At 45.9% G+C, this 72089-nt stretch overlaps 1 protein-coding gene and 1 pseudogene across 1 annotated transcript; both read left to right on the top strand.

Moving 5' to 3' along the window:
- The first annotated feature begins 16592 nt into the window (after window positions 1–16592).
- LOC136454419 (cyclin-B2-2-like) lies at window positions 16593–44609 on the top strand (annotated as a pseudogene).
- Window positions 44610–48171: 3562 nt separating this feature from the next.
- On the top strand, window positions 48172–52125 carry LOC136451791 (transcription factor bHLH162-like). The gene is made up of 3 exons (XM_066452475.1): window positions 48172–48348; window positions 48962–49378; window positions 51808–52125. The coding sequence occupies exons 1-3, from the start codon at window positions 48172–48174 to the stop codon at window positions 51871–51873; spliced, it is 660 nt and encodes a 219-aa protein (XP_066308572.1). The 3' UTR covers window positions 51874–52125.
- Window positions 52126–72089: the final 19964 nt, after the last annotated feature.

Raw genomic sequence — 72089 nt, 5'->3', positions numbered from 1 at the left:
AGGTCCTAATATGGCTAGAGGGGGGTGAATAGCCTATTTAAAAATCTACAAATCAACTAGATCAATTTGATTAGTATGACAAATAGCGAAATACAGACTTGCTCTAGCTCTACAAGGGTTGCAAGCCACATATCTAATAATTCTAGTTGCAATGATTACTAGGCACACAACTTGCAAAGTTACTACTCACTAAGAGCTCTCAATCTTGCTACTCTAAAGAGCTCCACTAGATGAACTTAAAATAACAAAGCAAGCTCTTAATTCTAATTACACTAAAGAGCTTGCCACAACTAGTTTGTATAAATATATAAATGAGTGAGTAGGGTGATTATACCGCCGTGTAGAGGAGTGAACCAATTACAAGATGAATACTAAATCAATCATTGGGAGAATACCAAAGGGCAAGAGACAGCTAATTTTTTCCCCGAAGTTCATGTGCTTACCAACACGCTAGTCCCCGTTGTGTCGACCAACACTTGGTGGTTCGGCAGCTAAGAGGTGTTGCATGAACCTCGTCCACACAATTGGACACCGCAAGAACCTACCCACAAGTGAGATAACTCAGTGATACAAGCAATCCACTAGAGTTACCTTTCGGCTCTCTGCCGGGGAAGGCACAAGACTCCTCACAATCACCATGATCGGAGCCGGAGACAATCACCAACCTTCGCTCAATGATCCTCGCTGCTCCAAACCATCTAGGTGACGGCAACCTCCAAGAGTAACAAGTGAATCCCGCAGCGAAACACAAATGACAAGTGCCTCTAGATGCAATCGCTCAAGCAATGCACTTGGATTCTCTCCCAATCTCACAATGATGATGAAACAATAATGGAGATGAGTGGGAGGGCTTTGGCTAAGCTCACAAGATTGCTATGTCAATGCAAATGGCCAAGAGAGTGAGCTTAAGCTGGCCATGGGGCTTAAATAGAAGCCCCTATGAAATAGAGCCATTGTACCCCTTCACTGGGCACAACACGGGGTGACTGAATGCTTTGGTCAGTTCGACCGGACGTAGGACCCCAGCGTTCGGTTGCTCGATGCTTGCCACGTGTCATCGGCTTCAAACGCCGATCGCCCGATCTCAACGGTCAAGTGATGATCGGACGCGTCAGTTAGAAAGTGACCGGACGCACGACCCTAGCGTCCGATCGTTTCCAGTAAGGTTCCAAACACATAATTTCACGATCGGACGCGTCCGGTCATGCTCAACCAGACTCACTCGGCGTCCGATCACTCCACGTTTCCTCTGTGCGCCTTATGTCAGCACTGACCGAACGCACTTGCCAGCGTCCGGTCAGTTTACACGCCAGCGTTCAGTCATAAGACCGAGACACGTACTCACTGCTGCTACTGACCGGACTCTGAACCCAGCGTCCGGTCACTACACCACCAGCGTCCGGTCACTCTGTGAACCCCTGTCTTTTCTATCTAGAGCACCGGTGGCACCGTTGGACTGTCCGCCGGTGAAGTTTCTAACCCTTGCTCAAATGTGCCAACTACCAAGTGTATCACCTTGTGCACATGTGTTGGCATATTTTCACAAATATTTTCAAGGGTGTTAGCACTCTACTAGATCCTAAATGCATATGCAACGAGTTAGAGCATCTAGTGACACTTTGATAACCGCATTTCAATATGAGTTTCACCCTTCTTAATAGTACGGCTATCTAACCTAAATGTGATCACACTCGCTAAGTGTCTTGATCACCGAAACAAAATGTCTCGTACTATTTATACCTTTGCCTTGAGCCTTTTATTTTTCTCTTTCTTCTTTTTAAGTTCAAGCATTTGATCATCACCATGCCATCACCATCATCATGATCTTCGCCATTACTTCATCACTTGGAGTAGTGCTACATATCTCATAATCACTTTGATAAACTAGGCTACCACTTAGGGTTTCATCAATTAACCAAAACCAAACTAGAGCTTTCACCGCTTGAGGTGGGCAAGGAGGTTGCCGCCGTCGGTGGTGCGGACGTTGGTGCAGGGGCGAGGAGGTGGCCGCCGTCAGTGGTGCAGGCGTGGAGGAGGCGGCTGTTGGCGCCGGGGGCGAGGGGAGGACGTGGACGCGTCGTCCTCCATGGGCTCCGTGGCCATGGCCTCCGCCGTGCTCCGCGTGGAGTCTCCTCCGGCCTCCCCATCCTACATGGCCACCGCACCGGGCAGCCGCGCTCGGGCCAGGGCAGCCCGTCGCACCAGGGACCGCTCGCCGGGCAGGCCGCGACGGAGATGCTCCGTGGAGGGCCACGCCGGTGAGGGCTCCCCTTCGTTAGAGATTCTCCAGATCTGGTGAGGAGCGCGACGGAGATGCTCCCCTGCGGCGGCGACGAGCTCCACTGCGTCGGACTTGAGTGGCTCCGTCCTCCTATGTCGGCCTTTGCGAGAGGTGAGAACAAGGAGACGACTGGGAGGTTAAGCGGCGTGGGGATGAGAAGGGAGTTAGGGATCAGGGGTTGGGGACGGGGCGGTGGGCCGACTAAGGGAGCAGGTCGGCCTTGGGGAGGGGAGGAGTGAGGAGGGTGAGGGGGGAGGCCGGGCCACTGCCGGACCAACCGTTGAAGGCCGGGCCGTGCCGTGCTAGCCCACGGGTCTGAGCAGCGGCCCAGGCACGGCCGACTCCCTCCAGCCGGGTCAGCCCGGGCCTGCACGTCATCGGGCCGGGCCGTGCTCATGTTAGGCTAAAAAAGCAGGCTTCGTGTCGTGTCATTGTGACTCGGGCTGCATGAATATTTATCGGCTCGAGAGACATATGGATGGCCTAAAGAATGCACGGATGTGGGCAAAAGTCGATCCTGCAGAAATTGTTTAATGATATTCCTTTTGTCATAACCTGCCATTTGGACTTGTGTGCATGGTGCCATTTGGATCCAGAAGCTGCCTTTCTCTAGATTTATTACTATCTTGTGCATGCATGCATGTCAAATACTCCGTAGTGATGTAGCTAGCTTTTCCAAACGAGGTGAGCTTTTACAAACCGCAAGCAAACTTTTAACAATCACTAGCCGATCCACCTACATCGGTCCCATATATATCAAAAGTGTCACCGACAACAATACAATCATAATGAGCACCATCATAAGGATTTCACTGCCAGCAAACAGTTCTTCATCATCACTTCAAGATAAATTAGCATAAACTAATACTAGATGAATATAATCTTCCCTCGATTTTGAACTTATCAGCTTCAAATGGCTATATATTGGTGAAAACTGATGGAATCAACTGGGTTCATCCACAATATTACACCGTGGTTTTTGCAATGTAGCAAGTAAAAGGCTCGGCATAAAACACCTACCTTATGGATTTTGAGCCCATAAGACAAGGAAGCATATCTTTTGGCAAGACTAAGGCAGGTTAGCCTCACCACCCACCCAGTGGCAGAGCCGCCACCCGGCCACTATCACCGTCACCGATAACATAGTCTGAACAAATTAAAGATGTAGTCACGTTACCATTGTGTACCTCCATCACACGTAGTAGTGATGAGACCAGCATAATCTAACACAGGCCACATACACAAATCTTGGGTTTTGTAGAGTAGTAGTAGAAGGGTGAATATCATCTAGAGGGTCTAAAAATTTTTACATTGACGAAATTTTTTGTTCAATTGCGTGATCTAATAAACTAACGGACTTTTTTGTGAGATTAGCTATATTTTAGACAACACTTTAAACCACAGGCACGTTTAGAGCGTCGGTAGTTAAATTGGTCTAAAGTTTTGTGGCACAACCATGGAGTCGTTCTAGCTACTTCCTCCGTCCCGCAATATCTGTCGTTGGAGCAACAGTGGAACGTCCCGCAATATTTGTCGTTGCCTATTCCCCGTCATAGGCCGTAGCTGTACTGCTGCACCGCACCATGCGTTGTCGGTCAAGGCAGTCTTATCTCTTCCCCCTCCCCCTCGCAGCCTCACACGCCACCGAAGGCCTTTTTTCGTTAAAAAAACGCACGCATGCATTTTTAAAGAGAGAAATACTGTACTGCATGTAAAACTGTGAAAAGGTGGGTGTGAGTTGGGATTGGTTTAGCACTTGTTTAGTTGGACCCCAAAATCCAAAAAGTTGCTACAGTACCTGCCACATCGAATGTTTGCGGCCCGTGCATGGAGCATTAAATGTAGATGAAAAGAAAAACTAATTGCACAGTTTGGTGGGAAATTACGAGACGAACGTTTTAAGCCTAATTAGTCAATGTTTGGACATTATTTGCCAAATAAAAACAAAGATGCTACAGTAGCCTTAAAATCCAAATTTCGTGAACTAAACAAGGGCTTATTGTAAGAAGAATGATATGGTGAGTAGCATTGATGGCATGTCGGTTCAAATACACAGTTGACAAATCATTCGAGTAAAGGTGTCAACGTCTTTTGCGGTAACTGGGTTGTTTCACTGACGATATTCTAGCCGAATAGGCCAGTGCCAGGCTATTCAATGGTCAGGTCAGTGCAGCGCTTTGCTGCTTGCTTCCGACCGGAAGTGGATAAAAAAGATAAAAAAAATCTAGCGGTGGCAGTTGCTCCCTCACAGCACCAAGCACCGAGGCGAGGCCTGTGCATGTTTCCTGCAGGACGTCGCAATCAGCATGATTCCTCGTAGGCGTGTTTCGGCCTGTTCGCTGGTTGGTTTCTGGGCTGGTTTGGGCTGGCTGGTGCTGATTTTATGTGAGAGGAAAATACTGTTGATTGGCTGGTTTGGGCTGGTTGAAACCAACAAGCGAACAGGGTGTTTATTTGGTGAATTTTGGATTTTGAGCTAATGTAATATTTTTATTTTTATTTGACAATTAATGTTCAATTATGGTTTAATTAGGCTTAAAACGTTCGTTTTGCGATTTCCAACTAAACTGTGTAATTAATTTTTTTGTCTACATTTAATACTCCATACACGTATCGCAAGATTCGATGTGATGGATACTGTAGCACTTTTTTGGAATTTGGCCTGACAACTAAACACGAGCTAAGACTGTCTCCAACAGCTCATGCAAAAGGCGACGCATACCCAAAATCGGTCATGCACAGTGTTTTAACTGAAGAACACCGTCTCCAACCGAAGACGCAAACGCATGATGCATTTTGGGTACGAGCCCAACCGGGACGCTTATTTGCGTCGTCTTTCTCCAAGACGCAAAGTCTTCCGCGGCAGGAGAGGTGCGGGCAACTGCTGCTCGGCCTAGAGCCGATCAGCGCTGGGCGCTGCTGGTGTGCTCGGCCAGGAGCCAAATCAACTAGCACACGATGAACAGAGAGCTCGCACGCGAAGAACAGAAAAGGAGCGGCCAAGAAAATCGATGAAATCCGACTCAAATCTTCATGGATCGCTCCCAGGCTTTGCACAGCGATTCACAATGAAGATAAAAAGCTACTCCTAGAAGATCATTGCTCAATTTAAACTGTAACTTTGTAAATCGAAGAAATTCGAGCAAGAATGAGTTTTTCCTCCAAAATAAAGATCGGCTTGGATCTTGATGCACGAGTGGAATTGATTCAAACCACTTGGTAGGATTGTTCAACACTCGTCGAAGCATCAATCTGACTAAACAAATCTCACAACAAAACTCAAATCGAGCACGAATCAAGAAGGGGGAAGAAACGGGAACGAAGAACACAGTGAAGAACAACCGGATCTGGATCCGCGCCGGCGCACAGCAAACACTGCATCGTCGACCGCGACATCGGCTGGTGAGTGCTGTGCTGGTTGATTGATCTCTTTCTCTTCGATTCGCACGCAAGCTAGATAGCTAGCTGTTGGATCTTGCAGTCAGATGGACTGCGAAGCTCCTGCTATTGCTTTTCAGTTGGATGGCATGCAGGAGTTGTCTTTCTTGAACTGCAGGCTGAGGCAGAGGGGGAGGGGGCCACCGGCGTGCCAACCGCGAGGGTGGCGGACTCGTCGGAGATCGAGATGGAGGCGATGAAATCGGGGCTCGCGTGGAGTATGCGTGGGCTGTTGGAAAAGAAGAGTTTTGGGTCACGCACCCATTTCCCGTAGGCTACTCAATCTACCGAATGCGTCATGTGTATGAGTTCAGACTGTTGGAGACAGTCTAAACGACATCTTTCGTGGGAGAGGAGTAGTATTTTTTATTTGAACTTAGTCATCAATAATATCTGACACTTTAGAGTCAATTGGCAACGTGTTATCATATATATATAAATAAAAAGTACTCTCATGATAAATGGACCTGTCTTACCTATACTAAAAATTTGAGATAATGATGGTCACAGCTAAAAAAAAAAAGAAGCTAGCTTAAGACAAATCTAGATAAACATACATATATATACTACTAATACTATCTATCAACGTTTTTGTTTTTGTGGAGCGGCGGAAGAAGCACGTACGGTAACTAGCGAGATTTATCTCTAGATATTTTGGTTCCCGCAAGCTGGGAAACCAGACCGGATAGTACTTTGGCGGTACGCGCTACACGTGTACTAGCAGCTAGGAGCTTCTTTCCGGGCCGCTGCATGGGTGAGAGACTCGATTACGAGCTTGCGACGACCCATCACCATCAGCCATGAGTGTGGTCCTTGTCAGACGAGACAGATCTCTGTCTATGAGCCTGACGCGCGCCGCTGCAGCGACCAAGACCAAGCAATTATGACACCTTGCGCGTCGTGAGCTTAGGGTGTGAGAGAGCCTATACCAGCCGCGAGCGAGGTCCGGCCGGGCATGCGTACGTCACACAGGCTTGCGTCACCAACGCTACGTACGCAGGCCGGCCGGCAGAGCGTTTGGCATGTACCGAAACATTTTATTTAGGATAATGCTCGCACAAGCGCGCAAGACGTGTTCGATTCGGACGGTTCATTGCCAGGCCTGCCAACGATTAGGTCTAAAAGGCCTCTTTCGTTCCATCTTTAGTAAGTTACGGTTTCTAAAAAAAAAAAACAACGACATTTTGGCCTTTTTTAGATTGCCTCAAAATTCCAAGTTTTTTCACTCTCTCTTCATCACATTAATTTTTGGACGCATGCATGGAGCATTAAATATAGGTAAAAAAATAACTAATTGCACAGTTTGGTTGTAAATCACGAGACGAATCTTTTGAGCCTAGTTAGTCCATGATCGGATAAAGTTTGTCAAATACAAACGAAACGTGCTACAGTATCCAGATTGCAAAAATTTGCAATCTAAACAAGGCCTTTCTTTCTCCACTGTCACACGCATACGACTGCCGTGGGCGCATCCATCATGCCGCCCGCCTGCCGTTGGCCTTCTCCAATGCGGCGGCCTTCTCCAACCGCGGCCTTCCTGTCTGGACACCGCGCACCCACTCCGCCTTGCTGCTACTGCGCGCCCATCCTGCGCCGCTAGCTCTCGCCCATCACGCGAGTGCTGCTAGCGATGGTGGTGGTGGTGGTGGTGCTCGTGCGACGCCGGCTCCACCCTAGACGACAAGAATCGCTCGGCTAAAAGGTCGAGATGACGGACTAGAGGGGGGGTGAATAGTTCTTTTTAAAATTAATTGCGTCGGCTAACCGAAACAAGTGCGAAATTAAGACTATCGGTCTAGCCAAGACTACACCCCTTTATCTATGTTCTCTAGCACCTTTCAAAGATACTAATTAAGCAACAAAGGTGCCGGGCTAACTAGAGCTCACCTAACCAATTCTAGAAGTAAGGTTACACAAATCTATGTCACTAGTACTTTTAAGTAACAGGGGAGCTCCTACACATGCTAGTAAGCAAAAGCATAAAGCCACCTAATGTTCACTAACAATGCTCAATAACAAGGCAACCAATGTCAAATTAGAGAGCGCAATTACTTAGCTACACAAACTAAGCAATGTGACTAACAAGGTCACACAAACCAAATTAGCCATGCAAGGGAGCTACTTCTATGCTACACAAGCACGAAGGTAACTAGTAAGCTACATAAGCTAACTAATTACAAAAACAACTACACAAGCACAATGTGTGCAAAGGTAATTACAAGCTTGTGTGAAAGCATTTAGGCCCCTACTTGGGTTTCGGTGATTAATGACAATACAAGATTACTATGACTAACGTGTGTTTTGCAGAGGCAATTAAGTTAGGTCATGGTAATGGAGATCGATTGGGCAATCAAAGTTGTCATGCCCCTACGATGGAAATCGTTTCGGTTTTCAAAGGATGGACAACAAGGTTAAGGATGACTAGTTCTAAGTGTTAATTGGAGTTGGAGTGACACTTAGAGTAGTTTAGAACTTTGTTTTTCCTTTGGCCGTACTATTAAGGGGGGTATGAACGGGTAGCTTGACCTAGTTGAGTCTAGTGAGTTAGGTGTGGTGCACACTTGTTAAAACTAGCTCTAGGTAGCTCCTATGAATGCCTAAGATCCTTTAGAGCAAACTTCATTCACATATGATCGAGAGTTGGAAGTGAATGGAGGGTCAAATGCTGATCGGACGCTGGCCCCGGTGCGACTGGACGCTGGCCGCAGGGTCCGGTCAGTTCATTTGATCAGCAGTCTGCGTTCGGTGCGACCGGACGTTGGAGAGGTCAAGTGATCGGACGCTGAAAGGCAGTGTCCGGTCGACTCCAGTAAGGTTCCAGAGACGGGAATCTGCGACCGGACGCGTCCGGTCAGTACTTACCGGACCCTGAGGGTTCAGTGTCCGGTCGAGTCCAGTAAGCATCCAGTAAGGGTTTCATGCGATCAGACGCGTCCGGTCAGTGGTGACCAGACCCTGCCAGCGTCCGGTCAATACTTTTTCACTGGCTCATGGGTTGAACTGACCAGAGCGTCCGGTCACCCCACAGAAGCTTATAACGGTTCATTTTTTAGGCTGCCTTATAAATAGAAACTCCACTCATGTGTGGAGTTACTTTTGCTTATTCCAACAGCTGAGAAACACATTTGTGAGTGCCAAGAAGAGCAAGGTCCTAGTGAGGTGATTGAGATTTGAGAATCCAAGAGAGTAGCCTCATTAGTGGATCAAGAGTAGCAAAGTGTGCATCTACCTTCTCATTAGACTTCGTGTGGTCAAGTGAGAGTTTGTGCTTGTTACTCTTGGTGATCGCCATCACCTAGACGACTTGGTGGTGGTTGGGAGCTTGGTGATCACCCGGCGGAGCTTGTGGGTGACCCATCTCAAGTTGTGAGCGGCTTTGGGTGATTCGTCGCGACGGAGTGTCAAAGAATCAACCTGTAGAGAGCACTTAATCCTTGCGTGGATCAAGGGGGAGCTACACCCTTGCGTGGGTGCTCCAATGAGGATTAGTGGGGAGTGGCGACTCTCCGATACCTCGGCAAAACATCGTCGCGTTCCTCTCTCTCTTTACTTTGAGCATTTACTTTGAGTATTTACTTTGAGCAATTCAATACTTATCTTTACATTTATAGAATTGCCATGCTAGAGTAAGTTTGGAACATAGGTTGCAAGTCTGTTGTGCGTTAGTTTGATAGAAACATTTTTCTAGGCACAAGAGGTTAATTGGGCTATCTGTAGGATTTGATTATTGCAAGAAAATTTAGAATTAGCCCAATTCACCCCCCCCCCTCTTGGGCATCTTAATCCTTTCAATTGGTATCAGAGCCTCATGCTCACGTTGTAAGCTTAATCGCTTTGAGCAAGATGTCTCATGGGGATGGACCTCCTCCTATCTTTGAGGGAGATGATTTTTCATATTGGAAAATCCGCATGGAGGCGTACTTAGAAGCTCTAGACGTTGGTATTCTTAGAGCCGCCTCTCAAGGCTTCCCAAAACCTTGGGATGCTACTAACCTATAAGGCGATGAGGTTAACTATGAAAAATGGAATGCAAAGGCTCGAAACACCATCTTTAGAGGCTTTTGCAAAGATGTGTTTAACCGTGTAAGGAACCACAAAGACGCCCATGCACTATGGTCGGACGTTTGTGCGCTCCATGAGGGAACCAAGAGTGAGCGTGAGGAACGCTATCATCTTGTGATTAAAAAGCTAAATTCTTTTGAGATGCTTCCCAAAGAAAGTGCTAATGAGATGTATTCTCGTTTAAATGTTCTTATAGAGGAAGTCAATGGGCTTGGACTTACTCAAATGTCACCATCCGACGTTGTGAGAAAGATCTTGAGTGTCCTCCCCATTGACAAATATGGGCACATTGTGACCATGCTACATCAAGGTGATCTTTCTGCCGCTACACCGACACAAATCTTGGGAAAGATCAATGCTCATGAAATGTACATGCACATCATGCCACAAGATGGCTCATCCTCTACAAAGAAGAAAGAGAAATGCTTAGCATTCAAAGCTAGCCAAGATAAGGGCAAAGCAAGACTTGAGTATGAGAGCTCAAGTGATGAAGAAGATGATGAAGAAAGTCTTGCTCTCATGGTGAAGAAGACCGCCAAGATGCTAAAGAAGCTAAACAAGAGTGGCATCAAGTTTGACGGCAAGAAGAAGAAGTTCTTCACTAGCTCAAGAAGAAAGCCAATCTCCGAGATGGATTGCTACAATTGTGGCGAACTTGGCCATCTAGCTCATCAATGCACAAAGCCCAAGAAAGACAAGTTCAAGAACAAGAATAAGGGCAAGAAAGATGACTCAAGCAATGAAGATAAAGATGAGAAGAAAAAGAACAAGCCATACAAGAAGAGAGATGACAAAAAGAGAGACTTCTACAAAAAGAAGAAGAGTGGAAAGGCCTACATTGTCAGTGATTGGCTCACGGACATTGATTCATCAAGTGGATCATCCGATGATGATAGTGACAATGAAAAGGTGGCCACCATTGCTATTGATCTTGCATCTTCATCACCACCATCGCCATCATCCTCTACACACCTATGCCTTATGGCCAAGGGTGAACGCAAGGTAACTAAGAGTGATGATAGTAGTGATGATGAGCAAGCTAGTGATGATGATAGCGATAGCGATGATGATTCACCTACATATGATGATCTTGTCAAAATACTAAGAAAATACACTAAGATCATTAGATAGAGTAGAGCTACAAATGAAAAACTTGATGCTAAAAATGATCCACTCTTAGCTAAGTGTGATACATTGGAAAAGGCTAATGATGAGCTTAGAGAAACTAATGATGCTATATCATCCAAACTCAAGGAGCTCAAATCTTCTAAGAAAAAGCTTAAGGATAAACATGATAAACTTGAGTGGGTGCACAATGAACTCATCACTAGCCACAACAAGCTAAAAGATGAATACACTACTCTTAAGATTAATCATGATATTCTTGTTATTGCTCAAGAATTTTTACCAAATGAGCCACATGATGCTACTAACCATGTTGTCAAGATTGATATAGCTACTTCATGTGATGATTTAATTGATGAGAGCATTGAGCATGGATCTAGTAGCAAAGGCAAGCAAGTGGTTGAGTGCAATGACTATGATGAGTATGTCAAGCTCAAGAGTGATAATGAGAAGCTCATGAAAGATCTTGAAGAGATGAAAAGCCACAACATCATTGTGCTAGAAACTCTTGATCACGACAAAGAGTTGATCCTTTAGAATGAGAAGCTCAAAGAAGAAAACAAGAAGCTCAAGGAAGAGAAGAAAGATGATGTTCTAAAGGAAGAAAATAAGAAGCTCAAGTTGGAGAAAGAGCATCTCAAGATTGGGTTGAGCAAGTTTGCTAGAGGCAAGCACCTCCAAAGTGAGCTACTTATGAACACCATCATGAAGATGGATAGAAGTGGCATTGGATATGTAGCAAGTGTAGAAAATAAGAAGGCTCAAGCTCAACAACAACAATCAAAGCCAAAGCCAAAGCCAAAGAGATGTTTTGAGTGTGGACAAGAAGGCCACTTTGCTCATGAGTGTCAAACTCCACCGCCACAACCCTTGCCCAAGCATGCTAGACCCTTTGCTTTCAATGCTCACTACATGCTTAGAAAAGATTCTAGTGGAAAGATGAAAGTCATGTTCTTAGGACCCCCCAACAAGAGTAGGCCTAAGAAGATTTGGGTGGCTAAGTCACTTGTTGAGAAGGTGAAGGGCCCTCAACAAGTTTGGATTCCTAAAGTTTGAATCTCATGTGTGTAGGTGAACTACAAGACCGGTGGAAGTCATTGGGTTATTGATAGTGGTTGCACTCAACATATGACCGGTGATCCTCGTATGTTCACCTCACTAGATGAAGAAGTAGATGGACAAGAGAAAATAACATTTGGAGATAATTCAAAGGGCAAGGTTAAAGGATTGGGCAAAGTGGCAATATCAAATGATCATTCCATCTCCAATGTGCTATATGTTGCTTCATTGAGCTTCAACTTGCTATCTGTTGGACAATTGTGTGATCTTGGCTTCCAATGCTTGTTCACCAAGAAGGAGGTTGTTGTATCCAAGGTAGATGATAATCAAGTGATATTCAATGAATTTAGATACAACAACTTATATCTAGTTGACTTCACCTCCGAAGATACTAATTTGAAGACTTGCCTATTCACCAAAACAACACTTGGGTGGCTATGGCATAGAAGACTTGCTCATGTTGGGATGAGCTCACTCAAGAAGCTTATGAAGAATGACTTGGTGAGAGGGTTGAAGGATGTGAAGTTTGAGAAGGACAAGCTTTGTAGTGCATGTCAAGCCGGTAAGCAAGTTGCAAACACTCATCCAACCAAAGCTTTTATGTCAACCACAAGAGTGCTAGAACTCCTACATATGGATTTATTTGGACCAACAACATACAAGAGTTTGGGAGAGAATCTCTATTGTCTTGTGATTATGGATGACTATTCAAGGTATACATGAGTATTCTTCCTTCATGACAAATCTAAAGTTGCATCTTGCTTCAAGAAGTTTGCCAATAGAGCTCAAAATGAATTTAAAGTGAAGCTCAAAAAGATTAAAAGTGACAATGGGAAAGAATTTAACAACACAAACATTGAAGCCTATTGTGATGAAGTTGGGATCAAGCATGAAGTATCCGCAACCTATACTCCTCAACAAAATGGTGTAGTTGAGAGGAAGAACTGGACTTTGATCACTCTTGCAAGGACAATGCTAGATGAGTACAACACCCCCAAAGCTCTATGGGCGGAAGCAATCAACACCGCATGTTATGCATCAAACTACCTATTCCTTCAAAAGTTCCTTGGCAAGACACCTTATGAGTTGCTCAATGGGTAGAAGCCGGACGTCTCCTTCTTTAGGGTGTTTGGTTGCAAATGCTACATCTACAAGAAGCGGCAACACCTAGGGAAGTTCCAAAGACATTGTGATATTGGTTTTCTTGTTGGTTACTCATCGAAGTCCAAAGCATATAGAGTATTTAATCATGCCACCGGCTTGGTTGAAGAAACATATGATGTGGAATTTGATGAATCTAACGGCTCCCAAGGAGCACATGAGAATCTTTGTTGACGAAATATGGTCGGCAGTCTACCTTGGGGTATGCCCAAGGTAGTAGATTGTCGGCAGACAGATGCACAAGCCACAAACAAGATGGTGACGCAAGATAGACATGAGGTTTTATCCAGGTTCGGCCGCCAAGAAGGCGTAATACCTATGTCCTGCGTCTGATTTGTATTGCTATATGTCAATGAGAGATGTTTTTTAGAGGGATCCCCTACCCACCTTATATAGTCTGGAGGGCAGGGTTACAGATCTAAAAACTAATCCTAGCCAGTTACACCTGCCATATGTGGCCGGATAAGGATTCCTATTCTAACCGACTAGGATCTTGCTTGATCGCCAAATCCACCTTGACTCCTTGTGCGGGACTCCGATCAGGTTGGATGGGCCACACGTCGTCTTTTGGTGGACCAGACCCACCAATCCGGGCTGGCCCAAGCTTAGCCGTAAGGGTATAGGGGTTAATACCCCCATAGCTAGTCCCCGAGCACCATGTATTATGCTGCGACACGCCGTTTTAACCTTCTTCGACAAGTAAGGCTTGAGTCCTTGACATTTCTGACCACCGTCATCGCCGGAGAAGTAAGTTGTCCAAAGAATGTATGGTGCTCTTAAGAAAAAAGAAAAAGATTTCCATCCTGAGAAGTGTGCCCACTTGTATTTCTGAAAAGAAATGTAAGTGGTCTTAAAGCATAGCGTCCTTGAACATCAGAGGCGTAGGGGTCGAAAAACAAACACATTCACCACAAGGTGAAGTGTGCCCACTTAGTCCCTAAGCCTGGTAGTAGGTGACGCAGGCACGTGATGCCAGGGTCTAAAATGAATTCCTAGTTAAGTTGAGAACCCAATTGTCGTACAAACAAAAAACGAGATGCACCGATAGGTGCATCGTACCGACATAGTCCTCAAGCTTGCTGGAAGGTAAGGTATGAGCCTTGTAGCAAGGTCTAAATAAATGTCTCTCAACTGTATGTGAGTACAAATCACATGTAGCTGAGGAGAACCATTCTCTGAGTAGTGGTCGGGACAGTCCCCGAGCACATTAATAATCCTTACAATCATTCAAAGCACAGGGGTTGATTAGAACACATTCACCGCAAGGTGAAGTGTGCCCACTTAGTCCCTGAGCTTGCTGGAAGGCGAAGTATGAGCCTTGAAGCAAGGTCTAAATAAATGTCTCTCAACTGTATGTGAGTACAAATCACATGTAGCCGAGGAGAATAATTCTAGAGCAGTGGTCGGTACAGTCCCCGAGCACATAAGTTGTCGGAGCAGTCCCCGAGCACGGCAGTGGTCGGAGCAATCCCCGAGCACGGTAGTGGTCTAGGCAGTCCACGAGCACGGTAGTGGTCTGGGCAGTCCCCGAGCATGGCAGTGGTCTGAGCAGTCCCCGAGCATTGTAGTAGTTTGATCTATCCTTGAGCACAAAACATGAAGCGAAAAAACAAACGCCACTTGTAATATTATTTGGTGTATTTATTTATCTCCTTTCTCTGTCAAGTCTAGTTTGACACATTTGGTCAAAAAAAGCAGACGGGTATAGTACGTCACTCCGTCTTCTTGCTCTTTTCTGGCAAACAGTCGTGTGGCACCTGTATGGAGGTGCGTCAATGTGGGCCCTCTTACACTATCAATGAAGAGGCACATACACTGGTAACGAAGGGGCGCGTTTATTGGCGTAGATCTCAAGGTTGTGTGAACAACCATCTGCGGCGTGTGCGCATGTCTCCCAAGAATCTCGGGCAGATGAAATGACGGAGCTCTTTGTTATTTATAATATAGATCTAGTAAGTTACTTTTACCGATCCCCATTGTCATTCGCCGCTGCAACCTTCTTCTTCCTCTTGCCGAACCCTATTCCTCCGAAAATCATCACCAAACCCCTCGCCACCACATCCACCCCCTTAGTAAGGACAGACTAATGGCGAAGAGAGACACCTAGAAGAAAGGTGGAGTCATGGCAAAGGAGTGGTGGAAGTCAAGGAGCAATGAGCAGACCATCGAAGACCTCGTCGCCATGGGAGTGCTCCAAAACAAGGCACTCGCGGGATGGTGTGCGTCAGAAGGAGAAAGCTTCCCCGATCCACAACCAGGTGAGATTGTGGTTTTTGAGGATTTCTTCAAGCGGGGTTTTGGGGTTCCAGTGCACCCTTTCCTTCAGGGTCTCTGCTTGTATTATGAGATTGGGATTTGCAATCTACATCCCAACTCGATTCTTCTTGTCTCCACCTTCATCCATCTCTGCGAGGCCTATGGTGGCTTCCAGCCCCATTTCTACCTCTTTCGCCACTTGTTCTATCTACGGAAGAAAGGGAGCGGCGGCTCAAAGATAGCCGGAGGCGTCTACCTCAATCTGCGTGACGGTATGAAGGCCCAGTACCTACACTGCTCCTGGAACACCTCACTAGACAAATGGTACAAGAAGTGGTTCTACATCCGTGAAGAGCCGAACATAATCACCCTATGCGACGTGGGGCTGATTCTGGAGAAGAAGAACAGCTGGTTGGAGAAGCCCGAGAACTTGGAGCAGATCGTAGAACTGCTTGGGATGATCCCATGGGGAAAGCTAGATGGTCCAAGCATGGTTGGGAACTTCATCAGCCGAAGGATCTAGCCCTGCCAGAAGAGGGTACATCCTGGCTTTGAGTACTAGGGGAGTGCAAATCCAACGAGGACCAGGAAAGAGGCGCTCATTAAGATAGAAGTCAAGGCCAGGATTGGGGAGCTATTCAACCTGGCCGATCCCAATTATGTCAGGTTAAACGACATCGAGTACGCCTTCAAGCTAGCCCGACCTCCCCTAAAGGTAAATGATGCTTCCTTGTAACTGTAGAATCATGTTGTAACAAGAAGTTGACTGTTGTCTCCTTTATGTTTCTCAGAGTAATGGTCATGATCGGGCAGCAGTGTTCATGTCTCCGCCCCTGGTATGGATTGGTCGCAAGTTGCCAGCCTAGCCGCCCAGACCAGCGCCAGGACCAAAGACGTCCACTGGGTGGCACTCGAGGTTGTGGAGGATGCATCGACCAGAGCTACTGGCAAGCGGCCGGCTACCAACAAACGGTGCCAAGCCATCTTCCCCCTTTCAGACGACGAAGCCGAGGATGTGGACATCTTCTGGCTCGTCCCTCGAAAGAGGAGGAGATAGATGGGGTCGACGGAGCAGGGTGGCTCCTCTGTGCCAGCAGTGATCGCATCACCGACCACTGCAACACAGAGGACAAGCGAGGGAAGTGTCGAGCATCAAACCCTAGCGCCAGTACCGATCATCGGAAAAGACCCGGTGGAACCCACCAAGCACATGGAGCAGGCGCGATCAAAGAGACGCTCCTTCGCCACATCATTCCGTGCCTCCAAGCTGTAAGTATCTATAACTTTGATATAAGCTTATAATTTGTATTGAATATTATTGTCTTCTGAACTTTTTCATGGTGTATCAGGTCGGCGTCCACCAAAAATCCCGACCAGCTAGCCGGATGCGGCATGGCTTCGCCAGTACTGGCGGAAAAAGCTGCTCAGCGGCCAGTTGTGGAGGAACCTGAAGAAGAAATTCCACCGGAGCCTCAACAGATGGGCAACCAGACGTCAGTCCCCGAGCAGCTGGTCGAGAAGATAGCCGAGCAAAGTACAAGTGCTCTGAGCACAAACCCTGCTGAAGTAGGTACCTTGACGCCAAAGGAACCAGTCCAAGCCGAGGAGCAGCAACCGGGGTTGGCACAGAGCACGCTAGCCGATGCTACGGCTCATGGGAAAGCCATGGTGGTCACGGTGACTGCAGACTCTAGACCAGCGCCACCCCCTGAACAAGAGGCCGAAGAGGACGAAGTAGAAGAAATCCTAGGCCATCCCCAAGATAAACGACAACATGTATATGTGTCGCGCTGACAGAACGACGAGTGGGTTATGCACGAAGAAATCCTAGAGGTCAAAGAGACCCTAAGAGTCGAACGGGCAGCAAAGCGTCTGGTGACAGAAGTCTAGGTATGTTTGGCTTGACCACTTGACCCTGTTATGTAGTCGATCTATCTAACTTAGCTTGTTTATATGCAGGACTTGATGAAGACCGCGAAGTACCGAAAGAGGTGCTTCGACTAGATTGAGGGAATCACGGCGACTAATAAAGAATTGGCGGCCGAGGTGGAACACTTGTGCCGCCAACTTGAAACCGCCGACTAGGAGAGGGCAGAGCTAGAGGCATAAAACCAGAACCTGGTCGGCCAGCTTAATAACAAAGAGCAGGAAAAAACAAGTAAGTTGTCATTTTATCACAGCAGGTGTGTAACGTGTTGTTGCGTTGTTGGTAGTGACAGCTGTAATGCAGGCTTAGAAGCTAAAGTAACCCGCCTCCAAGAGGGGAATAGCTGCGTGACCATAGAGTGTGGTCGTCTGAAGGAGGACAACGAGAAACTGGCACGCACCCAGTCTCAACTCTAGGACCACACCACCAAAATGAAGGAGGAACTGAAAAGTAAGTATTCCAGACCACCTTTCTCATTCTGTTGCCCACCTTGTCTTATCGTGCCATTACATTTGATGTCTTGTACGGTGTTCAGTTTTAAAAGTCAATGCCAAGAGGCATCTAGAAGCCGTGATCAAAGAGCGTGACGGCTGGAAAGCAAGATGCCTCGAGGCCACCGAGGATCGGGACACATGGAAGAACCGGTGCCAGGAAGTGGCCACTAGCATTGTGCCCGTCCTTGACCTTATCAACCCGGCGCTCATAGAGGAAGAGCCAAGGACGCCCCAGCTCAAACTTGTCGAGAGATGCAGACAAGCATGGGGATGGTTCCAAGAGTTCGTGAAGGAGGCGAGTGAGTACACGGGTGCCCATGTGCTAAGCATGGTGCGTGCCCACTACCCCCTGATCGATCTCAAGCGCCTGGAAGCTGGATACTCAAAGGAGGTAGACCCAGACAAGGCGGAGGAGCTTCGGATGGCCTAGCTGGACCTGTCATCAAAGATAATTGGTGACATTAACCAGTGTGGAGGTGGGACAACACCTATATAGGGAACGCCATCGACAAGTTAGCTAGAAACGCCAACAGTTGCAAGCCAACCGACGAAGCCTACGGTCTCGACCAGCCAGGCATCGGCGGGGCCATCCCCTTCAGCTCGACCAGCACAAGAGTCCTCAAGACCCGAGTAGGGTATCGGAAGCAGCGAGTAGCAGGTGCCGCGCGCCCCGACCAGCCAATGTAGTAGGCTGAGCTGTAGAAGGGGGGAATAGTTGTGTTATTGTAAACTTGGGCCTCTTCAGGCATGCTTGTAATAACGTAACTGTATATCATTATAAGCTTGTTTGCCTTATATAAAACATTTTTAAGCTTGAAACTTATGCTGGTGTAACTAAGTGAGAATATGTTAACGTTCTATTTAGTTGTACCATTTTGCTCGACATATCATCCCAAAAAGTTTGTGCGGCCCTAGTTTGCCATGTGGTCGGAGTGTGAGGTTTGTGACCTGTGCACACGTAGACGCGGACAAGTCAAACCAAGGGGGACCTGCCGATCACCCGTAACATAGAGAGCGGGTCCCATGCACGTGTTGGGAGGAACCGGAGACAGGGCCTGCTCCAAAAACCATAGAAGGAGTGGTGGTCGGCTTTTACTGGCTAAGTTAGAATAACCATAAAATTTGAAGTGACACATTAGAGTGGTCGGAGAAATCATAATAACTTTATTGAAGTAAATCGAAAGTATAAGAGGGGTACATATCTAAAAGGTCCTTGTTTGGTTTTGGTAATTGAGTGACAACTTAGGTGGACTAATTGTGTTTATGTGAGATACATAGGTGATTAGTCCACAGGTATATGTGTGTGAGCAACATATGCTATGGAGGTGAAAATGGCTTGGAGATGTTGCAAAACTCACACATGTGATGATGAAGGAGCTTAAATGCACATGAGACATGACATTGAGTCATGTGATCAAGGTGGAGAAGATCAAGACAAGACTTGGCTTGATGGACCGGTTGCAAGCGTGAAGGGCAAGTTGAAGGCTTTGGAGTGATGGACCGCATGGCGGTGAAGCTTGAGCAAGACTTGGCGCCAATGGATGATGGCAACGGTGAAGAGCAAGTAGAGTCAAGATCGATGAACCAATATGATCATGTGATGATATGAAGTGGATCATATCATTGTTGATCGTGTTGGTGCATGTGTTGCATCGACATTGAAGGAGATGGAATGGAATGCGCAAGGCAAAGGTATAACCTAGGGCATTTCATTTCACCGGTCATAGGTGTGTAGAGAAGTTTATGACCGAGTTTAGGATAAATGGCCGTACTATCAAGAGGGGCAAACTTGTTTGCATATCGGTCATCTAGTGCCACTCGAGTGATCTAACTTTACATTGTCGCTAGGATCGAGTGGCGTGGCAAGTTGAGTGGCTAACATCCTTTGGGAAATGATTGTGAAAATGCTAACACACATACACATGGTGATGTACACTTGGTGGTGTTGGCACATTTACAAAGGCGGTGGTGTTTGCAGGGTTGAGATGGGTTTGGCTAACATCCTTTCACGAAAATGGAATGCCTATTTTCTATTACGCCGGATGCAAATTTTTGTGGTTAGTACACTTGAGCAAGGGTGAAGAGAATGGAGAAGATGCTGGCGTCGGTCAACTGACCAGACGCTAGATCTGAATGCACCGGACGCTGGCAGGCTGCGTCCGGTCGCGCTGACATGGAGTGTAGCAGTAGCTAGAGAGTGACCGGACGCTAGTGCTGCGTCCGATCGCGTTCGACCGGACGCGTCCGGCCATGCTCGGGAGCTTACTAGAAACGACCGGACGATGAGGGTCCAGTGTCCGGTCAGTTGAAAGCTGCTGCGTCCGGTCAAGTCAAGTGACCGATGGAACCAGGACACGTGAACGTCTACGGGCGACCGGACGCTGAGGTCTAGGGTCCGGTCAACATGACCGGAGCGTCCAGTCGGCCCGACCGTTGCCCAGTGAAGGGGTAACGGCTAGTTTAGCCCTTAGGGCTATAAATAGAAGTGGCCTTCGGCCATGGCTGGTGTTGAGCACCTCAAGGGACTTAGTGTCTATGCTTGTGAGTGCTTGGGAGCCCTCCATCACACATATACTTGATAGTGATCATTCGATTGTGTGAGTGAGCGATTCTAGTGCGATTGTATTGTGAGGTTGCATCGAGTGGCACTAGGTGATCGAGTTGCAAGCCGGTGGTGCTTGTTACTCTTGGAGGTTGCCACCTCCTAGACGGCTTGGTGGTGGTCTCCGTCGAAGCGCGCAAGAAGCTTATGCGGCGCTCCGGAGAAGTGCTTGTGAGGGGCATTGTGCTCGCCCCGCGGGAGCCACGAAGAGCAACTCTAGTAAAGCGTGTCATTGAGCTACCCTCACTCAAGGGGTAGGTTCTTGCGGCGCTCGACATGCGGGCTTAGCGAGTGCTGCTAATTAGCCGCCGAACCACCAAGTGAGCGGTCGACACAACGGGGACTAGCGTGTTGGCAAACACGTGAACCTCGGAAGAAAAATCATCGTGTCAACCTTGTTCTTCCCGTTGGTTTGCATCCCCATTACACAAGCTTGCCATTACTTTTATACATATTAAGCTTGTGTAGTTGCTCTTGTAATTAGATAGCTTGTGTAGCTTGCTAATTACCTTCTTGCTTGTGTAGCATAGAAGTAACTCCCTTGCGTGGCTAATTTGGTTTGAGTAACCTTGTTAGTCACATTGCTTAGTTTGTGTAGCTAAGTATTTGCGCTCTCTAATTAGGCATTGGTTGCCTTGTTATTGAGCATTGCTAGTGAGCTTAGTTAGCTTTGTGCTTTTGCTTACTAGCATGTGTAGGAGCTCCCTTGTTGCTTAAAGTACTAGTGGCATAGGTTTGTGTAACCTTGCTCTTAGAATTGTTTAGGAGAGCTCTAGCTAGCCCGACACCTTTGTTGCATAATTGTTATCTTTGCAAGGTGCTAGTGAACATATATAGTGGGGTATAGTCTTGGCTAGACCGATAGTTTTAATTCCGCATTTGTATCGGTTAGCCGACACGATTAATTTTAGAAAAGACTATTCACCCCCCCCCTCTAGTCTGCCATCTCGACCCTTCAATATCTCAGTAGTTAAGCATAGAAACGTCTAAGCTTGTTAATGTGCCACGAGTTTGGTATGTCAGTACCGTCCAGGTGAGCTAACCTGTAAGACATTGGTCGTGTGACCTCCTTAATCATGAAAGGACCCTCCCGTGGAGTTGCGAGTTTATGGACACCAGCCTAGTTCGTCTTCCACTTCAGGACCAGGTCCCCGACCACGAAGAACCGCTCTTTAATGTTCTTGTTGTAATACCTGCGCAAAACAGCAAGGTATTTAGCCGTACGTACACAAGAATCGAGCCATTTCTCTTCTGCGCTGTTCACTTCTAGTTCCCGTACTTCATTGACCCTTACTTCATCGAAGTTCTCTACCCATGCTGATCTGAAAGCTATATCTACTGGAAGGACTGCCTCAGCGCCGTAAACCATAAAGTACGGTGAGACGCCAGTGTTATGACTGGGCTGAGTTCTGAGGCCCCAGAGCACGGCTGGTAACTCTTTGAGCCATCTTCCGGGAGCTTTGTCATTTTCTCTGTACATCCTCTTCTTCAATGCATCCAAGATCATGCCATTTGCCCGCTCGACTTGTCCATTAGCTCTAGGGCGCGCCACCAAGACGTATTTTACCACTATGCTCCTTTCATCGTAGAAGTCCCAAAAAAACGTTCCCGGTGAACTGAGTACCCAGATCAGTGATGATGCTGTTGGGTATACTGAAATGGTGGATGACCTAGTCGAGGAACATGACAGCCTTCTCTGAGGATGCCTGTACCAAAGGCATGTATTCTATCCACTTAGAAAATTTGTTGATCAGCACAAAGACGCATGTAAATTTCCCAGGAGCCGACTTGAAGGGCCCGATCATATCTAGTCCCCAGCATGTGAAGGGCCAAGAGGCTGGTATTGTCTAGATCTCATGTGCCGGTACGTGGATTCTCTTGGTGAAGAACTGACAACCCTCGCAGTGGCGGACTAGCTTTTCTGCGTCGGCTACTGCTGACGGCCAATAGAACCCTACTCGGAAAGCCTTACCGACCAGTGTTCTTGAGGCCACGTGGTTGCCGCAGGAGCCAGAGTGGATTTGGTCCAGGAGATGTTCACCTTCTTCCTAGGTTATACACTTTATCAAGATTTCCTCCTTTGTGTTTTTGCACCATAACTTGCCATCGACGAGCAGATACTGCTTATTGCGACGCATCAAGCGCTCGTTTTCTGTCCAATCAGTATAACCACTACCATCTATTAAGTACTTGATGAAAGGTATTCTCTAGTCGGGCTTATGAGTGGTCGGAGGCGGCTCAATGGTGCTCGACGCCGGAACCATAGCCACCAATTGCTGGTCTGGAGGCTTGTCTACCGTGGAATCTTCCTCTTCGATGGAGGGCGTGAGCAGGTCTTGGACGAATACGCCATGTGGGATTTTGGCTCGGGATGATCCTAACTTTGATAGTGCATCCGCTGCTTGATTCTTGTCCCAGACCACATGTATGTACTCGATGCCATAGAACCTGCCTTCCAGCTTTCTGATCAATTTGCAGTACGTGTCCATCTTCTCACTGGTTGTGTCCTAGTCCTTGTTGAGTTGGTTGATGACCAGAGCAGAGTCTCCGTAGATGTAGAGACGTTTAACGCCAAGCTCAACCGCAATGCACAAACCATGTAGGCATGCTTTGTACTCGGCGGCATTATTAGATGCTAGGAAATAAATCCTAAGGATGTAATGGAGCTGCTCCTTGGATGGTGACATGAAAAGGACTCCTGCTCCCACACCATCGATGTTGAGAGAGCCGTCGAAGTACATTGTCCAATACTCATCGGTTCTAGTAGAGGCAGGCGTGCTTAAGTCTGTCCACTCGACGATGAAATCGACAAGTGCCTGAGACTTGATTATAGTGTGGCTTGCAAACTCTAAGGAAAAGGGGCATAGTTCCATTGCCCATTTGACGATGCGCCTGTTCGCATCCTTGTTGCTAATGATGTCTCGTAGAGGGTACTCGGTCATGACCACCACACGATATCCATCAAAGTAGTGTTTCAACTTTCAAGATGTTATCAGTATGGCGTAGATCAACTTCTGAATCTGCGGGTACCTGGTCTTGGACTCATTGAGTACCTCACTAATGAAATAGATTGGTCGCTGTACCTTGTAGATGTGGCCGGGCTTGTCTCGCTCGACCACCATGGCCGTGGAGACTACTCGATTAGTAGCCGCGATGTAAAGCAACAGTGTTTTGTCTTCTCTTGGAGCAGTGAGGACCGGAGGTGACGTAAGGTATTGTTTCAGCTGTGTGAAGGCAGCGTCTGCTTCCTCCGACCACTCAAATTTTTTGGATGCTTTGAGTAGTTTGAAGAACGGTAATCCTTTCTCGCCTAATCTTGATATAAAACGGCTGAGGGCGGCCATGCACTCGGTGAGCTTCTGAACATCCTTCACTTTCTTGGGTGGCTTCATATCCAAGACAGCTTTGACTTTCTCCGGGTTAGGGTGTATGCCGTCGTGACTGACGACGTTGCCAAGTAGTATGCCAGAGGAAACACCAAAGATGCACTTCTTTGGGTTTAATTTCCACTGGAATGTGTTAAGGGCTGCAAAGGTGTGTTCTAGGTTGTCAACAAGGGTATGTGCTTCCTTGGTTTTGACGACTATATCATCAACATAAGCCTCGATGAGGTCGTCTTTTATCTCATCTTTGAGGCAGGCTTGTATAGCGCGTTGGTAGGTAGCCCCGGCGTTCTTAAGCCCGAACGACATAGTCATGTAGCAGTAGGCACCGAAAGGCATGATAAAAGATGTCTTGATCTGGTTATCCTTTTTGAGAGTGATCTGGTGATAACTAGAGTAGCAATCGAGAAAGGAAAGGAGCTCGCAACCGGCGGTTGAATCTATGACCTCGTCTATGCGAGGTAAGCCGAAGGGGTCCTTAGGGCAGTGTTTGTTGAGATCAGTGTAATCAACGCACATTCTCCATTCATTATTCTTTTTGCGTACAAGAACCGGGTTGGCTAACCACTCCGGATGATACACTTCTTTGATAAATCCGGCTACCAAAAGCCATGTAACTTCTACCCTAATTGCCTCCTTTTTGTCGCGAGCGAACCGTCGTAGCTTCTGCTTGATAGGTTTGTCCTTGCCATTGACATTCAAGGAGTGCTCGATCAAATTCCGAGGTACATGGGGCATGTCAGTAGGTTTCCATGCGAACACATCCACGTTGCTCCTCAGGAACCTGACGAGCGCGTCTTCCTATTTGGGATCCAAGTTGGCCCCGATAAGGGCGTTCTGCTGGGATCGCCATCGACCAGCTGGATCACCTTGTGCTCCTTGGACTTGATGTTCTTGCGTGGAGCCTCGAGCTCTAGGATCTCCAGGTGGTCGGCCGAGGTCTTCTTGGCATCGAGCATGGTTTCGGCCATGCGAATAGAGAGGTCGTGAGCTTCTGCTATTTTGAAACTGTCGTTCTCGTAGGTATAAGCTGCGTACATGTTGCCTCGGAGGGTTAGGACTCCTTTCTCGGTTGGCATCTTGAGCACCAGATACCTATAATGAGGTATGACCACGAACTTGGTGAGCGACGGTCGACCAAGAATAGCATGGTAGGTGCCGTCGAAGTCAGCGACCACAAAGTTGATGTAGTCGGTGCGGAAGTGGTCTAGGGTTCCAAACTGCATAGGTAGTGTGATCTGTCCGAGAGGTGTAGAGCTCTGTCCGGGGAGAATACCCCAGAACTGTGCCTCGTATGGCTTGAGATCCGCCTGAGCTATCTTCAGGGCAGGCAGACTGTTCTTGAACAGTATATCGATGGAGCTGCCGCCATCGATTAGTACTCTATCGAACTGGACCTTGTTGATACAAGGATCAAGGACCAGGGGAAAACGTCCTGGCTCAGGTATTGCAGCCCATTGGTCCTTTCTGCTAAAAGAGATTTCGCGGTGAGACCACGGAGGGAGTCGTGGATCGGCGAGGAGGTTGTCGGCGTTGGCCACATTCAAACAAGCATGGGCGAGCAGCTTGCGTTCCCGCTTAGTCTCAATGGACACTTTGCCTCTGATGATGGTGTGCACGCGATCGGTTGGCTTGACATACTTGTGACGAGGGTCTGCGTCATCGTCGTCGTTATCCTCGTTGCGTTGTTCCCCTACGTCGTTAGGCTTGTCGGATGTATCCGGAGCCTATTGACGCGTATAGATAGACTTGAGAACATGGCAATTCTCCATGGTATGGTTTGACTTAGGATGGAGCTGGCAGGGCCCTTTCAATGCCTTGGCGTAGTCGTCTTCGTAATTACTACATCCGCCACCCTTTTTAATGGTATTGACCTCGCCGTCGTCTTCCCGAGCATGCTTGCTCCTGTAATTGTCACGGCAGCTACACCACTGATTACGTTGGTCGTGGTGGTCGTGGGAGTCATTGCGCTGGTTGCGGCGGTCAAAATTGTCATTCCGACCACGGTTGCCGTGGTAGTCGTCGTGGTGTGGGGGGTGGTCGGAGCGTGGAACCCTTGCTGCTTCATCAATAATTATCTTCTTAGCGTTGTTGGCATCCACATATTTCTTAGCGGTGGCCAGGAGTGCCGTGACCGATTCAGGTCTCTTCCAGAGGAGCTTGTCTCTTAGGGCGTCGTGGAAGCGGAGGCCAGTGATGAAAGCCTCGATTGCCTCGTTGTTAGATATTGATGGGACCTTGATGCGCATCTCCGAGAAATGCCAGACGTACTCGTGTAGTGGATCATCTTTTCGATCTTGGATCCGTTGCAGATCATAGTTGTTGCCCGGTTGTTCACAAGTAGCGATGAAATTGTCGATGAAGGCTTGCTTGAGCTCCTGCCAAGAATCAAAGTAGTTCACCAGCAAGCTGACCAGCCATTGGTGACCTGCATGGCCCACAACGACTGGGAAGTAGTTAGACATGACATGCTCATCAGCCATGGCTAATCTGCATGCAGTTTCATAGAGCATGACCCATAATTCAGGGTTTTCCTTGCCGTCGTACTTCTGAAGTTTCTCGAGCTTGAAATTCTTGGGCCATATGACTTGGCGAAGGTGTGGAGTAAACTGCTTCAAACCTGGTGGGCCGTGGGCAGTGTCATACTCCATACGGCGATAGCTTTCATAGGATGCTCGATCATCGGCTCTCTGGTTGATGCGAGCGCGCAAATCACGTCCACCGAGGTAATGGCGAAGATCGTTATTGCCGTCACGGCGATCTCGATTGCCATCTAGATTAGCCCTACGACCGTGGTTATCACGGCGATTGTCGCGGTTGTCTCGGTGATTATCGTCCTAGACGTCGTGGCGGTTGTCCTCCCAATGGCAGTTGTCATTCTAACCACCATCATGGCCACCGTTTCTGCCTTGATGGTTGTCTGATGGGTCATTGTTGCGCGAGCCACGTTGGTTGAGTGGCTATGAGTGACTTGGGTGCTGGCGGCTGTGGCTTGACTCAACTGAGACGGATGGAGCCCGGACTTGATTTACAATCTCTGCGGTCTGGGCCATGGTAGCCGTCAGATAGGCTCGTATTTCATCATGAATCGCTTGGGTTTTCGGGGTGTTGGGTAGCCGTTGCATTGTTGCCATGGCGACGGCTACGTTGGCACTGGGAGTCCTGAAGACCTATTTGTCCCCCACCCTGTCGAAAGCATCATTGAGGTCGCGTGGCTGGACCCTTATGCGTCGCGCCTTCTAGTCTGCTTCGGCTTCGATTTGTCGGCGATTAAACCGGTCAATATTGCGTGCTTCGCGTGCAGTCCTTTCTTGCTTTGTTTCGCCAACTGCTGGCGGTTCGTCATTGCTGACAACATGGATCAAATCTCCTCATCTTGGCGGGAAAGAAGGGAATTGAGAAAACCCCAGGGCGTGGTCTGGCAGATCTAGATCGTACTTGATGCCGTCGTCTTCGTGATGCTGAAGCTCGGTGTGGACAGATGCATTAGATACGATGCCAGACGAGGAGCTGGAGTCACCCTCTTGGACTGTGTGGATGGATCCTTCTTGATAATCTTCAATCCGGATCATGTTGATGAAGTTGCGTGGCTTCGGCCGAGGTCGGTGCATAAAACATAGATCCAAGCGGCGTTGTAGGTTATACGCGTAGCTGGAGGCAGCGTTTCGTAGGCCATAGGGCTGGACTTGGTGGTTCTCTGTCGGGGCTTCGTACTCGAAGAGCTGGAGACCCATCACGGAGGCTGGCCGGCGACGAGCGGAGCGCCCTTTAGGAGTAGATATGACCACGAGATCTGTACCAAGTCGTGCAGGACAACTGGTCTGAGCTGGTCGGGTAGATCTATTGTGGGGAGCGGTTACCTGCTCATTAGGTTGACTTTGAATCGTACTTACCAGAGCTAGGGTTTCAGCGAGTTTGGTGTCAACCCGATCGATGGAGTTGAGCAGGTCGGTGTTGTCGATCTGCTTCCCTTTATAGCGAGGAAGCAGATGACGAGTTGTTGGCGTGGCTGAAGATGATGTAGGTGTGGTCAGAGCTAGATGTACCATGGTCGGAGCCAGATCCATCGTGGTTGAAGCCATATCCATCATGGTCGGAGCCATAACCAATGCAGATGAAGAAGTGGTCGGCGCAGACTGAATCCACGCCTCCTCCATGGTCATGGCGATGAAGTCGTCGGAGCCGGTGGTCTAGGTGATCTGGCCGACGGTGAATGTGAGGCCGTTCGGCGTAGCCATGGAGCCAGAGATGATGACCATCTTGTTTGCTTGGAGAGTAGTACGCACACCCCCTACCTGGCGCGCCACTGTCGACGAAATATGGTCGGTAGTCTACCTAGGGTTATGCCCAAGGTAGTAGATTGTCGGCAGACAGATGCACAAGCCACAAACAAGACGGTGACGCAAGACAGACACGAGGTTTTATCTAGGTTCGGCCGCCAAGAAGGCATAATACCTACGTCCTGCGTCTGATTTGTATTGCTGTATGTCAATGAGAGATGTTTTTTAGAGGGATCCCCTGCCCACCTTATATAGTCCGGGGGGCAGGGTTACAGATCTAAAAACTAATCCTAGCCAGTTACACCTACCATATGTGGCCGGATAAGGATTCCTATTCTAACCGACCAGGATCTTGCTTGATCGCCAAATCCGCCTTGACTCCTTGTGCGGGACTCCGATTAGGTTGGCTGGGTCGCATGTCATCTTTTGGTGGACCGGACCCACCAATCCGGGCCGGCCCAAGCTTAGCCATAAGGGTATAGGGGTTGATACCCCCACAATCTTGATGATGTAGGTGATGAACCATTGAGGGAGGCTATGAAGAATATTCCAGTGGGAGACATCAAGCCAAAAGATGATGAAGATGATGTACAAGTCATTGATCCACCCTCTTCATCAAGTGTGCCACAAGATGGTGAAAAAGATGGGAGAGTAGAAAATAAAGATACTCATATCTCCCATGAACAAATGGTGGTACAAGCACAAGATGTTAATGCTCCACAACCTCCTCCCTACAAGATCATCCACAAGATCTCATCATAGGAAGTCCATCAAAGGGAGTAATGACTCGATCTCAAAAACTTACTTCATTTATTGCTCATCACTCTTTTATCTCTTGCTATGAGCCTACCAAGATAGAAGAAGCTCTTAAAGATCCGGATTGGATCAATGCCATGCATGAAGAGTTAAACAACTTCACTCACAATGAAGTTTGGACTCTTGAAGAGTGACCAAAAGGTGCAAGAGTCATTGGAACAAAGTGGGTGTTCCACAACAAGCAAGATGATCAAGGTGTTGTTGTGAGGAACAAGGCAAGACTAGTTGCAAAGGGGTTCTCTCAAGTTGAAGGTTTGGATTTTGGAGAGACCTTTGCACCGGTTGCAAGATTAGAAGCCATCCGTATCCTTCTTGCATACGCATCACATCATGAAATGAAACTATATCAAATAAATGTGAAAAGTGCTTTTTTAAATGGCTTTATTAATGAACTAGTCTATGTTGATCAACCTCCCAGGTTTGAAGACCCTAGATATCCTAATGATGTTTATAGGTTGTCCAAGGCACTATATGGGCTTAAGCAAGCCCCAAGAGCTTGGTATGAGCGCATTCGGGACTTCCTCATTGAGAAGGGCTTCACTATTGGGAAGGTCGACACCACACTATTCACCAAGAAGCTTGATGGGCATATCTTCATTTGTCAAGTATATGTTGATGATATCATCTTTGGATCATCAAATGAAGACTCATGCAAAGAATTTGGTGAATTGATGTCAAAGGAGTTCGAGATATCCATGATTGGTGAGCTTACATTCTTTCTTGGTTTTCAAGTCAAGCAAATGAAAGAAGGCATCTTCATCTCTCAAGAGAAATACACAAAAGATCTTCTCAAGAGATTCAAGATGGATGAATGTAAGCCAATTAAGACACCAATACCTACCAATGGACATCTCGACCTAGATGAGGGAGGTAACCCGGTTGATCAAACTCTCTACCGTTCTATGATTGGTAGCTTGTTATACTTAACTGCATCTAGGCCCGACATCATGTTTAGTGTGTGTATGTGTGCTAGATTTCAAGCTAGTCCTAAGGAAACACATTTAATTACCGTAAAAAGAATCCTTAGGTATCTTAAGCACACACCAAGCATTGGCCTTTGGTATCCCAAAGGAGCTATATTTGAGTTAGTTGGCTATTCCGATTCAGATTATGCCAGATGCAAAGTGGATAGAAAGAGCACATCCGGAGGGTGCCATTTGCTTGATAGATCACTTATGTCTTGGTCCTCCAAGAAACAAAATAGTATGGCTTTGTCCACCGCCGAAGCGGAATACATTGCCGCGGGTGCTTGTTGTGCACAAATTTTATATATGAAACAAACTTTGCTAGACTATGGTGTAGTCCTAGAAAAAGTACCTCTTTTGTGCGACAATGAAAGTGTGGTAAAACTTGCAAATAATCTGGTTCAATACTCTCACACCAAGCACATAGATATCTATCATCACTTTCTAAGAGATCATGTTGCTAAAAATGATATATCACTAGAAGGTGTAAGAACCAAAGATCAATTAGCGGATATCTTCACTAAACTGCTAGATGAGGCTACATTTTGTAGATTGCGGAATGAGCTCAATGTGCTTGATTTTAGTAACTTCACTAAAAATTGAGCTTGTGTTGTTCCTTGCATTCATTGTAATACACAACATATTTAATTTTTGGCAATGCATATAGGGCTTGTCTAACATGGTTAAGATAACCGCCGAAAAGCGTGTGAAGAAGCTTAACCTTGGATCAAACTTGACAAGCAACTAGATTTACTTACAAGTATTGCATATGCATGAATGTTGTTTTGTCGTTTTGTTCCATTTGCCCTCTTATTGCCTATTTTCTTAAAAAGAATTATAGCCTAAGGCAAAATATTTTGAAAAATATGAGGGTTTGAGAGAGGTCACTCACATCAGTCCCAATTGGTGTTTATTTAGATCTTATTCAAGTTGGGACATGATTGGGAACAGGTAGCGCGGAGGAACTTTGAAGATTTACTAGAAAAGGTGCACCGGACGCTGCTGTCCAGCATCCGGTCAGTTCACAGGAGGTGAACAGCTGCTGAAGGAGTGACCAGATGCTGCGTTTGTGCATCCGGTCAGGAAGGGATCCAGCGTCCGGTCGTTTGAAGAAGGAACAGGCTGTACTGACCGGACCCTGCATGCGTCCGGTCATGGACCACCGGACGCATCCGGTCCTGATTCGAGAGGAATTGGACCTCTCTAGAATCGACCGGACATTAGGTGGTAGCGTCCGGTCACTACCACCGGAGCATCTGGTCAGTGGATTTCGCGCGACATCGGGACTCTTTCTCCGTTTCCTTTTCTATCACGTTTGGGGACCTATTTCTTTCAATCGGCCGTACCTATTTCGCCGTGACCTAGCCCCTACCCAAGCCACCGCGCTGCTGCAGCCGAGCACCTTGCGCCAGCCATGCACACCACCGTGCCTCCCCTGCCTCGCTCGCCACCGCAGCCGCCATCTCCAAGGCGTCATTGTCCCATGCCTCCGACTCTGCACAGCCACATCTGTGCTGAACCGCCGCGCCAACCCTAGCTCGCGTGCCACTGAGCAGTGCCACCGCCTCATTCGTCGTCGACCACTAGCGCCACTTCCATGCTTCGTTGTGCCCCGGTGTGCCCTACGTTGTCGACTCACAACTGTTGTGCCATCAATTTCACCAATAAGGCCATGCCCAGCAACCACATTATGCTACTCGTGACCTAGATTGATTCAATCACTGATGTCAAATCACATCCAGGACCACCGATTCATCGAAGTTCTTTGCAACCTAACCCTAGCCCCGGTTTCGAGGTTTCCCCCGCGTGATGCTTCTCTCCTCCTCTCGGATTGCCGATCATCAGGTAGAAAGCCTGTTGTGTCACTTTCTTACCACATTGCTTTCTCTTTTAGGGTCTCGCATCTATTAGATATATTGTACCTATTTGTATATCCATCTATTGCATCGTGCAGCAAGTTGGTGCCATTGTGGTTCTTGTGGCAGTTGGCAGTCAACTCGGAGCCAAGCTCGCGAGTAAGGATTGAGGCCAAGCCTCGGGAGTGTCAGTTTGACAGTTGATCTTCATCAGCAGTAGTTCATCCTCTTGTTAGATCAGATGGCTCACACCAAGAACGTTGGTGGTGGTCCGGGAGATGACAATCAGAGGCCCCTACCTCGCTAGCCTATAGGATCAAAAGGCAAAGCAACAAAGCAAGTGACATCCAAGAAGCGCAAGTACCCCGACGTAGAGACAACAAGAGCAGCTACAGTCATTGAGGCCATAGAGCATGCCGAGAGAGGAGGTGCTCGTAGTGGTGTTGTCATAGCAGATCTATAGCTCACACCAACATAGAGGGCAGCAGTTGAGGAGGCTGAGCGTCGTCATGGTGGTCCGCTTGGGACTGTCATGATGGTAGGACGTCAACTGGCTATTGAGGAGGCTCGACCTCAGGGGGAGTCCCAGCAGGAGGCACAGCAGCAGCCCCCACCAGCAGAGCCTCAGCCAGCTCAGGAGACTCAGGAGGGTTAGCAGGCCGAGGAGACCAAGCTGGCACCCCAGCTACGCTGCTCTGGTCAGACCAGTGCTACAGTTCCACCAAGGCCAGCTACACAACGCAGGGGCTCACGCCCACCGCCCAAACCATAGGGTCTGCCTCCAGTGGTACACCTCGACTTGAGGGCCACCATAGCTAGACAGGTTCGTCAGCTGAGGTTTGTTGAGTTCGATGCGTGGTTTCCTCCGAGGAGGGATGAGAGAGTAGCTGAGGGTTTGTACACACCACTACAGGAGGATTTCTACAACGCTTATCTCAACAGTGGGGCAGTGTTCAGATCTCAGCGGGTATGAAGTTTAGAGTCTATTGTGGCAGCAGCCGGAGAGTATATCCACCCCTACTTGTCATATTTGCCGGGGCTCATAGATCTGTTTGGCCAGATAGGAGTATATGTACCATCTTGGGTTCGGCAGTTTTATGCTTCACTCTACGTTGATCCGCATCACAACTTCATTCACTTTGCATTCAACGGCAGAGACTATAGGGTGATGAGTTTCAAGGCCTGGGAGATACTGAGGCTACAGGATCAACCTGTCAAGTTGCATGAAGTATGCTATGGACAGCAGGAGCCTCCCAGGCGTCCTCATGGAGGGTTGGTGCCCCCTACAGATCTAGTGCGACATTGCTTCAAGGAGCCCTTTGGTGAGGGGTCGAGCAGGAACCCCAGTGACCTAATTCCTATAGCTCGTGTGCTAGAGGCCATCATCAGGAGAACATTACTTCCTAGGTTGGGATACAGAGAGGGTTTGACTCACCTACAACTCTGGCTCCTTAATGCCCTGATGCAGCAGACCGTGTTCGATATTTGGGACCTCCTTCTATCAGAGATGGAGGATACTATTGCTGAGGGCTTCAAGGGTCATAGATAGCTTCCTTATGCACATTAGGTCACTTTCTTGATGCTCAAGTGTGTGCAGGTCAGGACCCCTGAGTTGGTTGCAGAGTACAAGGCTGCCACCATAGAGTTTCCCACATATAACATGGCATAAAGGATCAGGCACAGCGCTCCACAGGCACCCGCTCAGCCTAGTCGTCGTCTAGATGTTCTAGAGTTAGCAGCTCAGCAGGACGAGATCATTAGAGGCATAGCTGCTACAGAGGAGGAGCAGCTTGAGGCACAGTAGGGGATGACCGAGTCTAGTGATAGGTCAGATGATGACTATCTGCCGATTCCTCAGATGCCTCCATGCAGACATGATGCAGAGGCCGGCAGTTCCAGCTCAGCTCCACCAGCACCGTAGACGGACCCTGCATTGATTGCCATTCTTGAGCGGATGCAGCAGGATCAGGCACGATAGGCATAGGAGACCACTGCCAACTTTGCACAGTTCTAGGCTCGTTAGGACGAGTTCCAGAGGCAGCAGCAACTCCTCCAGCAGTAGCAGTAGCAGATGCATCAGCATTAGTTACTCATGCAGCAGCAGCTTATGGGATTTATGCAGCATGTAGTGACAGCACTTGGGGCCCCACTGCCATAGCTTTCGCCCCAGCTTGCTCAGCCTACCACCACTTCGACGACTCCAGCTATACAGCTCAGTGGGCTTTAGAGTCAGGGACAACCTCTAGCTCCATTTGCTTCACCCACAGTTTAGGTGTCCCAGTGGTTGTCCTCACTGGTGGTTGCCCCGTAGTTCACTCCATATCACACGAGCTTCTCACCGGAGCAGTCACCCTTGCTATTTGTGCCCGACACGTCAGTCTCTAGGAGTCTTGGAGCATCCTTCAGCAAGTTGACCGGCATGCCTACACCGCGTCATATGCATACTGCTAGTCCTTCTACAGCAGCTCCAGTCGCAGTTACTACTTAGAGGCTCCCCTCGTCTGTCGCCTCTTCAGATCCTACGACAGACGTACTAGCAGCTTCACAGGCAGCACCTGCCCTAGCTCAGACCCAGACCGCTTCAGCAACACTTCCTGCTATAGAGGGTCAGTCTGTTCAGAGTTCAGGGTTAGATGATGATGGTGCCCAGTTCTAGCTTGCTCCACGTACTTCAGCGCCCGACTCATCCGCTGCAGCCCCGCCGACCGACCCTTAGGTTTTGGTGTTTGACGCCAAAGAGGGAGAGGGTTCGAGTATGTAGACTCAGGGGGAGCGAGTTTTAGGGGGAGCTAGTTATCTAGTATTAGCCTATTATATACATTTGGAGTTTTATCTGTGTGATACACTATTACTATTATGCATTCGTGTGTTACTAGTATTAGCCTATTATATACATTTGGAGTTTTATCTGTGTGATACACTATTACTATTATGCATTCGTGTGTTACTTTCATGCATACTATTATATCTAGTGATAGTGCTATCTACGTGATTGTGATATATGACATGTGTACTCGCTACTTTACATTATTTATATGTCATATCACTTGTGTTATGCTCATTTGCCTTTGCTTCCGCGTTTATACTCCGATGCAAATGAGCTTTGTTACTCGTACTCATGCTTAATTCATATCCTTTGAGTACATTGTGTTGGCTTGGGTCATATAAGCTTGACTAACACTTTTGTTCTTATCGACAAAAGCTTATATGAACCAAGCCCATCAAAAACCTCACTCTTTCACATACTCGAGGTGGTATTGTCATCAATCACCAAAAAGGGGGAGATTGAAAGCATCTAGGCCCCTAGTTGGGTTTCGGTGATTAATGACAATACAAGATTACTATGACTAACGTGTGTTTTGCAGAAGCAATTAAGTTAGGTCATGGTAATGGAGATCGATTGGGCAATCAAAGTTGTCATGCCCCTACGATGGAAATCATTTCGGTTTTCAAAGGATGGACGACAAGGTTAAGGATGACTAGTTCTAAGTGTCAATTGGAGTTGGAGTGACACTTAGAGTAGTTTAGAACTTTGTTTTTCCTTTGGCTATACTATTAAGGGGGGTATGAACGGGTAGCTTGACCTAGTTGAGTCTAGTGAGTTAGGTGTGGTGCACACTTGTTAAAACTAGCTCTAGGTAGCTCCTATGAATGCCTAAGATCCTTTGGAGCAAACTTCATTCACATATGATCGAGAGTTGGAAGTGAATGGAGGGTCAAATGCTGACCGGACGCTGGCCCCGGTGCGACCGGACGCTGGCCGCAGGGTCCGGTCAGTTCATTTGATCAGCAGTCTGCGTTCGGTGCGACCGGACACTGGAGAGGTCAAGTGACCAGACGCTAAAAGGCAGCATCCGGTCGACTCCAGTAAGGTTCCAGAGATAGGAATCTATGACCGAACGCGTCCGATCAGTACTGACCGGACCCTGAGGGTTCAGCGTCCGGTCGAGTCCAGTAAGCATCCAGTAAGGGTTTAATGCGATCGGATGCGTCCAGTCAGTGGTGACCGGACCCTGCCAGCGTCCGGTCAATACTTTTTCACTGGCTCGCGGGTTGAACTGATCGGAGCGTCCGATCAACATGATCGGAGCATTCGGTCACCCCGCAGAAGCTCATAATGGTTCGTTTTTTAGGCTGCCTTATAAATAGAAGCTCCACTCGTGTGTGGAGTTACTTTTGCTCATTCCAACAGCTGAGAAACACGTTTGTGAGTGCCAAGAAGAGCAAGGTCCTAGTGAGGTGATTGAGATTTGAGAATCCAAGAGAGTCGCCTCATTAGTGGATCAAGAGTAGCAAAGTATGCATCCACCTTCTCATTAGACTTCGCGTGGTCAAGTGAGAGTTCGTGCTTATTACTCTTGGTGATTGCCATCACCTAGACGGCTTGGTGGTGGTTGGGAGCTTGATGATCACTCGGTGGAGCTTGTGGGTGACCCATCTCAAGTTGTGAGCGGCTTTGGGTGATTCGCCGCGACGGAGTGTCGAAGAATCAACCCATAGAGAGCACTTGATCCTTGCGTGGATCAAGGGGGAGCTACACCCTTGTACGGGTGCTCCAACGAGGACTAGTGGGTAGTGGCAACTCTCTGATACCTCGGCAAAACATCGCCGCGTTCCTCTCTCTCTTTACTTTGAGCATTTACTTTGAGTATTTACTTTGAGCAATTCAATACTTGTCTTTACATTCATAGAATTGCCATGCTAGAGTAAGTTTGGAACATAGGTTGCAAGTCCATTATGCGTTAGTTTGATAGAAACACTTTTCTAGGCACAAGGGGTTAATTGGGCTATCCGTAGGATTTGATTATTGCAAGAAAATTTAGAATTAGCCCAATTTACCCCCCCTCTTGGGCATCTTGATCCTTTCATTGTGTAATGAGGATGCAAACCAATGGGAAGAACAAGATTGACACGGTGATTTTTCTCCCAAGGTTCACGTGTTTGCCAACATGCTAGTCCCCGTTGTGTTGACCACTCACTTGGTGGTTCGGTGGCTAATTGGCATCACCCGCCAAGCCCGCATGTCAGGCACCGCAAGAACCTACCCCAAAAGTGAGGGTAGCTCAATGACACTCTCAACTAGAGTTGCTCTTCACGGCTCCAGCGGGGTGAGCACAATGTCCCTCACAAAGCTCTTCTCTAGAGCACTGCACAAGCTTCTTGCGGGCATCAACGGAGACCACTACCAAGCCGTCAAGGAGGTGGCAACCTCCAAGAGTAACAAGCATCACCAGCTTGCAACTCAATCACCTAGTGCCACTCGATGCAACCTCACGATGCAATCACACTAGAATCGCTCTCTCACACAATCGGATGATCACTATCGAGCAAATATGAGATGGTGGGCTCCCAAGCACTCACAAGCATGGACACAAAGTCCCCCAAGGTGTTCAGCCCTAGCCATGGCTGAGACACCCTTCTATTTATAGGCCCATGGGCTAAACTAGCCGTTACCCCTTCACTAGGCAAAACTCGAGACAACCGGACGCTCCAGTCATATCGACTAGACGCAGGACCTCAGCGTCCGGTCAACGGATGCTTGCCATGTGTCGTCTCCATTCAACCTCAACCACTTGATCTCAATGGTCAAGTGATGACCAGACGTAGCTACTCAAACTGACCGGATGTAGCAACTCCAGTGTTCGGTTGTTTCTAGTAAGGTACAAGTCGCGACCGGACACGCCCGATCGGTCACGATCGGTGTCAGCGTCTGGTCCTTCTTCAACTTTTCTATGTCGCCTATGTCACCATATGTTAGCCTGACCAGACACACCCTGCCAGCGTCCGGTCAAAGACCAATGCCAGCACGCTCTCTGCCGCCACTGACCGGACGTAGGACCCCAGCGTCTGGACACCACGTGACCAGCGTCCGGTCCACTCTATGAGACCCTATCTTTTCAGAATAGGGCACCGGTGGCACCATCGGACTATCTGCACTCTACGGGCGGACACTCCGCCAGTGGAGTTTGAACCCTTGCCTCCATTCCTTCACCGAGTTGATCCACATCAAATCCAACTTCATCTCCTTTGTAAATATGCCAACACCACCAAATGTACACCACCATGTGTATGTGTGTTAGCATTTTCACAAACCTTTTCTAAAGGATTAGCCACTCAACTTGCCATGCCACTCAATCCTAGCAACGATGCAAAGTTAGATCACTCGAGTGGCACTTAGATAACCGATATGCAAACAAGTTTGCCCCTCTTGATAGTACGACCAACTATCTTAAACCTGGTCATAAACTTCTCTACACACCAATGACCGGTCAAATGAAATGCCCTAGGTTATACCTTTGTCTTGCGCATTCTATTCCATCTCCTCCAATGTTGATGCAACACTTGCACCAACATGATCAACAATGATATGATTCACTTCATATCATCACGTGATCATATTGGTTCATCTATCTTGACTTCACTTGCTTTTCACCGTTGCCTTCGTCCATCGGTGCCAAGTCTTGCTCAAGCTTCACCACCACGTGGTCCATCGCTCCAAAGCCTCTGACTTGCCCTTCACGCTTGCAACCGGTCCATCAAGCCAAGTCTTGTCTTGATCTTCTCCACCTTGATCACATGACTCAATGTCATGTCTCATGTGCAATGAGCTCCTTCATCATCACATGTGTGAGCTTTGCAACATCTCCAAGCCATTTTCACCTTCATGGCATATGTTGCTCATACATATGTACCTGTGGACTAATCACCTGTGTATCTCACATAAACACAATTTGTCCACCTAGGTTGTCACTCAATTACCAAAACCACACAAGGACCTTTCAATCTCCCCCTTTTTGGTAATTGATGACAACTCTACAAAGATATGAAAATTAAGCTCTTTTGGATTCATGTTGCTTGCCCAAGCAATTTTACCATGTGAAAATGATTTTGGACAAGTACCATAAATCCGAGATTGAAAGGTGGGGGAAGTGTGGGGAATGGTGCGGGCAAGCCCACTTGTGCGTGCAGCAGGCGTGGGCATGGGTGTTCGGACACGAGGGGGGGTTCCATCCTGACGTCCTGGCACTAGTGCTACCGATTTATTTGTTTGATTATTTCCACGTATCTTGAAATAGTTAGTAGTTTGAGTGCATTGTGCCTATTACATATATTTGGCTCCCAATAACATCACCACCGTACGTGCACATCTGGCTGCCTGCCTGCCTGCATGCCCTCTCCGATCCTCTTGAGCATCCGCTCCTAGTTGTGTATTGCCTTCATCCCAAAAAGAAAGACGTTATGGGATGCGTGCATGTCTAGTTTTCTTAACTTTGACTACGTTTATAGAAAATGCGTGCAACATTTATATCTCCAAATAAGTTTATTATGAAATTATATTCAATGATCTATCTAATGACACTAATTATGTATTATAATTATTAATATTATTTTATATATAATTGGTTAAAGTAAAAAATTGATTTCTTAGGAAGCGAGAACGTCTTCTATTTTGGGAGGGAGTAATGTGTTATTGGTGGAGCCTAGGCTCTTTTTGAATCTACTAGTAATTCTTACTACTTAGCACTTGACAACAACCTCTACTTTATTACTAGTTAGCTAGTGCACATCTTTTAGTATTAGCATATTTAGATTCACTCCTAATTCATAGTTGCTAACTATTAGCAATGCAAGCTAGATTATATTATGCAAATGTCGACTAATGCATCTCCACATATAGGACATCTAATATGGAGGGTGATGATGAGGACATCACTCCTTTGGATGTACCCGCTGATCCTCCAACCGTCATGCAAGGTCCAATGACCCGACCTCGAATGCGTCAACTCAATTTAGAGGTGAGCTCGTTCTTAAGCGATCTTTTTCATACTTTTGAGAATAGACTACTACCTAATGATGTTATCTTGCTTAGGAACATTGAAGAGGGTCATGAGGGACTTAGAAGAAGAGGTGGAGGTGTTGATCACCAGCAAGGACGTTCAATAGAAACCGGAGGCCCGGTCCAACATGATTTCGAGTCTGCCTCGGCCTTCAGGACCAGTCTGCCTTAAACTGGTCACCTAGGACGCATCTGGACTCTATTTTTGACGATCCACATATGGTTGGAAAGCTAATTTGATAAGGAAGCTGATCCAAGTGGTCTCACGTCAAAAGGCCTCCAGAATCAATTGGAATCGTCGAAACAAGTCAGCGTCCAGAATCTGCCAGGATGCTGCGACACCGTCTTTTGGTCCGATGGACCGTGTATCGTGTTTGGGCCCATTAAGGGGGCATGTCTAGGGTAGGCGATGATCCAAAGACCTTTATAATCATACGTCACAGACGACATTAGGTTTTGGGGGTTTTGCTTAGATTAATCTGTCAAGAATAGTTTCACCGTTCATCAGTTTGTGAGACCCCAACTTCGTGAGATTAATCATTCATCTGCAATTTGGTTGCTTTCCTTCTTGTTCTTGCTTGTGTTCCTCATTGCGTAGGTAGGGATTAGACTTCTTGGTGAGGTCAACCGGATTCGTGTCTTGGATGATAACCAGAGGAGTTGTGGTGCTAAGATTGCAGGGTTCGATCTTTCGATCTAAAGCCAGATCGGTGTGTCATTCTCTGCCACAATGATAGTTATCACTACCTGACGGAAGATCGGGATACTCGTTTCCATTAGGTGAGGTATGGACACTATGTGAAAAACGGTTTGTATCAACGGGACAAATTTTTTAGGGGCGGCTGGTGATGGAGCCGCCCTTACAGTGACATAGCCGGGATCCATGAGACCAGCCGCCCCTACAAATGGAATAGCAGGGGCGGCTGGTGATATGAGTCGCCCCTACAAATGGATAGGATTTGTAGGGGCGGCTCACTCACCAGCTGCCCTCGGTGTTTGTATTTGTAGGGGCAGCTGGTGATTGAACCACCCCTACAAATGCCCCACATACGGTCACTAGGTCACCCATCCAAAATATCTACCGCCCTCCTCTCTCTCTCCGTCTCGACTCTTCCAGTGTTCCATTCCCCTCCCTCTCTCTCTCCCTCGCACTCCCCCCCCCGCGCCGCACCCTCCCTCTCCTCCGAGCCCCTCCATCTCTCCCCAACGCCGCCCCTCCCTCTCCCCCATGTGGTGATGGGACCTCCCTCTACAGCGGAGGCGCACGGCGTCGCACCCGCTCTTCTCTGCATGGCAGCACTCGGCGGCGCACCCTAGGGTGGCGGGGGTTCCGGGGCGCGACTAGGATGTTGCAATGATTGTACACATATGTTGCAAGTGTCTATTCCCAATGTTTCATCTGTTTTTTCAGACGTGTGTTGCAAGTGTGTTTATCAGGATGTTGCATACGTTTCACACATATGTTGCAAGTGTTTTATTTGGATGTGTCATATGTCTGCAATTGTTTTTCAAGTGTTTTTGCATATGTTTCAGGCTCATGTTTTTAATGTTTCAGCTGTTTGGTACGTATGTTGCAATAATTTTATTTGAGTGTTTCAAAAGTAGATCGGAGTATTGTGCATGCTGCTATGTGGGGCCACTTGCCACAGCTGCCTACTGCAGCTGCTGGGCCCCGTGCATAGAGGGGAGCGGCGTAGCAGCCGTGGAGGGGTGCGGGAAGCGTGGGGGAATGGCGCGGGCAAGCCCCGCCTGTGCGTACAATAGGCGCGGGCGTCTGGATGCGGGGGGGGGGGGGTCCATCCGAACGTCCTGGCACTAGTGCTACCGATTTATTTGTTTGATTATTTGCACGTATCTTGAAATAGTCAGGAGTTTGAGTGCATTTTGCCTATTACATATATTTGGCTCCCAATAACGTCACCACCATACGTGCACATCTGGCTGCCTGCCTGCCTGCATGCCCTCTCCGATCCTCTTGAGCATCCGCTCCTAGTTGTATACTGCCTTCATCCCAAAAAGAAAGACGTTATGGGATGCGTGCATGTCTAGTTTTCTTAACTTTGACTAGGTTTATAGAAAATACGTGCAACATTTTTATCTCCAAATAAGTTTATTATGAAATTATATTCAATGATCTATCTAATGACACCAATTATGTATTATAATTATTAATATTATTTTATATATAATTGGTTAAAGTAAAAAAATTGATTTCTCAGGAAGCGAGATCGTCTTCTGTTTTGGGAGGGAGTAATGTGTTATTGGTGGAGCCTAGGCTCTTTTTGAATCTGCTAGTAATTCTTACTACTTAGCACTTGACAACAACCTCTACTTTATTACTAGTTAGCTAGTGCACATCTTTTAGTATTAGCATATTTAGATTCACTCCTAATTCATAGTTGCTAACTATTAGCAATGCAAGCTAGATTATATTATGCAAATGTCTGACTAATGCATCTCCACATATAGGACATCTAATATGGAGGGTGAGGTACGAACACTACGTGAAAAATGGTTTGTACCACCGGGACAAAAAAATTTTAGGGGCCGCTGATGATGGAGCCGCCCCTACAGTGACGTGCTCGAGATCCATGAGACCAGCCGCCCCTAAAAGTGGAATAGCAGGGGCGGCTGGTGATACGAGCCACCCCTACAAATGGCTAGGATTTATAGGGACGGCTCATTCACCAGCGGCCCCCGGTGTTTCTATTTGTAGGGGCGGCTAGTGATTGAGCCGCCCCTACAAATGCCCCACATACGGTCACTAAGTCACCCTTCCAAAATATCTACCGCCTTCTCTCTCTTCGTCTCGACTCTTCCAGTGTTCCATTCCCCTCCCTCTCTCTCTCTCTCTCTCTCCACCGCACCCTCCCTCTCCTCCGAGCCCCTCCATCTCTCCCCCACGTGGTGACGGGACCTCCCTCTCCAGCGGAGGCGCACGCCGTCGCACCCCCCTCTTCTCCGCGTGGCGGCACTCGGTGGCGCACCCTAGGGTGGCGGGGGTTCTGGGGCGTGGCCTCCTATTGGTCACACGGGGCTCGGTGCCCTCCTCTAGCGCCGGTAGTTGCGTAGGGGCTCGTCCCCCTCCTCCTGCGCCGATGGCGCGCGGGACCCTATCCCCTCCCCCCAGCGGAAGCACGGTGGCGGAGCTCGGTGGCGCGACCTCCCGTCGAGCTCCAGCGGTGGCGGGACTTGGTGGCGCGGTCCCCTTCACCTTCTATCCTCCGGCGCGCTGCTGGAGGCCGCATGAAGCACATGGTGGCGGCCACCACCAGATCCGGTGAGGATGAGCTCAATCCGGCGAGGACCAGCCCAGATCCGAGTATCCACCACCAGATCCGGCGAGGAGAAGCTTGATCCAGTGAGGACAAGCTTGGATCTGGCAAGTGGGTGCGGCGGCGAGGATGAGCTCGATGCGGGTCGCGGGGAGGCAATACTACGAGCGCCGAGCGCTCTAGTGCCGTGGGAGCTCATATGAGCAGCGCTTGCCGTGGACACCCATGACTGGTCGCTCATCTAGGTGGCACTGTCGTCCAACGCCCAGCGCATTCGACCGAGTCGAGCAGGAGCACCCAACGCCGTACGTTTGCAGGAGCACCCAGGTATACCATCCGACTAAGCTATTTGGCTATCTATAATTGGATCTGATCTAATGCAAGTTTTAAGTGTATAAATGTATTATGCATACCAACTTTGATTTTTTTGGAGATCTGGGGTTAGTTTTTTTTGCCACCATTCAAGCATATCATAAATGAATGATGCAATTTGTGCTGATACTGAACCAAGGGAGGGGCTGCGGGGCAACGAATGCACTGAGACATTGTCGGGCTGCCGCCGCCAGACACTATAGCGACACCGTCAAGGAGAAGCAGACACTCTGTTCCTGGTAAGTTGCATCCCCTTGCCTATGCTATCGGAGATGGATGAAATGGAAAATTGACATTACTTAGCCCTTGGTAAGCATAATAGATTGGTCTATTTGGTAATTGTCATTAATACAAGTCATTTCAGATGAGCTCTGAACTAAAAGAGATCGAGATGGAAGATATTGAAGAGGCAGCACCCGATATTGATAGTTGTGATGCAGGAAACTCCCTGGCTGTGGTTGACTATGTAGATGAAATTTACAGATTTTACAGGAAAACTGAGGTAGAACTCTGATCTTGAACCTGAAGATATTTGCAATTACCCTGTTGTTGGCATTTGTAATCTGATTGCAACACTTGTACAAAGGGTGCAAGCTGTGTCCCTACAAATTACATGTCAAGCCAAACCGATATAAATGAGAAGACGTGTGGCATTCTAATTGACTGGCTGATAGAGGTGGGGATTTTAAGCAAACGTCTAAAGCTTTCGATTTAGTATTATTCATATACTCTGTAAGACCTTAAAATTCCATGTTTTATTTCTTTTTTCAATGCAGGTACACTACAAATTAGAGCTGTTGGAGGAGACCCTTTTCCTAGATTCTTGGCACGTGAACTGTGGTGCGGAAGAAGATTCAGTTAGTTGGTGTAACTGCTATGTTGCTCGCGTGCAAGTATGAAGAAGTGAGCGTACCGGTGGTCGAGGATCTGATCTTAATCTGTGATCGCGCCTACACAAGGGCTGATATTCTTGAAATGGTAAAAAATATGCTACATGTTGATTTTTAGTGCAAAAAAAAACAGATAACCGACATTGAAATCTCTGCAGTAGAGGAGGATAGTGAACACAATTAATTTCAATATGTCGGTGCCGACTCCATAGTGTTTCATGAGAAGGTTTCTAAAGGCAGCACAATCTGAGAAGAAGGTAAGATGCTAATACATACTCCTGTTTTTGTGATCAACAAATCGTGTAAGCTATACGTTTGTTGTACAAGTACATAAACCCTGACAAAATCTTTATACTACTGGATAGCTCGAACTTCTGTCTTTCTTCATGATCGAGCTGAGTCTTGTCGAATACGAGATGCTCCAGTTCTGCCCGTCTATGCTAACAACTGCTACCATCTACATAGCTCAATGCACCATGCTTGCTTGGTCTTTTTGTGATATAGATATATGTTTTGTTGTTATAATATAAGTCTGTTTGTTATTATTGTGATTCTTGTACTATAGAAGATGTGTAGAAACTTTTGGCTAAACAATCTTGTTTGGGCCACAATATTACAGTTAAGTTTGCTAGGATACTTGATCATGTATTTTACTCGTCACAGGATGATTTGGGGGAGCACGTGTTGGTAATTTAAAATTTTTTTGCAGAAAATATATTGTAGGGACGGTGGGTACTGTAGCCGCCCCTACAAATAGGTATTATAAGGGCGTCTGGTACTGTAGCCGCCCCTACAAATTGATTTTGTAGGGACGGCTGGTGTTACCAGCTGTCCCTACAAATCGATTTGTAGGGGCGGCTGATAACACCAGCCGCCTCTATAAATCGATTTGTATGGGCGGTCTGGGAACCATCCCTACAAATACATGATTTGTAGAGACGGTATGGTAGGGGCGGCTGGCCGAACCGCTCCTACAAATGCACATTAGCCGCCCCTGAAAATCATATTTCACGTAGTGGGATAGTGACAAATTCTTGTAGTAGAGAACGAAGGATACCAAAAGTTGGAAATGATAGGATTGAGAACATGAGTGGATAAGAATTGAGAAGGAATGGTGCCTCGTCCCATCTTCCTGATACAAAAGAATACTACAACGTCCGAAAAGGAATTCAACTCTCTAGTATAGTTCTAAGTTAACTTATCTCAAGTTTGATCAGTTTTATAAATACATATACTCATGGTATGAAATAAGTATCACTAAATTAATTATAAAATATTGGGGTGCTCGCAGCTGCAGAAATAAGCAGCTGCTGCAGATTGCTGTTGCTATCACTACGTACAGTGATTTGAGAGAGAAGGAAAGGCCACCGTTGCAGCAGCTACTACTTCTTTCTACAACCGAACATGTCTAGTATACTTATTTAGAGTAAAAAATGATTTGACTAAAGATAAAAGTAGAGTTGCATTCTTTGTGAGTAAACAGCATGCTGTGATGTGTTTGGTCCACACATCTTTAGACACAAAGTGTTCAAGATGTACTACATTATTGGTATAACTAGATATGTAAAAGGAGATGTGGAAACAATGATGTTGCATTGGAGCGCCCACATATGCATAAGTCATGTTTGTTCCATCTTTTGATTGTAAGTTTTTCCCTACAGGAAGCTGCTATAAACAAATTCATTCACTTCTGATTCTCAGAATCCCAAACTAGCATTTGACCCTAATAGAATCCTCGGTGTGCCTTAGCGAATCAGCTCCTGCAAAGATACAATGCAAGGCTAGTTTTAGCAAGCTATAATCAGGTTGCATGTTGAGGTAGAGGAGAGAGCAGAAGCGAGTTGTAAGTTTATAGTTAGTTTAGACATAAGAACCAAAAAAAACTTTATAAGAGAGACAAATAGACCATATAGTAATAATGAAGAATTAATTATTATATGAGTGGACTGAAAGGTAGGCTGTAAAATTTCTTACAGCATATAACCGACTATATTATTAGTCTAGCTCCTTGCAAGCATCGCTGCTTTGCCAATCACACGAACGGCTGAGAACTTTTCCCATCAGTAATAAATTGCTACGGTATGGCATATATTACGTAGATAATGCCAAGCCCTTCCACGTCCCAGCTTTGCAAGTTTGCACCCGGTACACACATGCATGCGATTGCTTTATATAAATAAATAAATTAAATATAAATTCTTCTGTGGTAGCTAGCAGTAGCTCTCTTATGTAGGGCATCTAGCTGGTCCGGCCTTGCTGTCCCCAATTCCATTATCACGGTCGTTCATCCAATTGGGAACCAACGAACGACGGAGCAGGTGGACCCCTTTTACACGGCTGTGACGTCACTACCGATACTGACTAAAAAAATATAAAAGCATTTATTTTAAAATGCTATAACTTCTGATCGGTGTATTAATTTTTAATTTCGTCTGTACCGGTATGTTCTACAACAAAACTAGACTACACTTGCATATGTTTTGAATAATTTTATTTTAGTAGCAACTTATATGCCTTAACTTATAACATATAACTTATAGCATATAACATATGACATATAACTTAGAGCATATAACTTATAACTTACAATTTATGCCAAAACTTAGAAACACAAAAGTTATAGAACATAATTTTTTTTATGTTTTATCTTTTTTCTCTTTTTAGTTCTAATAGTAGTCTATCCATTCCTTTTACGCATGCTACCAACATAATGCTAACATTTTATGATATTAATTTGTACACTTAAGTTATATAGCATGACTTATACACAAGTGGTATAGAATAACTTATATACACAAGTTGTGTTTGATAATTTTATTGTAGATAAGTTGTGTTTCATAACTTTTTGCGGTTTTAAGTTTTGATATAAGTTATAAGTTAATTTGTTCATTTGTGTTTAATAACTTTTCTATTTCTAAGTTTTGGAATAAGTTATAAGGTAATTTATTTCTTTTTGTTTAATAACTTATATACATAAGTTGTGTTTCATAACTCTTGAGTTTTTCAAGTTTTGGCATAAGTTACAAGTTATAAGTTATATGCTACAAGTTATATGTTATAAGTTAGTACACATAATTTGCTACTAAAATAAAATTCTTCAAAACACATATAAGTGGGATCTAGTTTTGTTCGTCTCGTCACGTAGAACACACTGGTGTAGACGAAATAAAAAATGGATACACCATTTAAAAGTTATAGCAATTTGAAATATTTTTTTTTATTTCCACCTTGCGAGGAGGGGAATGGGAAATGGAAAACGCGCCTACCAGGCTCGCCAAACGTGCATGCGCCAGACTGCTACGGAAATGATTTTTTTCCTAAAATGGAAAGCAACAGTGTTGTCGGATTTTTGATCGCTGGTCTAGGCAGGAGTGAACGTTCGCGGAATAGTGGTGCCGCTCACTGTCCGTACGTGCGGCCATTAGTTGAGCTAGCTATCTGTCGGCCATTCCTTGCTGGGGCTCGGATGGTATGGTTGTGAAGGAATTTGGATAGTTTGAAGAAATTTGTGGGAGTAAAACACTATTCCGGAAGAAAAAAGAAGTGGATCTAGCCGAGTTTAAGGACATGCGAACGGGGCCAAGGTCCTGTTCGTTTAGAGAAATTTGAAGGAATCTGGAAGAATTTATGAGAGCGTGAACCGTGATTTTCAGCTGTGAACAGTAAATTCTGGTAGGTTTTTGCACCAGCCGAACGGCGCCAATCTTCTGGTTGTCTATCTATGTTCATCTGTTCCATGCATATATGCACACTGTACATACGCACACATGTATGGATGCTCTCAACTCAAGTCTTGCTCATGCATATGCATATGCCTACCGCACCTACCTCTGCGTGCACGTAAGCTCTTCCTGCCACTGTTTCTAGCTTTTTTTAGACCAGTAACCGTCACTTTTGCCTCTTTTTATACCAGTTCTTATCCCTGCCGGAGTTTCCTGCCACTGTTTCTAGCTTTTTTTAGACTAGTAACCGTCACTTTTGCCTCTTTTTATACCAGTTCTTATCCCTGCCGGAGTGCCGGTGCTGTGGCACACACACAGATCTAGAGACATTAGATAGAGATTGAGAGGACGGGGGCAGAGAGATCGATGGATGGAGATAAGTGCAAAGAAGAGCAGAAGCAGCATGAGTAACAACAGCGGCAGTGGCAGCGGCAGCACAACGACGACGGCAGTGGAGAGGAAGGAGGTCGAGAGGAGGAGGCAGCAGATGAAGAGCCTCTGCGTCAAGCTCGCCTCCCTCATCCCAAAAAATCACTACTCCTCCAAGGTGATGTGTATTTGAATTAGGGTTTGTTTGATATCATAGGTTAATTGTTAACCAGCTAAAAAACAGATCTAGCCTATCCAAAAAGTGTTAATAGATGGACTAGATTTGTATCAACCAATTGTTAGTCAACCTCAGCTAATTTTGACTAATTTTGAGCCCTGATTGATCTAAACATGTCTTTAATGTGGCTTCATCAGTCTGAAGAAGATTATCCTATTCCACGTAACTGTTCGAAGCTAATAAATCGCTAGTAATTACTGGAATTTCTTTTTGTTTAGCTTGTTGAGCCCTTTAATTCGGACCTGCAAGGTCGTCACATGAAATATTATTGATGAAAGCTATATTGGCTTATGCGAGAACACAGATTTAGTAATTTTCGTGGAGAGAATGTTGCTTTACCAGCGGTATGTAGTTTCCCTTTTTAGGAAAAAAACACAATATTAATTTAATTCTTTAAAGTGACGTGTGTGTGTTGCGAAGCATTATTTTTATCCCGTGCGAGTTTTGAATATTGGTCGGTAAAAATTCTGTGAAATTTGTGAAGATTCAGAAACCCAGCAGCTGGTATAGATGGCCCTAACAATATTAGTATACAATGTATGCACAAGTGCAGGATGCTATGACTCAACTGGGTAGCCTAGACGAAGCAGCCACGTACATAAAGAAACTCAAGGAGAGGGTGGAGGAGCTGCGGCAGAAGAGAACCTCTGCACGGCTCTTGGCTGCTGCTGGCATGAGACGAGGCGGAGGAGGTGGTGCCTCGACATCGGCGGCGACGAGGACCACAGCGAGCGGTGGGGCGGGGTCATCAGAAGAAGCCGGTGACCACATGCCTGTGGCGGCGCCGGCGGTGGTGGAGGTTCGGCAGCACAGCGACGGGTCGAGCCTGGACGTGGTGCTGATCAGCAGCGTGGAGCGACCCTTCAAGCTGCACGAGGTAGTCACCGTGCTGCAGGAAGAAGGCGCCGAGACCACCAACGCCAACTTCTCCGTCACCGGCACCAAAATCTTCTACACCATCCACTGCAGGGTACGTACGTGGGAGTACATCACGATTCTCTGATCTTTGTGTTTCAAAGCTTCAGTTTGATTTCAGATAGTCCAGTGATTTTAAAACAACGTAAATAATAACATGGTGAGTTTACTAATTAATTGGTGTAGCATTTTCTCTCTCTCTAAAACTAGCTAAGCTAGCTAGGGGTAGCATTCAAATATTCATATATATACTCCCTCGGTCACAAAAATAAAACTTCATCTGTGATCTAAATTTTTTCTCAAATTAAAGTTCACTTATAGGTATCCATCCGTACATACGTACTGTACGTAACAGCAGTAGCACGTTCCCTGCTGCCAGCGAGTGGGGCAAGAAAATAAAAAAAAGTCATAAAAAAGGAAAAGGAAACACGGAGGCTCCAGAAGCCCCCAGTGCTGTGTGGCAGGCCGGCAGGGGCCAGGTGCAGCTGTGCAGGTTGGCTAGCAGGAATGGACTACCGGACGCTGCACTGAACGTGAGAGGTATTTTTGTAATTTTATATATTGTATTGGTTTTCATGTCTATGGGATGGGAAGAGTAGGTACGTAACATGACACACACAAAAAAAAGGTATAAAGCAGATCCGCATGCATCATCAAGCCTGCATGGTTAAGTTGACACGTGGGGAAATGAAAAGAAAAATAGAGCCGACAGTTGTTTGTGTACCTTACGTTCCTGTCTTCATTACGAGGCTACTTTCTCCCTTATTAGGGAGTGTTGGGTTTCATGGACTAAATTTTAGTTCATGTCACATCGGACGTTCGGATGCTATTTAGAAGAACTAAATATGAGTTAATTATAAAACTAATTACATAGATGGAGACTAATTTACGAGACGAATTTATTAAGCCTAATTAATCTGCCATTAGCACATATTTACTGTAGCACCACATTGTCAAATCACGGACTAGTTAGGCTTAAAAAATTCGTCTCGCAAATTAGCCATAATCTGTGCAATTAGTTATTTTTTCGTCTATATTTAATACTTCATGCATGTGTCCAAACATCCGATGGGACAGGGACTAAAATTTTCCTATAGGAACCAAACACCCCCTTATTTTAGAGACCTGCAAAGTCTCCTATATTGTCGGCGTGAATATTTTGGATCGACTCGTTCTAGCCATATCCTGTTTCTACCCAAACTTGCTAGCTCTTTCTAGAAACATGGTTTATTTTAGTTGATGATAAAGAGCTGCACTTAGTATATTTTTATGAATAAACTTATTTGTTGATACTATTTTCTCTCAACCTAAGTTGAGAATGGTTGACGCACTCAAAATACGAGATGGAGACTTATTTTAGGATGGATGAAGTATTCACTACATGATGGGGTAGCACACCCAACAATTATGCCGTTCTCTAATGTAACCAAATTTGTATTTACCTATAGTAGCATTAGACCCTCCATCTGACTAATTTACATAAGCACCCATTTATGATAAGAGTGGCTGATACTACTAGACTCATGATCTTTACAATCAGCCTCTTTTTTTCAAGATAGTGGACTTAGTCAACCACCTATGTAAATATCATGCAGCACTGCAGATTATAAACGCATAAGAAATCGATTTTTGTTGACAGTTTCTTATGTCAACCACTCTGAAAATGGATGATCTCTAAGGGTGGTTGACTTAATTAATTAGATAACCGTAAAGTCAACCTTCCATGAAAATAGAGCTGCTGAACAAATAAATTCATTTTTTCAAATGAAATGTGATGAAGACAAACTTTATATTAAAATTGTAGTGCTTGATGAGATCTAAAATCTCATAGTTGATGACTTTTTTTTATTCGCGATCCTTAGAGACCAAAACATATATTATAAATTCTCATATTAAAATTCATTTTTTTATTTTTTAAATGACATTAGATGGAGACACGCCTATACTAAAGTTGTAGTGCTTGTTGAGATATAAATTTTTTTGATTAAAAATATTTTCATTAAATATTTGTAAGAAACAAAATATTCAATACAATATCCGTAAAAGTTAATACAAAAGGATAGCAACCTATACTCCGTTGCAAATATGTATGATGTGGTGGTAAAAGGGGGAGCACGTGAGAGGAAAGATATCAAGTGTGATTACCTGGTAGCCGCTTGGGCTCACAAAATGTATTTCCTATATTTTTTATGATTTTATAAAATCTAGAAATCATTTTTAGGGACCGTTGACTAAGTTAGCTTAATAAAGCCATCACTGAAAATATCTCTTTAATTTATTTTATCCATGGTTTAGAGGTTTAGGAAACCACTTGTAAAAATCAATTTTGACCGTCCCTAATCTGTGCGCTAGTGTGACGTCTTGAAGATATATGGATGTTTTTTATATAGATACAGTCCTATTTTTTGTATGGATGTTTTTTCTATTATTCTTGGTAAATCAACGCCTCGTTCAAATACTCAATTATATTTCCTCCCTTGTGAGGTCTTTAGCCCAAGAATTGGTATAGAGGTCTCAAGAGTTTCTGAAAGATTAAGAGCATTGGGATGATACTAGACTGATGATATACATATTGCTAAGTTATATGACCAAGGCACACATGCTTTACTGCACGAAAAGTCTCCCAGGTCCATTTGTTACCAATAAGTCATATATGCGAGTAATTTTTTTTACAGATTAACAAAACTTTGTAAGCATGGTTGCTACAGTTGTAGTATATGAATATTCGATCGATGGAATAAGACAAAGTCAACTTAGCCTTTCAAATGGAAAGGAGAACATGCAGATTACCCCCCGTTCTATGAAAATTGTCTATGTAGTAGAGTGCGTCCATCCTGAGGGAAGCCATTTCCATTCCTCTCTGCACAACGAAGCCTCTCTTTCTTTTAATTTGGATGTAAGATAGCAGGGTGGTTGCGGTCACGTTCACTATCTCATACTAGTTGATACTCCGCGCGTTGCTGTGGGAATCTAATAATGTCATATGGGAGGATGTAAGGAGTGAGAATACTGAAATTATGAAGGAAATATGCATACGTTTATTTGAACCTTTGATGGATACATATTGAATAGGAGAGGGATCTGGAGGAGCAGTGTTATAGTAAGGTATAGAAGGGAATATCAGTCCCATACTCAAAATGATAGACCACATCGATCGCGATCATATGGAAAACACAGTGGACGGCCTAGCCGAACTTAGGGTTAGCCTACAAAATTATTACTATATTCATTGGGGTCTACTTCCTCCAAAATAAATATGATAGTCGTCCAGTAATTCCATTAGTGAGCCATTTCATCAAGCAAATAGGTGTCCACGTATATGAGAAAAAGGTACTTCGTACGTACTGCTTACATGAAAATAAACAAACTTTGTAATTTACAAAACACGTAGGAGGAAGAGAGAATCCAAACAGCACGGATCTAACATTGATGCGGTGATGACCCGAGAGAAAATAATGTAGTACTCACGTTACTCTTGGAGCCCTTGTCATGGATTGCAGGGTCATCAAAACATGTAACACACGTGTCTGTTTGTTTGCCGTAAAACCGTTGAATAACCTTGTCAAATCACAACCACTCCTTTGGTCATCCTAGCAAATCATTGACAACTTGAGAAGAATGTAGCGTATAGTATTTTGCAGCCAAAGCCGGAGTCCGGACAGTCCCAAAAAGGTTGCTGGAATACAAATCTGTTCCGATCTATTAAAGCAATCGAAAGGGATCGCTTGAAATGCCGCACCTGGGTATGTTCATATATTGCGTTTGCGCCTCCCGGCCTCCGGTAATTCACCAGCTAGCTAGATATTGCGTGTAGTCATCACTGCGGGTATGGATGGCCAACGGGCCGGCCTGGCTCGGCACGGCACGGTATGCCACCCGGGCCGGGCCTCGTGCCTAGCTTTCGGTCCAAGCACGGCACTATAGGTCGTAATTCGTGCCATACCGGTCCGCTAAGCATGGCCAGATCTGCGGGCCGTGCCGGCCCAAAGCCCGGTGACTTTAAGGCACCTCAAAATGCTTCTCATCCAACATTTAGCACGGCTTCGTTCATTCAAATTTTAAAATCTCAATTCACAAGTCACAATCATAATTGTTCATAGATTCAAACTTTTAAGTAAATGACTCATTCACAATCATAATTGTTCACAGATTCAAACTTCTTAGTAAATGACCAAATGACCAAACTTAGTTACTCAGCCACAAACTGATCACAGATTCTAACTTCTAAGTCAAGAACTTAGCAAACTCCAAATGACCAAAACCAACAAAACAAAAGGCACCAAAGGAGATAAGATAAATGAGTTGTTTGTGCAATGCTGCCTCATTAAAAACCTTTCTAGATAAAACTCACCCTTATGAGAAACCCTAAAAAGAGAAAAAGAGTGCAGCATAGCTCTTAAACTAAACCATTGTTCAAAAGTCTCACAGTCACAGTCTCATAGATGATAGATACAGATAACACTCTTCTCTCTCAAGTCTCAACTCTTAAGTCTCACACTAACTCACTAAGTACCAGCCCCAGCCCTAGTCTCCACTCCCCAGATAACACTCTCATATCTTAAGTCTCAACTCTCAAGTCTCATACTAACTCACTAAGTACCAGCCCCAGCCTCAGATAACACTCTCCTCTCTCAAGTCTCAACTCTCAAGTCTCACACTAACTCACTAAGTCTCACACTAACCAGCACCAGCCCCAGTTGTACCAGCAGCAGCCCCAGATTCATCTTCATTAAGATACAAATTCTTGAAGGAGTATTCCAACTCTTGGTTGTAAACAGCATGTTGTAACCTTTTTTCTCCTAACTTCCAATCCTTTATGCTGGTCAGCATCTTCACAGTTTCAGACAACAAGCGTCGTCGTCGCTCTTCAATTATCCTTCCTGTCAAGCTAAAACATGATTATGAAGTGACAGTAGAAACATGAACCGACATAATATTTCTAGCCATTATATATAGGATTGGATATGTTGGTTTGTGGTCATACCACTAGAGAAGTAAATCAAAATCATCCTCATATGCAGTGACATTGTCACTGTCCAGATAAACTAAGAGCTCACAAACAACAGAACCAGATGAAGATAAAGTGGGGGCAGAGGTAGGGGAAGGACTATTGGTGTGGGACACAAGGGATACCCCACAAGGAAGGGAGAAGATCTAGTCTAACTAGGATTCTTCCCCTGTAATCTTAGTAGTAGTATTATTCTGTAATCCTACTAGAAACTCTCATCGTAAACCGACTATGATTCTGACCTCCTGACTGTATACAGGAGGGCAGGGTTCCTAGAACAGACAACGAAACACAACACTTTACAATCAATACAACGCAAAGGCTAACGCCGACTGAACGTAGGGCTATTACTCGATCAACGATCGAGGGTCCAAACCAGGATAAATCGACTGTCTCTTGCGTTAACCGTCGAGTTCTGCATACGCTGAAGCCCGAACAAACTGCCTTGGGGACCCCGTGGTAGACTATCGGTGGTCAAACATCGACAGCTAACGCAAGAGACAGTCGATTTATCCTGGTTCGGACCCTCGATCGTTGATCGAGTAATAGCCCTACATCCAGTCGGCGTTAGACTTTACGTTGTATTGATTGTAAAGTGTTGTGTTTTGTTGTCTGTTTTAGGAACCCTGTCCTCCTTTATATAGTTAGGAGGCCACCGATAGCCTGCCACGGGGGTCCCCGAGGCAGTTTGTTTGGGCTTCAGCGTATACAGAACTCGACGGTTAACGCAAGAGACAGTCGATTTATCCTGGTTCGGACCCTCAATCGTTGATCGAGTAATAGCCCTACGTCCAGTCGACATTAGCCTTTGTGTTGTATTGATTGTTCCAAGCCCAGAAGGTATGACGACATTGAAAACATGCGTTGTATCTTGCACCCCAAAGGAAATCACACCATCGAAGATTGCTACCCCTTCAAAGATCGATACACAAGAAAAGATAGTAAGGATAATACCAAAGAAGGCAATCAGTAAAAAAGAAGAAGACAACCACGAAGACAAGGGATTCCAAAAATCTAGGGGGCAGCAGTAGTAATCTTTGCCCGGGTTCCAGATTCCAGAAGCAAACATCAAGAAAAGCTAGCGTTACGAACCATCATGGCAGCAGAACTAGCTACACCAAGATATCTCAATTGATCACAGTATCCAATCCAATTTTCAAGAGAAGACCAATGGACTAGCGTAGGAAACGCATGCCATTACTCACTGGTTCTAGATCCAACTATTACCGGTATGACTGTCATGAAAGTACTAATCGACGAGGGAGCCGGACTCAACATTATTTTTCAGAAACTCTAAGGAAGATGGGACTACAACTCGTCGGGATGATTACACCAACAAGCATGCCTTTTTATGGCATAGTACCCGGTAAGGCAGCAATGCCACTTGGACAAATCACTCTACCGGTTACTTTTGGGACTCCCTCGAACTACCGTACAAAGTTCATCAAGTTTGAAGTTGCGGACTTTGATTCATCATATCACGCAGTCCTCAGGCGCCCAGCACTAGCAAAATTCATGGCGATACCGCATTATCCGTACCTATTGCTTAAGATGCCAGGACCTAACGGCGTCCTTTCTCTTCGGAGTGATTTGAAGCGCGCTTTTGACTGCGATGTTCAGGCAATCCAAATTGCAGCAAAAGCATAGGCCGCCGATGGAAGAAAAGAAATAGCCACTGTCGCAGCAGAAATGAGCCCAGAAGAGCTAGTGATACCGGCTAAAAAACCCAGCATCCTAGCACCACCAAAAGAAGCCGACATCAAGCAAATCGACCTGGGCACCGGTGATCCCTCCAAAACGGCAACCATCAACGCCCACCTCTCGATAAAATAGGAACTTGCGCTCACCAACTTTCTTTGGGACAACAAAGATATCTTCGCTTGGAAGCCGGCCGACATACCAGGGGTCCCAAGAGAGTTGGCTGAGCATAGAATTGATATCAATGAAGGCTCCAAACCTGTGAAGCAACGACTACGACGATTCTCACCCGACAAAAAGGAAGCAATTAAAAAAGAAATCACAAAACTAATGGCAGTCGGATTCATTAGAGAAATCCTCCATCCAGATTGGCTAGCAAACCCAGTTCTAGTACAGAAAAAGAATACGGACGAGTGGCGCATGTGTGTCAACTACACAGATCTCAACAAACACTGCCTGAAAGATCCATTTGGGCTACCACGCATTGATCAGATAGTTGATTCAACAGCAGGATCTGCCCTATTATCATTCCTTGATTGTTATTCAGGATATCACCAGATCGCATTAAAGGAACAAGACTAGAGCAAGACATCTTTCATCACTTCATTTGATGCCTACTGCTACAAAACCATGTCATTTGGACTCAAGAATGCTGGTGCCACTTACCAAAGAGCTATCCAAACGTGCCTTGGTGATTAGATCGGCGAAAACATAGAGGCATACATGGATGACGTAGTAGTAAAGACAAAGAACCTGAATACACTAATTGAAGACTTAAAGCAAACCTTCAAAAACCTGAAAAGATGGAGGTGGAAATTGAACCCAAACAAGTGTGTATTCGGAGTTCCTTCAGGACAACTACTCGGATTCTTGGTCAGTCATCGTGGAATCGAAGCAAGCGCCAAGCAAATTTGAGACATAACAGATATGGGCCCTCCTCAAAGTGTCAAAGATGTGCAGAAGCTAACAGGCTGCATGGCGGCCCTCAATCATTTCATATCAAGACTGGGCAAAAAAGGGTTACCTTTCTTTAAATTGTTAAAGAAGACAGACAAATTCGAGTGGACAGAAGAATCCAACGAAGCTTTCAAGAAGCTCAAGGCATACCTCACCCCCTCACCCATTTTCACACCTCCAAAGAAATACGAAGACATGATGCTATATATTGCGACAACTTCTACTATGATCAGCACAGCGATTGTCGTAGAAAGAGAAGAAGAAGGGCGTGTATATAAAGTACAATGCCCTGTATACTACATCAGCGAAGTACTGTCAGAATCAAAAATCCGTTACCCACATGTGCAAAAATTACTCTACGCCCTCCTAATCACTTCACGCAAGCTTTGCCACTATTTTGAAGGCCACAAGATTACCGTGGTGACAGATTTCCCACTCAGAGACATCCTGCACAACAGAGACGCAACAGGGCGCATATCTAAGTGGGCAGTTGAACTTGGTGCTCTCAATATCGATTTCACCCCACAGAAAGCAATTAAATCTCAAGCCCTGGCCGATTTTGTCGCCGTGTGGACAGAAATTCAACAACTGATGTCAAATATCATCCTTGATCATTGGAAGATGTACTTTGATGGATCACTCAAGCTAGGTGGAGCTGGTGCAGGCGTTCTCCTCATTTCTCCAGATGGAAAATAACTCAAGTATGTCCTTCAGATACTATGGCAAGCTACAAACAATGAAGCAGAATACGAAGCCCTCATCCACAGGCTACGAGTGGCAATTACCCTCAGAATCAAGCGTTTACTCGTATACGGCGATTCAGCAGTAGTCATCAATCAAGTCAACAAAGATTGGGATTGCACCAAAGAAAACATGGGCACTTACTGTGCTAAAATACGAAAGCTCGAAAAACATTTCCAAGGATTAGAAATTCTACACGTCTTGCGTGATTCTAATATTGCGGCAGACGTCCTCGCCAAGCTTGGATCAGAAAGGGCGAAGGTCCCACCCGGTGTATTCATAGAGGAGTTATCAGCTCCCTCTATCAAACAGCCCGGTGAGATAACCTCTGAAATCTCAGCTAAAGGCACCCAAATTTTGGTAATCACAACTTCATGGACCTAGGTTTTTATTGATTACATCAAAGAGAATAAGTTGCCAGCGAAAAAAGAGGAAGCTACCCAAGTTGTTCGTAGAAGCAAGAATTACATCCTAGTGGGAGACAAGCTCTACAGAAGAGCCGCATCATCAGGAGTACTCCTAAAATGCGTCTCATTTGAGGAGGGCAAAGAGATCCTAGACGAAATACACTCAGGTTGCTGTGGAAATCACGCCGCTTCAAGAACACTAGTCGGCAAAGCATTCCGCACCGGTTTCTACTGGCCAACCGCTTTGAAAGACGTAGAAGAACTCGTCAGAAGATGCAAAGGTTGTTAAATGTTCGCAAGACAAGCTCATGTGCCAGCTCACAATCTCATCTGCATCCCACCCGCTTGGCCTTTCTCCTGCTGGGGGCTAGATCAGGTAGGACCTCTCAAGAAAGCAAAAGGCGGTTTTGAGTACATCTTCGTAGCAATTGACAAGTTCACCAAGTGGATTGGATACAAACCACTCGCAAAATACAGCGCAGCCAAAGCAGTCGAGTTCATCCAAGACATTATGCACCGCTTCGGCATGCCCAATCGAATCATCATAGATTTGGGTTCCCCTTCACAGCCACTGAATTCCAAAGTTGGGCACAGGACTACGGCTTCAGCATAGATTACGCATCAGTCGCACATCCAGAGGCCAACGGACAGGTAGAAAGGGCTAATGGACTCATACTAGTCGGATTAAAACCAAGATTGTATGAAGAACTAGTGGACTATGGATCAAAATGGATTAAAGAATTACCCAAGGTCGTATGGGGGCTATGAACTCAAATAAGCAGAGCAACCGGATACTCACCTTTCTTCCTAGTTTATGGATCAGAAGCCATACTACCTACCAACTTGATCTGGACGTCACCAAGAATAGAACAATGCGATGAAGGAGAAGCAGAACACACCCGAAGATTAGAACTCGACAGTACAGAAGAAGTTAGAGTAAACGCTACCCTTTAATCAGCAAGATACCTCCAAGGATTAAGATGCCACTACAACAAGAATACCTAGCCTCGATCACTACAAGTCAGAGACCTAGTACTAAGGAGAATACAAAAAACTGATAGACGTCATAAACTACTCAGTCCATGGGAAGGTCCTTTTATCGTCACAAAAGTCACCGGACCAGGCATATACAAGTTGATAACCGAAGACGGAAAAGAAGTCAACAATACATGGCACATCAGCCAGCTAAGAAGATTCTACGCATAAAAACAATCAAGGGAAAATATATATACAAGCTGCAAGAGATCAATGTTCATGATCAATAAAGATGGTGCTCATCGACAACATATGTACTATTATGACTTATCAATGTTCAAGATCAATAAAGATGGTTCTTTCTCGACAACATATGTCTTATTATGGCTTTTCCCGAGTTGTTTCCAATGAGCCCGCCGATGAGGGTAGCTAATATGCTAACACCCGAACCAAAAAGCAAAATGACTGAAAATACGCCTGAGCATACCGACTGAGAGCAAAAGAGCTGAAAAGATGCTTGAGCCCACCGATGAGGGTAGCTAACAAGCTAACACCCGAACCAAAAAAGCAAAATGGCTGAAAATATGCCTGAGCATACCGGCCGAGAGCAAAAGAGCTGAAAAGATGCTTGAGCCCGCCGATGAGGGTAGCTAACAAGCTAACACCCAAACCAAAAAAGCAAAATGACTAAAAATACGCCTAAGCATACCGACCGAGAGCAAAAGAGCTAAAAAGATGCTTGAGCCCACCAATGAGGGTAGCTAACAAGCTAACACCCGAACCAAAAAAGCAAAATGGCTGAAAATACGCCTGAGCATACCGACCGAGAGCAAAAGAGCTAAAAAGATGCTTGAGCCCACCGATGAGGGTAGCTAACAAGCTAACACCCAAACCAAAAAAGCAAAATGGCTAAAAATACGCCTGAGCATACCGGCCGAGAGCAAAAGAGCTGAAAAGATGCTTGAGCCCGCCGATGAGGGTAGCTAACAAGCTAACACCCGAAACAAAAAAGCAAAATGGCTGAAAATACGCCTGAGCATACCGGCCGAGAGCAAAAGAGCTGAAAAGATGTTTGAGCCCGTTGATGAGGGTAGCTAACAAGCTAACACCCGAACCAAAAAGCAAAATGGCTGAAAATACACCTGAGCATACCGGCCGAGAGCAAAAGAGCCGAAAAGATGCTTGAGCCCACCGATGAGGGTAGCTAATAAGCTAACACCCAAACCAAAAAAAAACAAAATGATTGAAACTAAGCCTGAGTATAAATTAGAGCAATTTCAAGACAAGACCCTCTAGCTCCTTGTTCCAAATAGCAAAAGGATCAGGGGCTACACTCAGAAGATCCCAAGAAGCACTACACGGTTTCACTCAGAAAAGCACTCAGATGACGCTTGTACCTACTCGACAGGACATGAAGGAACAAGACGAGGCTTCCAGAACTCAACCATGAAGTACTCGAGGGCTTGTCGATCCTAGGATGTTTTTGCAACCAGGGAAAGGACCAGATGCTGACCACATTCCAAGTTAAGCCGAAAAGAAGAAGCTGGAGATGTCCTAAGTCTTTTCAGTACTAACAAGAACACAAAGTTTGTCGAGACAACGATCTATACCGAGTTGTTTACAAGTCACAAACGAAAGCCAGACAAGCACTCGACAAATCAAGGAAGTCTGTCAAAACATCAATCTACATATACCGAGTTGTTTACAAGGCACAAACAAAAGCTAGAAAAGCACTCGACAGATCAAGAAATTTTGTCAAGACAATGATTTACCTAAGTCGGGTTGTTTATGAGACAAAGAACTACAGACAAAGAAGACATCAACAAAAAATAAAGAATCACCATTCGGTCTTCAAGTATAGTGTTTTATTGCAGAAGCTGGAATACAAAGGTCGATTACATCAAGCATTGTCATCAGGAGAAGAAATATCAATGTTAAGATTATCTACAATCTTCCTGGCTAAATCTTCGACCTCAGGCTCCAAGTTCTCAACAGCATCCAGATACTCTTGACTCTTGGCTTCATCAGCAACCGTGGACAAAGGAAACTCCGGAGAAAGAACCCGGACCTAGGCAAGAACATTCCTGGTACACAAATGGGCGCACCTCTTCACGAACTCCTAGAAACAGGTCAACACTTGGGGAATAAACTGAGCCCAAGAATGACCGTCATCAGCTAGAGTCTGGAGAAGGTCGGCTACTGACCGAAAAGCTTTCCACAAAGCATTCCAGTTCTCAGTAGCCGTTGCCAACTTGTCGGTCAAGTCTTCAACGGTTTTTTGGGCCTGCACAAGATCCCTGTCAGCTCTAAGTCTAATCAACTTAGCAAGCGTGAGTTCTTCTTCAGCTCGAGTAATTACCTCCTCAGCCTTATTGTGGTTAGTACGAACAAGTGTCTTCATCTCCTCGATACCCTCTGAGAGCTTCTGCTTTTCAACTCGGAGAGCTAGATCAGGCAACAAAAGATAAGTCAGCAGAAAGGCAAATTTGAATACAAAAGGAAATGAAAAAGAACTCGCAATACCATGGCACTCTTTCTTCATGGCCTCCACATTTTTCAAGGCCTCCTGGGCAGCTACATCCCTCTACTTTTCTGCCTCAACTACCCGGGCATGAAGAGCCTTCTCCTCCTTCTAATGCATCTGACGCTCGGTCTCCAACTCAGCCCGACAGAGGTCAAGCTCTGCCTTTAGGGTACTCACCTCAGAAGACAACTTTTTCTTGATTTTAGACAAGAAAAAGAAGCCGGTATGATCATGAGAAAAAAACTGAGAAAAAAGATAGAGAAAAACAAGACATAAGGACAGAAGAAAAACAAACATCCAAAGAAAGAACTTCAGAAAAACTTACCTAAAGCTTTTCCCCAAAAGAAGTCACAAGGGTCGACAACCTTCCCCAGGCGGCGGTTAGCTCTGACAGTCGATGAGTGGCATCAAATTGCTGCACCACGTCATCAGCCAAAGGCGGACCACCAGAAGCAAGAAGAGGAGAGGGAGAAGCCGGCCGATGCAAAGAAGGCACGACTAGGGCAATCTCCTGGGAAGCCACGACCAACCCCTCAGATGAATCCACCGCCATGGCCACGGTCACCTCAGGAGTCAGTAAATCAGCGGTGGCATACTCTATCCCCCTCACAGCCACCTCGATGACCATGCGTTCTGAGTCCTAAGACTCAGTACACAAGGGCGCACCAGAGGGCTGACAAGAAGTTGACTGAGGGTTCTGGGAAGACGAAGGCCTGAAAGTTGACAAGGAAACTCGCCAATAAGAATAAGAAAAAAGGAGAACAGAAGCAAAGAAATAAAACCAGAATTCACTCACTCAGCTATCTTCTTCTTCATAAAACCAAAAGAAGACCTCACAGGGGGAACCATAGCAGCAAAAACATCACCACCACCCTATGACCGGAGAAGCACTACCGATACTGGAGCCCCAGAAGAACTCAAACCCGATGACCGCTTACTACAAGAGAACAAAACCAAAGTCAAAACAAAAAGAGGGGTTCAACAATAGGAAAACAAGAAAACAACTCACCGATGAGTAACAAGGGCAGAGACCATACAAGAAGGGTCCTCCGCCCCAAAGTTCTCGAAACCGTAGTTTTCTCGCTCCTTCAAAGGTTGAACTCGGCGGTGAAGAAAACTAGAAATAATCCCAAAACTGGTCAAGCCTTGCTGTTTCAGAGTACAAATCCTCTCAAGAAACGGCTTGATCGCCTGGACCTCAGCCGTCGTCACAGGGTTCTTTTCCCATCGGTCATTAACCAAGGGACCAGATCCAGAATGAATAGAAAGAGGAGGAATCAAGTTGGCAGTATAAAACCAGTCAGCACGCCAATCCCTCACAGAATCAACCAGGTCATAGTCAAAGAATTTGCTCTTAAGACCCTAGCAAAACTAAATCCTGTAGCCACCAAGAACATTGATGTCATCATGGTGGGGTTGTGGCTTCAGGCGAAAGAAGTAACGAAAGAGAGAAAGAGAAGGAGGAATTCCAAGGAAAGTTTCACAAAGATGAACGAAAACAGAAAGATGAAGGACATCATTGGAAGCAAGATGGTTCAGGCTAATCCCAAAATAGTTGAGAAATCGGTGAAGAAAAGCAGAAGCGGGAAGGCAGAGACCGACACGGATAAAAGAGACAAAAAGAATAATCTCACCAAGACCTAGAGCAGGGACCCGATGCTCACCTGGAGTTCTCCAATTAGCAATATCCTTGCTCTGAATTAGACCATCGCTAACGAGCTCGCGAAGCTGATCTTCAGTTGTTGTTGGAGCCGGCCATGTCTTCTGAGCAGCCCTCATCGCCATGAATTCTTGATTTTCAATAACGGAGAGCGATGCTTCCTCGTTGACAAAGGTCACCTGGGACTTACTCGCCGACTTCTTCCTACCCATATACTCACTAAGAATCGAGAAGGCTCAGACGGCAGCGCTCAGATGATGGCAACAATGGTGGCGGCGGAAGTTTGAAGACTAGGGTTTCAAAGGAAAATTAGGGCATTAAGGAAGAAGAAGAGGAAAGGCCCTTAAATAGATTTTACACCAGTAAAAACGTGGTCCACCAGGCCCATTTTAACATGGCATGAGGACGCAACGGTCCATCTACTGACACAGCTAAAATAACGGATGGCACAAATCCACACAATGGTACAGTTCAACGGGCAGATTTCAGACTTATCCATCAAGCACTACAGCAGAGTCATCATGTTACTACAAAAAGAACTCATCAACCATGAAATAAAGAAGGGCTACCTCACAAAGAACGCAATAGGCCGGTCCTTACAAAAAGAACTCGGGAATCTCATAAACAACTAGGACATCAGGAGAATAAAGAATGACAACTCAGAAGACAAGATTCTTTCCATTAATGGTTCCAAAAAAGAGAAGATTACACATCTTACATGACCCAACGAACTTGATACTACGACAAGCAAGGTAGCAAAGAGGAACCCGGACACAGCTAGGCTCTAGGATGACTACATGTTCCAAATTGCTACTCGGTAGAACAAACCGCACTCGGCTACACTGTTTTCTTCAAAGGACGGACATAGTGCATCCAAGGCAGAAATCAACAGCACGACGGGACAACATGGAGTAGAGAAGGCCGACAGTCATCTGTCTACCCAAGTCCGATGTGATGCTGGATATGGTGTTGATCTGCACCGGACAGTCTCAGGGCAGGCGACGAGGATCAACCCAGGACTGCCAGATGAAGGATCGCATCCCATATCATAAGACTCCCTCCAACTACCGCCATGTACTTCCAAGTACAATGCTGCTGCGGGATTAGTCTACCTCTAATCCCTATCATAAGACTCCCTCTAGCTACAACAAGATACACAAGAACTACAAAATACGCCCGGAGGCTGCTCTACTTCATAAACTACTATATTCATGACTACGGAGATTTCAGACCACGCAACAAAATGCTCGATGAATCAAAACAACACACAAGGAAGATATTTATAGGCCAAAGAAGCGGTGCACCTAGACCAGGAACACCAGCGAAACAAACCTAACAAAGGACACAGTGAAAAGACAGAATTCAATGAAAGAGGAGTCAGACGTGAAGGAGCAGTACTCGAGAACAAGCATATTCGGAAGAATATACCAATATTGTACAACTCATGAACGAACAACATTTACTATCAACCACCACCATACAACTACATCTGACAACAGCAGACCACCAGAGAAGATGCCAAGAACTTGTATCCAAGTTCTTTTTGATAAAAGAACCCAGCAAGAGGCTCGGGGGCTACACTCAAAGAGTGCACTTTTTCATTGAAAAAAGCGCACATCACTCAGAAGACTTCCTCAAGACAATAGTTTTTCAAACAACATAAGATTCAAGACCCTCCAACTTTTTGTTCCAAATAGCAAGAGGCTCGGGGGCTACACTCAGTGAGTACGCTTTTTCCTTCAAAAAAGCGCACATCACTCAGAAGACTTCTTCAAGACAGACCACTTCAAGGCCACACGACAAAAAGAACCCGGACATAGCTATATCCAAGCTCTTTTCGACAAAGAACCTGGGTATATGCTCAGGAGCCCTTCGATGAAGAATCAGGGCGATTTCAAGAAAAGAACCTCCAGCTCCTTATGCCAAACAGCAAGAGGCTCGGGGGCTACACCTAAATAGGAGTACTTTTTTCTTCAAAAAGGTACACACCACGCGAAGATCTCACAAAGCGCTACACAGTTTCGCTCAAGAAAGCACTCGGACGACGCTTGTTCCTGCTCGACAAGACCTAAAGGACCAAGACGAGGCTTCTAGAACCCAACCATGAAGTGCTCGGGGGCTTGTCGGTGCGGGACCCACGGGATACCCCGTAAGGAAGGGAGAAGATCTAGTCTAACTAGGATTCTTCCCTTGTAATATTAGTAGTAGTATTATTCAGTAATCCTACTAGGAACTCTCATCGTAAACCGACTAGGATTCTGACCTCCTGATTATATAAAGGAGGGTAGGGTTCCTAGAACAGACAACAAAACACAACACTTTACAATCAATATAACGCAAAGGCTAACGCCGACTGGACATAGGGCTATTACTCGATCAACGATCGAGGGTCCGAACCAGGATAAATCAACTGTCTCTTGCGTTAACCATCGAGTTCTGCATACGCTGAAGCCCGAACAAATTGCCCCGGGGATCCCCGTGGCAAGCTATCGGTGGTCAAACATCGACAAGGACCAACAATACCAGATCCTGGGCCTCCAAAGATTCTTCCCCGTGCCAGTTTTTTCTTACCTGTATGGCTTGCAGGATGTGCAGCCATTTGAGACCTAGCTGCACCAAACTTTCTCTCATATTTGTTAAACAACTTGTAAATTTTAGTTTTCATATCAGTATAATATGAACTGTACTCACAAACAGTGGTCTCTTTAAGTAATTGCAGAACATTAAATAAACCTCTCATCTTAGCTCTAGGATCAAGAATGAATGCAAATGAATATGATAGAGGTATATCCTGCCAGTATTTAAGAAATTTAAGCTTTATAGGATATACAACAACTATTAGATTTTGATCTTTTTCACTTGCAAACAAATAAGAAGAAATCTCTAGCAGATGGTGCAGAATAAGTGGACTAGTTGGACAGTAAACACCAGAAAGAACAAAAGTGGAGTCATAAATTAGTTTCAGGAACTCCAATATCTTTTCAGCTACATACAATGCCTTATAGACAACAATTGTAAGCCATAATTGAAATTAATGAACAAATAAAAAACATGCTTATATGAAACCAAGTGTTTAAGCATAAGGTATGTAGCATTTCATCAAACATCCATATCTAAGCCAAACTTTCTAGGTCTAACACCCTGAGTAGTACAGTGGTTCTTTAACATAGCAATTCTTTGATTAGAGAAATTTAAGAAGTTAATAGCAGTTCTAAAATCTTCTATGTAAGGTTTGAACCTCTTAAAACCAGATTTTACAATCAGATTAATGTTATGACAAGCACAACATTGATGCTCAGGACTATACTTACGCTCAGAAGGATCTGAAGGCTCAGGCGAAGGATCAGGACCCAAATAACCAGCAAACATAGATGTCAAAGTATTCATAGCCTTAGCATTAGAAGAAGCACTATCTAAAGTTATAGAGAAAACCTTATCAATCAGACCATACTCCTCAATCACACAAGCAATTCTTTCAGCAACATTTTCACCAGAATGTTTCACCTCACAAATAACCTTTTTCTGTAACTCCCAATCAACACTCACATAATGAGCAACAACACTAATATAGTCCTCCTTAGTATTACCAGACCAAATGTCTAAAGTCAAAGCAACAGAGGAAGCAACAAACAACATAGAATTCTTAAGCATATTAAGATGTTCAGTAAACAGCTTACTAAGATCTCTAGTGGTGGTTTGTCGAGATACCTAAACAAACCTAGGGTTATGAGCACGAACAATGTACTCCTCCTAGGCCTCTGTCTCACCAATACCTAACGACAAATCAAGCCTAGCAATCAAGCGACACAACTCAGATCTAGCAACATCAGGTTTATAGTACCAGTTATGCACAGAACCATCAGGATTGTAAGCAAGCCTAGACTGAACCCTAGCAGCTTGATTAATTTTTTGCCTACAAGATTTCTAGTGCCTCTTCAAGTGGCCAGTGCCAACAGAAGATCTAGCAGACAATGTATGCTTACACATTTTATAGGTAGCTTTAGTGCAAATCTACCTACCATTCAGAGTCTCATAGACCTCATCAAAATTAGCCCACACAATAGATTTACGCTTACCAATAGAAGAGGTACCAGCAACAGATGGAGATGAGCTGTTGGAGGCGACCGAGGTCCTAGTCGTCGTCGCCGTCGCCGTCCAGATCGATCGGAGCAGTGCCGCTACCAACATCGATACCAAACAACGCAACAACGTCCTCACGGGTGTCGTCGTCCTCGCCCTTGGGGGCCAGGCCTGGCGGCAAGATGACATCGTCTTCAGCCATGGCGCCCTCGTCGTCGTCCTCTCCAGCCCCATTCCTCAACGGTGCGCGGGGCCGCCTTGGTCGCTCTATGCCACAGCTAGAGGATGACGCATCGGCTATCGACCTGCGCAAAGAGAAGAAGAAGGGTTAGGGTTAGGGTTCATACCTACACAACCAGAGCCCGGAGCCAGAGAAAGAGAAGACAAGGGCCACCCAGAGGAAGACGACACACCGATTGGCAACAACGGCGAGCGGCAGAGGAGGGACAGACGGGGACACGAACTCACATAATCACCGAGATCTAGATGGGAGAGAGTGGGAGGGAGAAGGGAGAGGCAGAGAGGGAGGGAATCAGGGTCAGGGAGGAGGAGAAGGGAGCGTCGTCTCCGGAGGCAGGCAGATCGAGGTTGGTGTCACCGGAGTCGGGGAGGATGGACACCAGCAGAGGAGATCACGAGGCGCGAGGCGAGAGCGACACGAGAGAGCGACGCAGCGGGTGGGGAAATAATTTAGGGTTTTGGGGTGAGGGGAGGGAGCGCCGTAGCCTCCCGCTTATATATGAGGGGGGGTAGGCGGGGGCGTGGGGCCGCGGCCGCGGGGAGCCGTTGGGGCTGGCCAACTAGGCTAGGGGGATAACGAGCCACTATCGGGCTGGCCGTTGAAGGCCGGGCCGTACCGGGCTGGCACGCCGTGCCTAGGGTAAGGCCCAGGCCCGGCCTGCTACACCGGGCTATGCAAGCCCGGGCCTGTACGCCACCGGGGCGGGCCGTGCTCGTGTCGGGCCAAATTTGCGGGCTTCGGATCAGGCCGCCGTGCCTCGGGCTGCAAGGACATCACTAATTGCGAGCGTGCGGCGGGCCACTGCATGTAGACCATGGGTTAGCGCCTCTCCGACCATGGATAGCGCTGGCGTCGCAGCATGTCGCCAAGGTAGCCCAGGGGCAACGGCAGTCAGCAGGGCCAGGAGCGCTTACATATCGGCCATGGAGAAGAGCTGCAGCACCTCGGCGTCATGGTCTCGTTTTAAGGTGATGGAGTAGGGGGCGACTATTGGATTGCCTTGTTAAGTTGTATATTTATGGCATCAGTTCTGTATCCACGGGAGATCGTAGGTCATAATCGAGGCCGCAAGGGAACGGGCAGAGGGATGCTTGCGCCCGCGTGAAGGAGAACCGGCGTATGTGCGTTTCTGGGTGGCCGGCATGAGAGAGAAGTGGGACCTACGATGAATTGCAGGAAAATATGCAAATGGGGTTCTCCTGTTTAGGTATAGAAGATATGGTTTCAATTTCCCATCTTATTAACAAGACTACAAGAGGCGTTGCGATGTGGCGTTTCCATACGCCTGATGGAAACAGACAGGTCTTACAGAGTTGTTCATGCCACATTGTGAGCCTACACGTCGATCGCCTGCGTAAGTACTACTCCACTAATTAATTAAGGGCTGATATTGTTTTGAAAAATATATAGAGGTCGCACAAAGTTATAGCGGGGAAACACAAAGCTAAGTTTTTTTTTTGGGGAAACAATGCTAAACTTGGCGTATATTGCTCAGATGTAAACGTGCCAAATATGTCTCTATCGAGCCCGCCCACGCTTCCTTTTCGGTAAGCAAGGTTCGTGGGCCGAGAAGATATTCCTGACTAGCAAGGGAATCCATCCATCCGCAGTCCGCACCCACCGTACCCCACTTTTCTTTTTTTCTTTTTTCTTTTTTTTTTGAAAAGAAGCTTCGTTAGTATAGATAGATTAGTATATACTTTTCACAAACATATCAGATGCATACACTCACCTTCATCTTCACCACTCCGACAAAGGCACGCCCCTATCACTCAAACATCTAGGGGAATAGGAGGTTTCCTCTCCCAACCACCACCGCCGATGCCCTCTCCTACGAACCTGTTCGGTCCCCCTCCTCTCTCCTAATCGGCGACCTCACCGGTGGAAAGAGGAGCAAGACCCGATCCCTTTACACTTCATAGTTTTAGATTAGGTTTGTGGATTCATGTTGATCTAGGGTTTAGTTCTGGTGTCATCGACAAGGTGGTGGCGACGATGGTACTTTAGAATAAGTTGGTGTGCTTATCAGAGGAAGCAGTTGGTTGGCTTTCTGATGTCTTCTTTTGGTTTATTCTACCGCAAGCTTTGGAATCTTCAACACTCTGTTTGATGGTGAAGGATTGTAAGCCTGTGTTCTTTGGAGAATTCCTCCATCCGATGTTTTTCAGTGGATAGTCGATCTCTTTTTGTCAGCAGCAAGTGGATTTTGCAGTTTTTAAAGCCATGCTTGGTGAGGGTATTTGCAGGTGACCCTTTTTGTTGTCTCTGCCGTGCGATCTTTAAGCTCCAGCAAACAGTGGACGTCCAAAAGAAAATGACGACCGCTTTAATCTTTGATGTACTCATTTTTTTAGGGGTTGGTTTGTCTTTTGTCCATCGATTGTACTAGCCTTTGTTTTCCTTGAGATATATCAGATGTGAAACACTCTTTTGAGTGCTTTTATAAAAAAAATTAGGGGAATAGATTTTTAGAAATTGAACTTGATGAAATAGGGTTCTTGTGTTCTTACTCCTTTTTTTAAGTCTAATTGTGATTTTGTCCCCGTTAATTTAACTTTGTGATTTTATCCCTATATTTTTAAAACGAAGACAGAGTTTATCCCTATTTTATTTAGAGGAGTTAATATTGTAAGTTCAACTAACACATACTAGTTTTCCTTGTGAATTTGCCCCTAGTTTTTTTAGTACTATGTGACTCTAACCTCTATTTTTTACATTTAAAAAAATTATAGAAAAATTACTGATATTTCAAATTTAAACAAAGTCTAACAAGTTGAAAATGCTTACATCCATCATCTAAATCTGAGAGGGTGAGGTTAAGGTTAGTTTTTTTTTCTTTAATTCATTTGTTCGGCATTAATCTAACAGGTGTGGAGGTGGCTTCCATTTCAAAAACCAAGGGTAAAATCATAAAGTTGAAACAACAAGATTATAATCATAATTAGTCTTTAGAGCAGGGGCAAGAACACCAATCTCCAGCGAAATAACTACTGATGCCTCACTGTCAAGGAATAAGGACGCTACCATCTAAACAAAGTAGCCAAGCCGTCGAATTCAAGACTTGTCCAGGACAGCTAGGAGTTACCACCACTTACACTAGCCTTCTAACCTACTACGTATATATTAGTATCTCTGTTCAAAAAAATACAATTCTAGATTAAAGTTAAACTATCTTAAAATTTGACTGAGTTCGTAAGAAATAGTATCGAACGGCTCAAAAAGATATATTATAGAAATATATTTTACAATGAATCTAGTGATAAGTTTTAGTTTGACAAGTGTTAGTATTATTTTGTATAAATTTAGTCAAACTTTGTACTACTATTCTAAAATTGGATTCTTTCTTGGGGCTTGTTTGGTTAGCCCCTCCTAAAGTTTAGTCAGTTAAATCTAGTCTTATTTAGTTACTTTTCACTCAAACACTAACTAAATGGACTAAATAGGCTTTAGCCAATTAGTCACCAAATTGTTGCTAGAAGGGACTAAAAGAGACTGAACCTCACATTTTAGTCACTTTGGAACCAAACACCCTGACTAAAGGGACGGTGTCAAACTGGTGCCTTTTATTGTATTATATCCAAGCTAAAATAATCAGTCGATCTACTTGCTTGTCCACTTGTAACAAGCGGCTAAAATTTCATATACGGATGGGTGCAAAGCTGTGGTACAACGAGTGTGCAGTCTGAACGATCTAAAAAGTATAGTATCTATAAAAAGAGTTCTCGACCGTCTCGTCACATTTTGAACATGCATGGCAGAAATGTTAGATTACTCGAGGAACAGATAGTTACTGCATGATTTGTGCTGAGTTGTCAATTAATCAACTCGACCTTGGCGCTTCACGCAAGAATAAAATAAGATACTGACTAAAGTACGTTTCAATATTAATTGTGTATTTGAATTTGAAATATGCCATAATTTGTTTCTGTTTCTAAGGATGTGTAACTGATGGATTTGGAAAACCGAAATTGATCCAGGACCAACTATATATGCACCTAATATAATGAAATAATATTGTATCCGGAAATGCTCTGGTCAAGGCTTCTGATCGTCCGAACGGTCGCGTTCACGGGCCGCGACACCGTCCGAACGGCCCAAAAGTCGTATCCTCTTGTCCACTCGTCTTTAACCTTATCCTGTTGTCTCCATTCTCCACAAGGCTCTCCACCGCAGCGCCGCAATCGTGCTCCACCGCGATGCGCTCCGTAGCGCCGCAACCATGGGTTCCTTCACTAGCCGTTGGCCACACCAGCACCTCCCGGAGTCCGTAATCCACCCTGTGGGCGGTGCCCCGAGGCCAGCCGCCGCCCCATCGCGCCCCCCTAGGCCGTCTACAGCTGCCCCTGCCCGATCCGCTCTAAGGCTACGGTGTCCCCTGGCAGGTCCACCGACGACGCAAAGCTTCATCGATGGGCTCAAAGAAACGGAGGGTGGCTCCACTCTGTCCGCCGCCCTATCGCGCCCCGTGGCCGGTC

This window comes from Miscanthus floridulus, chromosome 5 (assembly GCF_019320115.1).
Source record: "Miscanthus floridulus cultivar M001 chromosome 5, ASM1932011v1, whole genome shotgun sequence".
NCBI classification, from domain to species: Eukaryota; Viridiplantae; Streptophyta; class Magnoliopsida; order Poales; family Poaceae; genus Miscanthus; species Miscanthus floridulus.
The sequence above is the reverse complement of the archived record's forward strand: the minus strand, read 5'-3'. Positions and strand labels throughout refer to the sequence as shown.

What these genes read in the sequence shown, in the direction of transcription:
- LOC136451791 (XM_066452475.1), top strand. Translation starts at nt 48,172, where the DNA reads ATGGAGATAAGTGCAAAGAAGAGCAGAAGCAGCATGAGTAACAACAGC. An exon ending in AAAATCACTACTCCTCCAAG is followed by an intron (nt 48,349 to 48,961) that starts GTGATGTGTATT and finishes GCACAAGTGCAG; the next exon opens with GATGCTATGACTCAACTGGG. An exon ending in TCTACACCATCCACTGCAGG is followed by an intron (nt 49,379 to 51,807) that starts GTACGTACGTGG and finishes CTCCCTTGTGAG; the next exon opens with GTCTTTAGCCCAAGAATTGG.